Source organism: Chenopodium quinoa, unplaced genomic scaffold, assembly GCF_001683475.1.
Source record: "Chenopodium quinoa cultivar QQ74 unplaced genomic scaffold, ASM168347v1, whole genome shotgun sequence".
NCBI lineage: Eukaryota > Viridiplantae > Streptophyta > Magnoliopsida > Caryophyllales > Amaranthaceae > Chenopodium > Chenopodium quinoa.
The window spans coordinates 1,721,267-1,793,032 of NW_018742879.1; the positions used below are offsets into that span (position 1 = coordinate 1,721,267).

The window sequence follows — 71,766 nt, forward strand, 5'->3', positions numbered from 1 at the left end:
TTTGAGCAAATTTGGCAGTCTAATGAGACGTGTGAAGGGGTTATCGAAAATGCGTGGTTGGGTGGTAGTACTTTGGAAGCTAAACTTTCCTAGTGTTATGATGACTTGCGAGAATGGAGTAAGGAGAAGTTTGGTAAGATGTTTAGGGAGTTACATAAAAAGAGGAAAAAGTTGAAAAAGCTTAATAAAGGTGGGTTGACTTCTTCCCAACTGCATCAGCGTCGAATTTTAGTGCGTGAAATTGCTGAGTTGGTTCATCATGAGGAAATTTTTTGGAGGCAACGGTCAAGGGTCTTGTGGCTTGCGGAAGGAGATAAAAATACGAAGTTTTTTCACCAAAGAGCTTCGGGAAGAAAAAATAAAAACTCGATGAGAAAATTAGTCGATGATAATGGAGAGTTTCATGTGGGTGATGAGGCTGTGATTGAGGTTGTCGTTGCTTATTTTCGAAATATGTTTTCCACTTCTAATTCGACGTTGATTGATCAAGTGTTGCAAGAGGTGTAGAGCCGAGTTACTGAAGAAATGAATGTGACGCTTAGAGCTGCGTACAATGTGGCAGAGGTGGAGTTTGCTTTGGGTCAAATGCATCCGATAAAAGCTTCTGGTCCGGATGGGATGTGTCTGTTGTTTTTCTAGTCGTATCGGGATATTGTGGGCCCTTCAGTGTCGAATATGGTTCTTGCAATTCTGGGAGGTATGGCTATTCCGCCATTTTGAATAGAACATTTATTGCTTTAATTCCCAAAAAATCCAATGCTGATCGGATGTCGGATTTTAGACCCATTTCACTCTGCAATGTAGTATATAAACTTGTGTCGAAGGTTCTCGCTAATAGACTCAAAGTCTTTCTCGATAAAATTATTGTTGTTAATCAAAGTGCTTTTACCCTGGGGCGATTGATTACAGATAATATCCTTGTGGCTTTTCAGTTGTTTCATTTTATGAAAAATTCAACTCATGTGGAAGTTTGATGACTATGAAACTTGATATGTCCAAGGCCTATGATAGAGTAGAGTGGGATTTTTTGGAGGCTACTCTGATTAGGTTCGGGTTTGATAGAGGTTGGATTGATAAAATTATGGATTGTGTTCGGTCGGTTTCTTTCTCTATTTTAATAAATGGGAGACCTACTGATGATTTTGTGCCGGAAAGAGGGATTCAACAGGGTGATTCGTTGTCTCCATATCTCTTTGTTTTATGTGCGGAGGTCTTTTCTCATTTACTACGGAGGGCGGAAGAGTGTAGTAGTCTATGAGGTATTAAAATTGCTCCGGCTGCTCCTTCAATAAATCATCTTTTGTTTGCTGACGATTGTATCATATTTTCGAAGGCTACATTAGATGATGTGGGGACAATTCAAAATATCCTTCACATGTATGAGATGTCGTCGGGGCAGAAGGTTAATTTTGATAAGACTACCGTCTCTTTTAGTAAGGGTGTGGTGCAAAACCGTCGAGTTGAGCTTGCCGATAATCTTGGAGTTCGGTTGGTAGATGTTCATGATCGTTATTTGGTGCTTTCGACTGTGGTTGGGAGGTCTAAAAAGGTGATCACGAGGGGTGTTAAGGAGAAGCTTTGGAAGAAACTGCAAGGTTGGAAGGGGATGGTATTATCTAAAGCGGGTAGGGAGGTCATGATTAAGGCGGTGGCCCAATCTCTCCCTACCTACGCGATGAGTGTGTTTAAATTTCCATCTTCGTTTTGTGATGAACTCCGATCTCTCGTAGCTCAATTTTGGTGGGGGCAAAAACAAGGAGAAAGAAAGATACATTGGTTGCTTGGAAGAAATTGTGTAGGCGGAAGGAAGGAGGGTTGGGGTTCTGGGATTTCAAGCTTTTTAATTGGGCTCTTTTGGGGAAGCAAGCATGGAGACTCGTGTCTAAGCAGGGTAGCCTTATTGAACAGATTTTCAGAGGTAAGTACTATCCTACGAGTTCTTTTCTGGAATTTAATTTGGGCACTAATCCATCTAACACTTGGAGGGACATTTGGGAGGTCAAATGGGTTCTATAGAGGGGAATGAGATGGAGAGTCGGGAATGGGGGCTAAGATTAAGGTTTGGGGAGACCCTTGGATTCCTAATACTCAGATTCGGATGGTGCTATCTCTTAGGGGCACAGCTAGTGTGGATTTGGAGGTGAGGGATTTAATTGATGCTAATACGAAGTGCTGGGATAGTGTGGTGGTTTCGAACATTTTCCTACCTCTTGAGTGTGATCGAATTTTCAGCATTCCTTTGAGTGAGAGGCTCCCTGATGACTGCCTTTGTTGGGACCTTGAGAAGGACGACAATTACTCGGTTCGGTAAGCTTATAGGGCTTTGTTTGATGATGAGCGGTCTAAGATGGAAGAAGCAACCTCGAATCCTCGTCACATTAGGAAGAGAATCTGGAATCTGAAAGTGCTACCCAGGGTGAAAGTATTTGCTTGGAGAGCATGTCAGGATGCTCTGCCTACCCGTGGTGCTCTAAGTCACAGGCTGAGAGAGTTTGATGCATCGTGTGGACTGTGTAATTGCTCTGAAGAATCAGTCATTCACGTATTGAAAGAGTGTGCTTTAGCACGAGAAGTCTGGGGTATGAGCTTATATGGGTATGTTTTCTCACAGAGGTTTAGATGTTTGGTGGATTGGTGGGAATGGTGTATTACCGAGCTGGATGAAGAGGACCTTGCGAATGTGATTACCTTGTGCTAGGCGATTTGGGGAGAGCGCAACTCAATTCTAATTGAAGGTAAATAGTTGGAGCCGGAGAACACCGTAGCTTATGCTATGCGCATCAGTAGCGAGGCGAAGGAGGAGAGTAAGTTAGGTGGGAGGACTTCTATGCAGCAAGAGAATAATTCGGTTTTTAGCTGGAAGCTGCCTGAGGCTGGGTGAGTTAAGGTAAACACTGATGCTGGGGTTGTGAGTGGTCTTGGTTGCGGTCTAGGGGCTGCAATGAGAGACTGGGATGGTAAGCTGTTGGGCTGCTCGGTGGTGCAATGCAGGGAGGTGTGGGATGTGAAAGTGGTTGAAGCAAAAACGGTTTGGTGGGGCTTGAAGCTGGCTGCAGTTGCGGGAAAGAGAAAGGTAGTCGTTGAAAGTGACTGCCTTGTTATTCAAGCTCTACGGGGTTCTTCTCAGGGAACTAGTTCCTTTAATCTTATTTTAGATGATATTTTCAGCTTTTGTTCTTCTTTTGATAGCATAGTTTGGTCATTTGTTAACCGTAGTGGTAATAAATTAGCACATGATTTGGCCCATTTTCAACCCTGGGAAGTGGGACAAAAAATGTGGTTCGATGATTTCCCAAGTCGTTTTCTTGATGTAGCTCGATCTGATTTATTAATATGAGTTTCTCCCTTGATGGGGTTTTAAAAAAAAAACAAAAAAAAATTTGTTATTACTATAATTTTGCATAAACAGAACCCCCAAATTATGGTTGTAGTAGGGAATTATGACAATTGTATTTAGTTAGCTATGTTAACTAATGTTTGAATTGTTTAAAATTTCCGAACAATATCTCTAGAGGAATAAATTATCGTTGTAGTAGGGAATTATGACAATTGCATTTAGTTAGCTATGTTAACTAATGTTTGAATTGTTTAAAATTTTCGAACCCATAGGCAAATATCTATAGAGGAAGAATTGGTGTACGATGTTGGATTATTTAGACTAATCTAATACTCTGTATTTTGGATTTTTGAGTGATTTTTGTCAAAACTATGTGATGTCCATTTGTTCCCCCGGTTTGAAATTTCTGGCTCCGTCACATTGCCATTGACTCACATCGTGTGACCACTTGTAAAAAACCGGAGCAACTCCTATTATAGTCATACAGTAACCCCTTATTATACTTATTGAGTAACCCTTAAATAATAAAGTAACCTCTACATTATTGATAGAGTAACTCCTATATTACTAAGAACCCTCTACCCGTAACAGTGTTTTTTATACCACTAAACGAGTAACTCCATCCACATATAAAAGTCATTGTAATGCGAATTAGTAAATTTTGTTTCTATGATTTTTTTTTTTTTTTAAAAAAAACCGACGCACCAAGATATTAATCTATTTATGGATAGCAAATATTTATATTTAAAAAAAAATTTAGACAAACTAGGACACAATCTTGCGAAAAGACGTTTCTAATCTACTCAATGTATGCACAAAAAAAAATTCAGTTCAGTCAAATTCAATAAATTTAAAAAAGCAATATAACAAAAAACTAGTAAAATTAATTTCATTTCGACAAAATTAATTATAGTTCAATAAAAATAATTTCAGCTCAAAAAAAAAATAAAGTGAAATGAACCAAGTCTTAGCTAATTAATTTATGCATTACAAATTTACAAATTATAAGTATTTTATTAGTGAAAAACTTTTTTTTTTTTTTTTTTGCGACAGGAATATGAAAATCAGGTTGTGACTTTATAATTTCCCTCGCACTCGCAGACGCTTCCCCAAAACTTTCACTGAAACAGACAACCTCACTACCTTTTCTCGCCGGGAAATCGCTGGCGACCACCCACCCACGCCCAGGTATCTCTCCTCCTTCTCCTCTCGTTTTGTAGTTAGGGTTCCAATTTACAGATATTGCTGCTGCTGCTGCGCCGCCGCCTGGTCTGCGGTGGTCTCAGTGGAAGTGGTAGTGGCGGCCCCTTTCGATGCTATATCAATTAGGAAACCCTAATTTACTTGCTTTCTATGCAATTTTTCTGATTTCAAGTATTTGAATTATATTATGTGATTTAAGTGTTATTTTGGTTTGAATTTAGTTTTTATTAGTCATTGGTTTATCTTATTTTTCAAATTTAATTCTCTTTTTAAAGGAGCTATATGAGTATGCCTGTGTATTTCAGTTTATACAAGGTTTGGATTGATTGATGTGATATGATTCAATGCTATTATGATGCATGATATTGACAATTCAAGTGAAAGAATTAGGGAGTTTAGTATTATAGAGTCTTCTGGGTTTACTAATGTGATATGCTGACAACAGGGTTTTCCGGGTTTACTCTCAATTTACTCCCAGAATATAATTACATGAGATTTCAATTGAGAGCCGTATGAAATATAATACAATGTTCATATTGCATCATATCATATACTAATATAAATTCAAAAAAAAAAAAATATACTAATATAAGTATGAGTATACGATCTTAATTATTTATTAACAAGGTGGAATGGAGGTTGCTGACAGTTTAATCTACTTGTGTTTGCATTGTTCTCCTTATGGATTGAACCTGTGATGACCCATTTAATAATGACGAGCAGAAGAGGATTACGGAATAGTGGAAATGAGAATGGGATGGAGTGAGGACGACTTAACTTTCTTAAGCTACCAATTGGTATTTTATACTCAATAACTTTCTTCAGTGTAGCTCATCACTTAGAAACTCCTTAGTAGACATTTAGCTTTGAATTTTAAAGAGTACTTTTTTGGGCTGTACTATTTTCAAATAAGGTTTTATTGAAAATTCTGCTTGAAAATATATTTTATTATTTATATCGATCTCCTCAGCCAGGGCATTACATTTATAATTTGGCTTTTGAATTTCTTCTGTCTTTAGAAGTGATATTGTTTATGTATTTACCCAAGTTGAATTTATTGCCGTTTTTTTTTAATTTTAAGAGATTTGGCCTATTGTGTGAATTAAATATTTAACTTTGGATTAGTTTGTATGGTTTAGTAAGTTTTAATTAAGCCTTTGTGGTGTCACTATTTAGTTTGGCGTTCAAACCAGTCTTTTGTCGATTTGCTTTTCGTTCTATCTAAATCTCTCGAGTTTTTATTTTTTATTTTTTGGGTAGATACATTGCTCATCTGGTTTCCTTGGTTGCTGTTATTAAGCTGGATTAGAGACGAGTACAGCTGGAGCTGCAATTTTTCTATTTCAGGTATACACATTATCATATTGGGAAACTATTTTATTTTTATGGTGTCATTTATTTTGTCCTGAGTTTATATGGGGTGGGTTTTGAAGTCTATTTTAAGAATTTTCATTGGATTGAAGTATGATTTTAATGCTAGAGCTGTGCTATGTGATAGATGATGATCTAGAAACAAATAAAGTGGCAGAGTAGTAGGAAGAACGATAAAGACTTGAATTTGAATAAGCCTTGATTAATATAATTGTTGTAATTGACCATTGTTTCACTAAGAAAGAAAAAAAGAAAATCCTCTAGGGAACAGGTTATGGACATGTAAAATTTAGTTCTTAGAATCCGAAGTAAATGATTAAGCTCCTTGTAAGGAATTATTCTTAAGGCTTACATTGGACTCTCTTGGTTGGTATGGTAGAATATGAAGGCTGAAAGATTTGGAGAGAAAAGCAAGAGAGTTAGGTTGGTAAATTTGAGGTGCAGCTGGGGAGTTTTTGCCAAATCTAAAGTAGTTAAAAGTGTAACAATCAAGCCCTTGAATGAGTGATCAACAAGAACACAAAGCAGAACCTACATCCTAATTTAAAAACTTAACTAATACAAACTACAACTCTTTTTTCTGCCTGAACAGACGTGTCTTGTTATTATTGTCATAAATTATTAAGTTTATTAGTGTGTGTATTTCTACAATCCTTCAATTTCATAAATTCCTTCTTGTGGGTGATAAAGGAATCAAATTTTGCAGCAGTAAAGGGGCTCACTAACTGAGACTAGGCTTGATTGCATGTGGGTAGAATTAACTAAATTACTACAAGAAGCTTTTCACAAGGCACATTTGTAATAATTTTAGTGTAATGGCAATTGCAATGGTCATTCACTCATGAATTGTATCTTAATTTGCAAGAAGTTGCCGATTTGTATGAGATAGGTAACCTTAGAGCGTGATATTGCTTGCCATAAGAAAATATAAAGATAAGATTTTATGCAAACCGGAATAAACAAAAAGGGTTGCCAGTTGAATCAATTTCCCCTCCATCTTTTGGTTTGGGTGAGCATTGATGATTTCGCCTTTTTCTTTATATGGAGTTGAAGGTGGGAGGAATCAATTTTATTTGTAATGTCTGATGATCTGTGTTTGTGGCTAGGGCATTAGACATAGTTTATTTTTCTCGAATTGGATAATCTTTTTCTGTTATATCTATTACATAATGGACAAAAGCGACTGTTGAAATTTTTACTATGTAACATTTAGCTGATATCAGTTTGGCTAAATTCTTTTAGATTTTTAATAAAAATCAACAATGATTAACTACTTTCAAGTTGGGCAAAGTTTTCATTACATTATCCACTACTTATAATAATAGAATTTGAATTAAGAGTTAAAAGTGATAGCATTAAACATCAACTAAAATTTAAAACATAAAAATGAGTTTTATTCTAAATTTTAAAATTACCGCCACTATATGCTAGTTTTAAGTGTGCCTGAGTAGTGATTACACAATACATTTCTTTTATTATTTCATTATACAATTGTCATAAACCTGCGTCATAACTCTTTATATATATATATATATATATATATATATATATATATATATATATATATATATATATATATATATATATATATATATATATATATATATATATATCTCCCTCCAAAACCCTAACTAATTTGCTTGATGAAGCCGAAGAAAATTAAATGGCAGATTCAACGCAGAAAACAGAGACAGAAAACCCAGTTGCTGTTAATAACGGTAATAATGGTATTGTAAAGAACAAGAAGAAGAACAAAGAGGTTGCTCCCTTTGGAAATTACAGGAATTACTATGGTTATCGTGTAAGTTCTCTTTCTGATATTATCTTCTTTTTTTCTTTCTTCTTTTTTCAAAGAAGGGGTTTTCTGAGAAATTAATGTTTCCATAGAAACTGTTTAGATGTGTAAAGACTGTAAACTGATGCCCAAATGCTACTTTAATTTTAATTTTATTTTTCATTGATAATTATTATTTTAACCTCTTTTTCTGTGATAAATTTATTTCATGGTAGTTCACTATTTGTGCCTAATGAATTTTGTAAAATTTGGCTGATTCTAGCAACATTAGGTTAGAAAGTATCTGGGATTTTGATTTCTGCCGCCAAAAATTACTTTTTGCTGATAAAATTCTAGTGATGTTAATATATGAAAATTTTATCTTCATGGAAATTTTACTGTGATTAATGATTAATCATTTTGTAGAAGGTAAAATTTCACCTTTTATGATTAAATTAATGCTGACTTCTCCCTGATTGTGCTTTCTCTCGTCATGGTAATTGAGTAGAGTTAAATTGTATGCTTCAAATTCAAGAGCGTCGAGTAATGTCACACTGAGATTCTAACATGTTTTATGAAGATATTGATACAGTTGTATACTATGTTTGTGTAGTAAATCATTGGAAGAGAGGGGGAGGGGGACGAACTCTGAGCTTTCAGAAGATAAACTTCTTTTTAAAATTTTCCTGAATCCTTTCACAACGTACGTTTTTGATTATTTCATTGAGAAATATAGCTTATTCCTACATGAAAATGTTGGTTTCTGTTTTGTTTTCTAGTAATCACCAAAGGCATGTATTGAGATAATTTCTAAGTAAAGCCTTTACTGATGTTTATATGTCCTAGTTTTAGGGAAGTTTCTCTCTATGCCTTTATTGAGTCAAGATGTGAAACATTAATGTTAGAAATTTTTTGTATCGGTGGTTGTATGTATATTTGTTCGATTTTGCTTATCTTTCTTGAAAATGTTTGGTTGGCTCGCTGGATTGTAAGTTGAATTTCCATGTCATGAGATCCTGCAATTAAGTTTAAGTGATAAATCAGGTTGGGCATGACGTTGAGGAGGATCCACGGTTCAAAGTACTGAAGAAGGAGTGGTTTGAAGGCAAAGATTGTCTTGACATTGGTTGCAACAGTGGATTGATAACTATTAATATTGGTAAGGAATCTAAGGATCAATGCATTTTGGTTTTCAATTTAGCATGCAAATTTTCACTTCTGATCTTTTTCCAATTCAATTTTATTTTGCAGCAAAGAAGTTTGACTGTAGGACTATCCTTGGCATTGACATTGATAATAGTATGTCTCTAAGACTTCAAACTGGCTTTAGCAGGGTAATATTATATGTCAATGATGATACATGATGTATTTTGTAATTTGGCGGTCTTCCTATTCCTGGTGACAAAAGCTATCAATAAGTCATCAGTATCTCTGTGGTAATGATTTGTGCCTTGACCTTTTTGCTAGTAGCCCCTTAGTTTGGAAAAACTTTTGCATGTGCCCACAAACTTCTGATTAGTTCATAAATGCTTCCATTTTTTTTTTCTCTAGTAGATACTTTTATTGATCTTTTGACTTTTAGCACATATTGTTTGGATGCAATGATGTTAGGTGCAATGGTTCTTTAGCAAGGGTCCTTTGTGTTCTCTTCACTTGGTCACTGACTATTATGTCACCGTAGTGGGGGTATCTGCGGGAGTGAATTGGCTTTGATTGAGGACAATGCTCTTCTGTATATTGTTGTAAAATGTTATTTGGATTCTTTGCTAACCTCATAGAGTCATAGGAGTTTCATAGCTACATCAAACCAAGCCATTTTCCTATGAAATGACAAAGAAATTGCTTTTTACAATGTTTAATGTTGCAAATGTTGATGAACTTAGTATCTTAAGACACGATGTTTCACTAAGCTGCTCCATGTTCAATCAGCCTGACTTGTGCATTCAGCCCCTTTAAAAAGGAATTGCAATAGGCACAATGTTTCACTAAAGTTGATAGGCTTTTGGTGTTGTCTTTTAGAAGAGTTTTTGTTATTTTGTAAGAGGTTGTAATTATTTTTTCAAATATTACTAGCTGTGTACTTTAGCTTCTTCCTTACCTTTCTATGTATATTATTAGTTTAGATAGAGATTTAAATGCATCTTTGCTTTTATATGAGTTTATATCATAAATTTTGACAACATGGCTTAATGATCCATATTACAATCATATTCTGTAAAACATGTTTTCTTTACCTCCATTTGGGGGTTTGTAGGGTTATTCTCTTTGTAGGACTTCTATTTAGTTATTTATTGTACTAGTATCATACTCTCATTTGGAAATTGGATGGTGATGCTCTTTGTATGATTCCTACGGAGTTAACTTTTTATCAGACAATGTTCTTCTTCCCCTACATTAAACTTATAATTCCTATGCTTTGTAGATCGAATCAAAGATGCTTGGTGGCGCCTTCGGAATATGGTAAGAGAAGAGAAAACTGGAAATGGATGCGTTGGGTCCTCCAAGACAAGGGTTAAGGGTGTGAATGAATTGGAATGTGCTGAAACTTGTTCCACAAGTGCAAAGGATGATGAGACTGATACTTTCTCGGTGGACAGAAATCTTCTTGACATTGTATCTTTTCGATGTGAAAATTTTGTCCTTAGTTGGGTCTCACTTCCCCTTGAAAACTATGATACCATTCTGTGGTAAGTTTTATCTCTGTATATATTCACAGTATACACTTTGATAAACCTATTATCAAGTATGACTATGAGGACTTATCTGAAATTTGGATAAGTTAAGCAAAAGAATCACATATGCTTCTTCTATTTACTTTACTTGCGTCCCCTATAAAGGATACAACTATATAGGATAATTGTGACATGCTACGATGTCCCCCTCTTTTTTTTTTTTTTTTTTTTTTTTTTTTTTTTTTAAAAAAAAAAAATAAAAAAATTGATGTGACTAAAATGAGACGAGTATCACAATTGCAATGAAAAGTAATTGAATCGAGGATATTGACCATATAAACACTGAATTTGTATTCTTGCTTCCATTACCTGTAATAGTAACTTGTTTTTTCATTGATGGATTCCCTTATGTGTAATATACAGTTTGAGTGTGACAAAATGGGTTCATTTGAACTGGGGTGATGAAGGATTAATATCGTTATTTGCAAAGTTTTGGAGACTCCTCCATCCGGTATGTGTAATTGTTCATTGTATTTTTTGTCTTATGAAAAATAAAAGCCCAATCATTTTAGGCGATTATGCTATTCTCTCATAGATAGTGTTGAATGGATCTTTGTTATGAGCAGGGTGGTATTCTTGTCTTGGAGCCTCAGCCATGGGAGTCATATTACAAGAATCGTCTTACAACTGAGGTGGTTATTTGTTTATACTTCTCATCCATTTTATAACAATTAATGGTATTTTAATAGTATTTTAACTGTTCTTAAATCACGGAGGGCTAAATTCACACTTGAATCTCATAGACGTGTCAATTCAACACAGGCATACTTGTTGAGAGTTAGACGACACTTAGCTAAGTCATATTTTTGTACATCATATTTTTACTGGATATGACTCTAATTAAGTACGTACAAAAATATGACTTAGCATTGACAGCATACAAATTGAACAATCACTTGTCCATATCAGGATTAATGTTTGTACCTGAAATACTATTCAGCTTATAATCCAACATAGGTATGTCAGTGGGGCAAAGATGTGTCCTGGTTTGGCAGGTGGTGGTGAGGGATTAAGGTGAAAATCATACCCGCTATGGGTTATGGGGTGGGGTTGGATTTTAGGTTTTACCTGTCCCATCCCTGCCCCGCCCCACTTTGTATTCGCCCCATACGGCCATACCTGCATCGGTGCATCCATATATTTAAAAAGATAAATATATGCTTTAAAAAAGATATTAAATAAAATATAATAATACAATAAACTAAAAAAACAACTATGTAATGTAAGTGTTTTTTTTTTTTGAATATATTTTAGTAAGTAGTATTTGGTTTTTAAAGGTGGGTTTGGGGCGGGGATCAGGTTGGTGTGGATATCTAGGCGGGGGTGGGGTGGGGATGATTTTAGATTTGTACCCGTCAAGGTGGGGATGGGGATGGATTTTGGACCCGTGGGTATGGGGATGGAGATGAGAATGTTAGGCAGGGATGGGGATGGAACTTTTGCCTCGCCCTGCCCTATTGACATCATTCCAACACGTTGTTTTTCATAAATTTGTTTAGTTTTTGGTAAATATTATGTTATCTTATGCACACATGAAACTTGTATTCTACAAAATCAACACTTAAGGGTCTCTAAGAAGACCTCCTTCTAAAGGAGTTCTTTCCACATGTAATTGTATGCTTAACTAATCCCGCTTGTTCAATATTGTGCTTGGCTATGTCCTATAGCAATGCAGTATTACATACCTTGAATACACATATTACATTAAATGCTTTTCTCTTGCAGATTACGCAGATGAATTACAATAATATAGTATATAAACCCGATTTCTTCCAGGAGATGCTTCTTGATAAGGTCTCTAGCCATTTCTCAATCCATTGTGAAATTGACTTAAGTATTGCTCATTTTTTTAAGCTGCTCAGTTCCATAGCTTTCATTAATGGTCTAATTTCTGTTTTTATTTTTTCATACCTGGGTGACAGATTGGATTCAGAACTGTTGAACAAGCAACGACGAGTGTATCAGGTGCAACATTGGGTTTTGATAGACCTGTTTTAGTTTTCCGTAAATAAGTAGTGAAGGCAAATATATTTTTGCAAAATTTTGAGGTTTATGTGTTTCATATCAATGTATCAAAAACGGTAGTTGCTATAAATCTAAAATTTTATTCTTTTGACCAAGTTACTGGTGCTGCTTGAGGTACTTGGTATTTTTGCCACTGATAAATACTAGTATTACCTTATACAGTTATACTTCGTATATCTTCAGTAGAAACTTTGATACAGAGTACATGATGACCAAAGTAGGAAAGCAGGAAATATTTTGTATTAAATTAGCTCCCTTGGTATGATAAACTTAGACACTAGCTTTGATGTGAGAACTATACCCAGTTTTCGCATCATTGGCCCTATCCCACAGCATCACTCCTCCATACTTGCCACCAGATCCCTTAACAAATGGGAGCACTTGGTTTATAAGTGTTTGTGTTTGAACAAAGCCATTGTTAGCAGCATCATTTGAAGCAGGTAACCCAACAAAGAAATTCTTAGCTGGGATTTTTGAGGTCCATGTTTTCCAAGAATTCTTGAAGTTCTCAGGATTACCAACATCAAATTCACAAGAAGGATTGTTGTAAAACTGTATCCAAACGTAGTCGAAAAGGCCGGTATTTAAGGCGCCATCAAGCTCTTGATCAGGGAAAGGGCATTGTGGTGCAGCACTTACGTATACTTTCTTCCCTGATTGATGGCCGTGCTCGACAAGTCTCCTTGCTAGCGGAACATAATGAGGTGTTCCCAACTCGATGTCGAAATCTATGCCATCTAATACAGCGTCACCTGGTGAAAGAAGTTGAACATTATCTTTCAGGTTTCTTTTAACCATCTGGACTTGTCTACTCATTTGTAGAAAAACATACAAGTTAATTTATGAGAAAATATTTTGTTAAAGAATCGTATCAATTTTGTCAATGAAGAAATTTGCATTTTTGGGCACATCTGAGAAACATCATAGAATTTTTAGCATACATTTTTTTTCTTTTCAAAATCATGCATACCTAATGGCCGAGAATTGGATCGGCCTCCAAGGAAATGATCCCACAAGTAATCGGACGCGTCTAGCATCATCAGTTGATGAAAGCGAGTAGGTACCGGCACCACCTCCGATGGAGAGCATGACCTTAATCCCCATCTGTTGGCAATTCCTGATGCCAGTGCTCACTTTACGACACCCGCCATTGGCAGGATCACAATGACCAGCCAAGTTAATTTGGGGTGTTTGGCCATTCCCAAATATTGAGAGAAATGCTATGTTAACATACTTGTATAAGCCACTTCTACATGTAGCTGTTAATGTTCCCTCATCCTCATTTTGGCCCCAATATATGGCAATTCCTCCTGCATTGGTTTTCAAGGGCAAGGAAATGAACAATGAGATGGTTAATGCTAGCAAGAAATAAGGTGAGCAAATTTTGATACCCATAATTTTATTTTCTTTGAACTTTAACAAGAATTTTTGAGTTATACTAAGGCTTAAACGTATGAGTCTGCTTTATAGGGGAAGAAAATTTGAAAGATGATTCATAGTGTTATAGGCCATAGTTAAAAGTCAAGTCAATTAAACAAATGTGCTTGACTTTTAAGTCAACTTTGATGACCAGTAATTAGGAAAAACAACTTTCCCAACTTCAATCCTTGTGCACCTTTAAGGCCTAGGACTCCCTTTGTCTCAAATTCATCTTTAGGTTTCTTGTTAACATCGAAACCCCCGTATCAAACCTTAGTTTAGGATATATTTATTGGTGAGCTCTTTATTGGTTCACATATAAAAAAAAAAAAAAAAAAAAAAAAAATATAGTGGAATTATGTAAAGAAAATGAAAGAACAAATACGCCTTGTTTGGTAAAGAGATTTTTGGAAATCTTTTAGCTTATTGAACACTATTAGAGGTTTGACCATTTTAAAAAGCTGATTTGGGTGTTTGGTAAATAGCTTATTAAAAGAGCTTTTTGGGTCTAAAAAGCTCTTTTTGAAAAAGCTCATTTTAAGCGTTTTTTGCAATTAGCTTATTGAAAAATTAGCTTTTTGGGTATTAAATACACTGAAACTGCTAATAATAAATAGCTATTCACCAAACAATTTTATATAATCAGCTATTTACAACTAGCTAGTCAAATAAGCTAATATAACCAGCTAGTCAAACCAATTAATACAATCAACTATATCAATCAGCTAAACGCTAATTACCAAACAGGGCCAAAGTGTTTTGTGAAAAGCTTTTAGCTTATTGAGCACTATAAGATATTAAACTATAATAAAAAGCTAATTTGGATGTTTGATAAAAATCTCTTTTTAAAAAATCTCATTATTAGAGCTTTTTGAAATTAGCTTATTTAATAATTAGCTTTTTGGGTATTAAATACACTGAAACAACTAAAAATAAACAGTTTTTTGCCAAACACTTTTACACAATAAGCTATAACAACCACCTAGTCAAATTAGCTAATATAACTAGCTAGTCAAACTAGTTAATACAATTAGTTATATCAATTAGCTAACCGTTCATTACCGAATAGGGCCATAGTCTTCTTTCCAACATTTCTTTTCCCACTCTATTTTTCAATGAATTGTTGTCTGACTTATATTTTGAAGTTAATCATGATTGTAGAAATTTAAGACAATGAACCTAAAAAATGGTCCACTACCTAACTTCTTTTCTTGAAAGCATGGAGATTTGGCGTACGGAGTATAAAAGAATGGGCGAATGGCTGTGTTGTTTGATAATTTGACTTCTATTTTGATAGTGTTGATTGTCTAAATGGGTGTATAACTTCTAAAAAGTAAAAAATTTCAATTCGATTTTGAAAAATTTAAAAGTTCATTGACATATTTAAAATGGAGGATTTTTAATTTTAGACTTATTATTGAGATGATCAAGTAGATGCCAACTAGTTTGATTGGTAAAAGTTTAGGGGGTAGTATCCAAGACATGAGATTATTGAATCCCTTCTACATCACTGTCCTTGTGGCTCTCTTTACACCCAAAGAAATCATAGGGATGATCAATATTGAAATTATATGTGATTAAAACTATTTACCTATTGACTTATTAATATATATATATTCACTATTGTGTAATAAGTGAAATTCGAAAACTTAATACAGTATTAATTTACATTATTGTTCTAAATTTATTATATTAAATTCACCATTATGCGGTCTAACATGAACATAACTTATGTATTACAACACAAGCCAATTAGGCATTTAGGCAACTTGTTCATACATTTATTTTGATAGAATCTTGTTTGGACACATTATTATTGACCATACTAAGAAAAGTTGGTATTTAGCAAGCACTAAAATTAGCTAGATACTAAACACTATCCTTGATGCGAGAACTATAGCCAGTTCTCACATCATTAGCCCTATCCCACAACATAACTCCTCCATATTTACCAATTCCCTTCACAAAAGGGAGCACTTGGTTTATAAGTGTTTGTGAAGGAACAAACCCACTTCTGGCGGCAGCTTTCGAGGCAGGCAACCCCTCAAAGAACTTCCTAGCTGGGATATTTGATGTCCATGTTCTCCAAGAGTTCTTGTACTTCTCAGGATCACTAGCATCAAACTCACAAGGAGGGTTGTTGTAGAACTGTATCCAAACGTAGTCGAAAAGCCCGGTGTTTAGGGCACCATTGAGCTTTTGGTCAGGGAAAGGGCATTGCGGTGCAGCAGTTAAGTATACTTTCTTCCCTGATTGTTAGCCACGCTCAGTGAGTCTTCGTGCTAGTGCTTGGCAGTGTGGCGTTCCTAACTCGATGTCGAAATCTATGCCATCTAGTACGGCATCACCTAGTAGAAAGAAGTTGAATGCATCATGTGAATTAAGGGAATGAAAAAAAAGGAGGAAAAACAAAAGCATCCCTATAAGATTTAGGACACCCTTTTGTTCATTTAAAGTATTTTATTTTGTATTAAAATCATAATGTTGAGAGATTATAAACATTTATAAAGTTCTCTTAGAAATATAAATTTTCATTGGGCTGAGCAGAAGCCCACATTGAAGAAGAGTCTGACTACATATAAGTCCAATAAAATTTCATTGCAAAACTAATTTGTGATAGGTGAAATATTCCACCAATCTTATATGTTAGTCATTCTCCTTCTTATATGTCCGTGAATTTTTCAACAAACTATCATTATTATTGCTTAATTAAGTTCAATAGCTTGGATTGTTCTTGTTAAGCTTTCCTCAAGTTTATTGTTTTGTTTAGTTTGTTTATTGTGTTGTAAAAACTCTTTAAATATGCTTTATCAAAACATGCACGCATACCCTACGTACACATAGTTTATGCAATATACGGTATACACCTAATGGCCGGAAATTAGATTGGCCTCCAAGTAAATGATCCCACAAGTAATCGGCAACGCCTCTAGCATCATCGGACGACGATAGAGAGTAACTCCCGTCGCCACCACCAATGGAGAGCATAACCTTGATCCCCAAGCTTTGGCAATTTCGTATGTCAACGCTCACTCTTTGGCACCCACCAGAGTCAGGGTCACAATGGCCAGCCAAGTTGACCTTAGGAGTTTGGCCACTACCAAATGTTGAGAGAAAACCTATATTAACATACTTATATAACCCACTTCTACATGTTGCTGTTAATGTTCCCTCTTCCTCATCTTGGCCCCAATACACCGCGATTCCTCCAGCTTTGGCTTTCAAGGCCAAGCTAGCAATGAAAAGAGAGGTTGTCAAAGCTAACAAGACAAAAGATGAACTTGTGTTTTTCACACTCATTGTTTTTGGCAAGTATTAATCTGAGTTCTAAGGCTAGGAATTACAAGTCTAATTTATTGGGCTAAGAAGTAATCCTTTAGTCCAAATGATACAAGTTGTTCATACGGAGTATACTATTTTGAAATGTCTTTGTCATACTCTAGTCCAAAATGTTAAGTTTTATAATTGTACGTACGAACTAGTACTATGCTTCAGTTTCTTAATAAGCCACTATAATTTACAGCTAACTTAGATAGTATATGTGCACCCTTAACAAAAGCGTGCACTCAAACAAGAAACAACCAATTTTCTCATACGATATACTGTCATACTAGTACTACGCATGTAACTGGGGAAAATTAAACCAGTTCATCGCCACCATATCTTACAACAACGAAAAATGGGACCGAGAACAAGTAGCTAGTACAAGGTGCATCACAGTGCCATATATTAGCTATTGCTTTACTCCATTAGCCATCTATAAGGGGTTTGATAAACGTGGTTTTATGGGTTCAGAATCTAATTAAATGTTTATACATAGAGCACTAATCAAAACTTGATAGCATTGACCAATAATTATGATTTTGTTATAAATTTTCAAGAAATGAATATGGTAATTGTTAATTCAAACACCTCTTAAAAGATTTGTATTCAAGTTTTGTTCTTGAACTTGAATGACCGATATCTATCCTTTCATCCTAAGATTCTAACGAAAACCTCAGGTGACATGTGACATGCTTATACTTTAAATTAATGCTTGATGTAGCTCCATATGTTTACTTTTAAGATTTTAACTTCCTACATGTAACCCTAAAGATTGCTATTTTACAAAATACTCATACAAAAAAAGATGTAAAAAAAAAAAGAAAATACTTATTTTTAATTTTGCGTACCTTATTTAAGCTCTTCCCCAGCCCCATTAGATGTTTATCTCATCCTAGTACTGTAGCACATTACCCCTCTCTATAAGTAGCTATATGTAATTTTCAATTAGTATAATTTACATAAAGTTAGTAATAAACAAGCATCTATAGTACAATACGAATTTGGCGTAGCAACGCATGAAGGGTTTCGGCACAGGCTAACAGGCACAATCACATAATAGGAAAGTTCATTCAGCTCGGCATTATACTTGCCAATAAGCCAACATTGCAAATTACTCCATACAAACAAATCCGTAGATATCGTCTCAACCACCCAAACACGCTCCTTCCGATCCAAAATACAAGTCGTTTTAGACTTTTAGCTAATTGCTTGATTTAATCCGTTCCACAATAACAATGTACCATTTGTGAGCTCAGTAATATCTTCGATTTTTTAAAAATGATTTAGTTTTTTAAATCAAGGAGTACTTACATAGTGACATAAGATGCTGACCAAAAGAACAAGATATAATTATAACAGATTTTTATTAAGGGAAATTACGATTGAATACAAGTCAAACGGCACTTACAATAACAATTGGCCTAATACATATTATGATCTAATCAAATAGGTTAAGCCATTGTTAATAATGTAAAATTACAGAAATAATTTAGTTATGAATTATGATAATTAGCATATGGAACAAACAAATTACAAATACCATCATTTTAACTCCTACCTCCTCCTAACTAATCATCAAATTTTAACTTTCTCTGCAAAGTCCACTCCCATGGTCATCTATATACAGCTTCGAAAAAGGACGTACCCCTTGATTTTGATGGGTTAGGACAAATTTGACATGAACTGCAGAGTCAGTTAGAATGGATAACCAGCTTTTCCGCACATAATCGGATGCCTGCAGTCTGCTGGATATCATATTGATTCAAGGAGAAGAACGCATCAACAAAAGTTCCAGCAGTGAACAAACAATCGAGTTCTGGAGGATCAAACGTACTGAAAAGGAGCTTTTGCTCAACACCTGAAGCAGCTTCTTTCTGGAAAATTTCGGTACCATACTTGGCAATATCTTCAGTTACAACAGTAGGTATACTGCAAAAGGTGAAAAACATGCACAGATTAAAAAGTCGAAAATTTCTTATTTACCAATAGTAAAGAAAGATTCCTTCAGTGGAAAATAACTGCTTTAGACCCTCATTATACAGCATTATTATTAAACTGAGAGGACTGTAGAAATCTTAATATTTAACATCTTAACTGACCAGACACCAGTGGGTTGGGAAAAAAATTTGCCACGATAGATATATTTTTTTTTTTCTTTTAGAAAAATAATAAAAATAAAAAATCCGTATTTTTACTACATTTCTCTGAAGATACCCTATGTGTTTTGACATCACGAAATTGAGTTATTCTACTTCAACATTGGAAACTGAGCAATTACGGAGCGACTAAAGTCTTTCTCATGAATGAATCACATCAATAATTGCATTGTGACAGAGTGATACGCATGAGGATTAGCAATAAAAACTACTACTCAGGAACTGAAGGTATATAATTCAGATAGAAGATTGAGGAGAGCAAACTTACTGGAGTCGTATAGTAGGGAAGTTCCAGTATCCATTCTTTCTGGCTACCACAGGCCTCCAATCAGACGTGCTACCAGACTCTGCAAACAAGCTCTGTGCATGATTATCACATGCTTCGAGAACTTGACATACGCTTGGAGGAGCATCTACTACAAAGCTCAACCTAGGGCGGCCTGCCTGATCTACAAACCTTGTACTAATTCCAAATCGCACTTTCAGATGGGTACAGTGAAGCTTGAGTAAAACAGTATCATGCAGTATCTGAATCCTACGACTCCCACGATAGAATGGGACTAGAGATGCACTGATCAAAGGAATGGAAACATCCTCAGGAATTAAATAAGCAGAAGAACTGCTGCAGCCCTCAAATATAGTTGATAGGCGAGACATCTCTGGGGATTCAGTTATAGGTCTTTTTTCTTCTGCATCATCTTCTTGAATGGCATCATCCATTATTTCCTCAGAAAGCCTTCTCATATCAAAAGGTTCCGTTTCAGGTCTACTAGGCTCAACCACATTGAGTAGCTGCTCCCCCATGGTTTGATTTGATGGGTTTTCAGGCATTGGATCTGGGTTGGGAGCATAGCTAATTTCCATTGGTGAAGTTCTCCCACCACTACGAGTTCTTCTTGCAGTAGATGTCGGAGAAACCCAACTGTCTCTTGTAAGAATGTCTGGAAGACTTGACTCCTGCACACACAGGAACAAAGAGTAATCTCATGAGGAGAATGCTAACAAGACATTGTTAACCTCAAATACAGTCCAAATTCCAAAATACCGCAAATCACGGAATAATTACTTTTCGTTCATGTAGCCGACCCCCCTTATGGGATTAAGACTTTGATTGATTGATTGATTGAGACTGCATTATAAGAAGCTAACATTTCCCTGCATTTCATGATTAATGTCCAAAAGTTTTCGAGCTTGAAGTTGGGAGATTATCCTCTACCTTCCCAAAATTTGACTGGTATCTTCTCAATTTAAAAATAAATATTATATTACATAAAAGGTCTTCTTCATCCATATATATTCTTCACATTATGATATGGAACAAAATGTATAGCATTTTTGGTAGTAAAATGAGAGTAAAGTTAAAGTGTTGCAACAGAGAGAAATGGATGTGATAGTCCAATACAGAAAGAAAAGATAAAAGCACCCTAGAAATAGCACAGTGACATACTAACATTAAATCTGGGACATCGCAAACACAAAATGGGAAGACTGTAAAGGACCACAAACTTATTCATATACTCCGTAATATTCTTCAATTATTTTTCAAGAAACAATTTACTTGATATATCAAAATCGCAATCACCATAATGAAGAGAGTGAAAAATAGACTTCAGAGGAATAAGCCATGGCATAGTATAATTATAATGGAAGACTCTGAAACACTGTCAATAACTTTTAAAGCAACCTTCCGACCGGATTAAAGACCAGGAAAATAAATAAGTTCGCAGAGGTCGTGAGTTAAATTCCAGAAGACAATTCCCTTCATGACAGAGGAAATGATTTCCCACCCGGCCACCCCAACCCACTCCACATGCGTGCACACACACACAAAAAGATTACTTTGATTGTTCCTCCTTTCCTACAGTCCTACATTACTTTATTCGATCAAGGGAAAAACTAACACCCACTTCTTGACTTTAGGCTGTGTTCTCTTCACATTATTCTTATTACTTATCCTTATTAGATTTAGGCCAAAGCATAACGCACCAAAAGTCCAGAGCAGGCCAGTGTATAGCCGTTTCTAACCTAGTTAAAGCGATTACGTGAGGCGCACAGCTTTTTCCAGATTTTTTTCAATTTTTATCAAGTATCACTTCGATGAGATGCCCTGAGCCTCAGGAACAGGGAAATCCATATCGCATTGTTGGACTACATTGGATTGGACCAGACCATAACTATTTATCTTTTTTTTTTTTTGCTTCTTGTTAAAAAATCTTTAATTTCGCATTAGTAAAACTATGAAGCTTAAATAATTGGAAGGTACAAATTGAGACATATATAACAAGCGCCCACTTGATTGAATTGTTTATTATATATTATTATACAAATGCAGTCAAAATTCAGTCAAATCAAATCATCTTAGACAAGGAATGTTCACACCAGACCAGATTTTTAAAAATTCAGATTAAAACACATACATACCAGGTGAAGAGAACATAGCATTAAGAGAACATAGCATTAAGAGGACAAAGTTAATGAGAAACATCTACATACTGCTTGAAGAGCCAGAATGCCAAACCTATGGAGATATGAAGCAGAATTTAAGCAACAAACTACCCTTCCCTAACAAAGTTGAAATTGCACACTAACAAAGTTAAGCATTAATAGTCAGCTACACAGCATACTTAACAAGCTGTTATTTTAATTAATGAAACAAAAAAAAATGAATTACCAAAAAGAGAACAGTTGCACAATACTTGAGGACTTCAAGATTCATGCGCACATCATCCAAGCTCCTGAAATCATTGGAGAACACTTAAATAAATAAGAATCTTAAACAGGAATCCTAAAAAAGACAATCAAAAAGAAACACATAACTCCTGGAACACAACATATTTCCTAGTTCACCACCACCAAAAAAAAAAAGAAAAGAAAAAACACAAAAACAAAAACAAAACGCGGACTATCATTGTCACAAAACCCACTTGTATCCAAGGCCAAAGCTAATCAGTCATAGCCGGGCTTACTTTCTATATAAAAATAGAAAAATACCAAGATCGATGAGCCCCTAGCTTTAAGTATAAGCCAAATCAGAAGAGATTAAAGGTGTGATGAAGAGTTATATAATATGGGTGTACAGCGAACAGCAAGAACATGTAGATGAATACTGAAACAAGAAACATAAAAGAGAAACACAATTCTTTGGATATTTAAATAGGTAGTGAATCTAAACACCAATTTTCACCCCTTCAATATACTGATCCAACCATCACATTGTATGGCCAACCCTCCCCCCTCCCAAAAATAAAAAAGAATAAGAAAAAACACTATCAGTTGCTGTGTAAACAATGGTGGGTGAAAGTGGGAAATCGGCATTTTACCTATGAGTTTGCTGACCCAATCCAAAGTAAGTGGCAAGAGTGGCCATCTGAAAACAAATATATCAAGACATCAATTGTCAATCTCTTGTAATTTCTACCACATTTAGGCATTAAAAATTTATGATATGATCCACAAAGTGCAAATAATCTCATTTAAAAAAACATTACTTCTCAAGGCCAAAGTTTCAATTGCAAGATTAGCAACCAATCTTAATAGACAAACAAAAAATGTCGTCTTTATTGCCACATAATTTAAACTCATTACTCTGTTGGAAGCTCTGGCTTTTACCTCTTATTTTCTACAATTCAAATTGCTTTTGCTATATAGGCCAACATACTTACCAGGATAATGATACGGAGTTAAAAAAAAAATATTATTAAACAAACACATCATTTTGCTATTTTCTATTCAACAAGAAATGCTTCTTTCCATAAAACAAATAACTGAAGTATGGTTTCAACCCATTCCAACACATTGTAGTAAACTTATAAGTGTTAATGGTAAACCAAAGTAGTTTTTTATTCCTTCTTTCAAAAAAAAAAAATCACTTTCATAAAAATGAACCTTTTTTCATCCAATTTATAAACAAACACCTAAAATGTGATTAAGTAGAACTAATCAACATACAAAGCAACAGAACAAAGATCATATCTTTGGAGTCTTGAAGGATACCCCAAGACCTCAAAATCAAATCCCGTCTACATCATTTATCCTTTCCGGCTCTCTCTACACCAAAAATTACAAAAACTTATGATAGTATAAAATTACCTTCATATTTCCAGCTCGACGACCAAATCTCTCAGTAAGCAAAGCCAAAGAATCAATTATCCCTTTCGGCTCCGGCGGCGACCGCCCAATATCCGCAAATGCTTCTCTAATCCGAGGACAATCAAACCTCAAAATGTTATGTCCTGCCCAAATTCTCCCTAAAAATCACCAAAACTTCATCAATTAACCAAATCACAAGTCAAAATCATCCAAGAAACAGAGGAGAGAGAGAGAATGTGTACCATTTAGGAGGTCGAAAATTTTGTCGGCGATGGCGGAGAAAGGAGGGGCGGAGGAGACGGCGGCGCGTGAAATACCATTGCAACGCTCGGATTTAGAGGAGATACGAGAGATATCTTTAGGGCAGATAAGACTGGAGTAGCTTTCGAGCTCAACGAGCTTTTTAGGGCAAACTAAAATAGCCCCAAATTCGAGGATTATGAAGGATTCACCTGGTTTTAATGGAATTGTAGTTTCGACATCGAAGAATGCGATTTCTGATCGTTCTTCCGCCATTGATGAAGAGCTTCAAGGTTTTTGAGGTTTTAGGGGAAATGTTGAATTGGGGATTTGAAGAAGAAGGCGCCAAATAATGAGAGATACTAATAGTAGTTGTAAATAAAAAGGAATTAGAATTCGTTACGTTTATAAGTGGGTTGCTTGGTTGATGAGGTTTACTGTTTAGACAAGAGAAGTGTCAATTTGAGTTTTAGTAGTCTTGGTAATGAAGAATATACCTTTTGAGGTGGTCGGCCATTTTGGTACTCCGTGTGCTAAAGGCGTCAATTCGGTAATTTGGTCGGGTTTGGTGAAATTGGGTCAGATTGAGTCTATTTTAAATGGAGATATGCCCGCATGAACCGAATCTGAAATTGGTCAATCGCTCAAGACAACTTTTGACATCTTGGACCGAGTCACCATATACGGACTTACGAAGTTTCTATTTTGAGGGTTGTTTAGTTCATAACGGGTATAAAGAAGGAATCTCTAAGAATGGTGCTTTGCTTTTCGTATGATACTCCTGTTGCAATCATCCATTGTGGCAAGTTACCCATGCGGTTACCATTTTCCTCATGATACCTTTATGACTTTATGCAATGCAAGTAATACGAATTAGGACTTCGAACTTTAGGAGTATTTATATTAGGAAAATTTAACAACAATAAATCAATCTTTGCCCCATTCTCTCAAAATGAACCAACCTTTAAATCTTCCCAAAATAAACACAAGTTTGTATTTTTTTCTCCCATATTAAACCAAGAAGGTAAGTTGACCTGTTATACCAGGTTGCTATCCACGTGTCGTCTCCTCATTGGTTATTTTTTTTAAAAAAGAAATTGATAATCGAGTATCATTGTCACAAAACCCCACCTGTAGACACCTGATTGTATCTCCCCAAAAACCAAACCCGTGACAAGTACCTTTCACGTCTTTGATTATCGAGTTAAGTAAAGAGTTGAAGAGTCTCGTGAATTTCCCTTTAGCCTTGACCATTTATAACCTTTCCTAAAATGTTTTAGACCAAAATCATTCGTTTCGTGCCCTTAAACACAAAATCATTCATTTCATGTCCTCTTTATAAAACGTCCAAACCTGATTATTTTGGTCCATAATCCTGGTCCAATTATTGTTTAGTTGAATGGGGTTTGAAAAGATCTTTCCAACGATATATTATAAGCCCAAATCCGACTTATAACGAAGAAGTTATGGCCAAATTACTAAACTGAGCCCAATCCGGACTTAGGTCTACCTTACCTACGACCCAATGGTCATGTGAGAGTCCAAATACCTTATTTCCAATCCTAAAACAATTAGGATTCCTTATTAACTTCTAGAAGTCTTTAGAAGGTTCTAATCTATCCTTTCCGAAAGATGAAGATCAAAGAGTTTGAAATTGAATACAACTCCTCTTTTTGAAAATCCTTGTTCTATTTGAATTTAAAGACGTTTAGATATGATTTTTATGCCCCATGATTTTCATCCAAATCTTGGATTATTGGATAGCCCTTGAAATTATCTTTCCAATGATATATCATAATCCCAATTCCGAGCTATAACGAAAAAGATATGAATGAAATACCAAACTTTATCCAAAACTGACATTGTTTCACTATTTCAATCATATCTTTTATTCTACAAAAGATATCAGTCTGGTTCTAATTGGGTTGGAAAGTAGACTTCTAGAGCTTTCCAACGATATATTATTTATCTTATTTCAATTTCTGGATCAAAAGTTATGATAAAAAAAAACGCAAAATTGCAGGATTAACGTGCCGCGACAAAGCTGTCCGCTCCGCGATGGAACCTGTTTTACTTTGAATTGAATTCTGACTCTTTTCTGATCTTTCGACCCTCTTTTTTCCTTATATATAAAGGTCGTTTTCCCCCATTTTCAATCATCAACAAGTTTGATCACCAACAATCATCATCTAATACTTTCTCTCTCTGTTGATTCTTTTCTAAGCCTTAGCCTAAACACGTCCTAATACACATCCTTGATTGCAAACACCATACCTCCTTCACGAGCCTTGAATATTCCTACCCAATCTCGAAGTTGCCTTCGACCTCGACGTGAAAGGTTGATAATTCTGAGGGTTTGATCCCTAATCTATATTTCAATTCTTATTTGATTTAATCTTTCTTGAAGTTACTAACATGTGTATTGTTTTGATAGAAAAAATACGAGGCATCAAAGTAAGTAATTCAATTACTTAATTATTCTTTTGATATAGAAATCATGTTAGGATGTTGATTTTGATTCCTAGTATCATGTTTAGGGTGTTAACTAATATTTCTAATATCAAGTTTCTAGTATAATGTTTAGGTTAATGCTTTGATTTTTATTAGTGACATGCTAGGGTTTGTTATTAATCCGTTTAGTATCATGCCTAGGATCTTGCTAATCGTGTTTTGATTATGATGATGATGATGATTGTTGTGTCAATTATTACATTGCTTGATTATTCATGATTTATTGTTATTGCTTGATCACGCCCTTTTCTGCAGGTTTAAAGGGAATTTGTACTTGAAATCACGCCTAATCAAATAATTAATAATTTGTTTTAGGTTAGTATAATTTTAATTCAAGTGATCGCCAATAATAGATTTATTTGTGCATTAATAATCAACCAACGTCGATTAAACAGGTTTAGGATTAATTTATTGTATGTATGTTGATCGGAAAGTGCATATGAATATCATAAGAATTAAGTAGAGGCCTATTTAGGGCGGGTTCAATCTCTTTTAGGTTGGATTCGTACTATCATTCCCGAATATCCAGTCATGGTTCCGGACCACTTTAGAGTTAGCAATCTTCGTGATTGTGAATGAGGTGTAACCTTCACACCCGTGAACAGTTTACAAGTTTCTAAAACTTGTTGGCGACTCTTTTATCTCTAGTTTCTTTCCCTTTGGACACTACCATGCCTAAAAGCATGATCACAGTGGGGCGCATATGAATATCATAAGAATTAAGTAGAGACCTATTTAGGGTGGGTTCAATCTCTTTTAGGTTGGATTCGTACTATCATCCTCGAATATCCAGTCATGGTTCCGGACCACTATGGAGTTAGCAATCTCCGTGATTGTGAATGAGGTGTAACATTCACACCCGTGAACGGTTTACAAGTTCCTAAAACATGTTGGCGACTCTTTTATCTCTAGTTTCTTTCCCTTTGGACACTACCATACTTAAAAACATGATCACAATGGGGCTCAAAGTTGAGTTTGAAAAATTTCCTACACCACGCTTTCCCCACCACTGCCAGCCCCTCCTCCCCTGCCAGCGCCCAACCCGATTTCCTGGCGCCAGAAACCACCATCCCTCCCTCTCTCCCACCTACAGCAGACCAGCCTTCCTCTTTCCCCATTTCCGCTGCCCCCTACACCGCCCCACCCCCCTTTCTCGCAACCGGAAATGCCACAAAAGTTTAAATGAATTAAGCCACGAAACGACCTTATTAAAAATCGAAAACCCCCAATTCGAACTCCATGTCATAAACACAAACTTCTCCCCATCCCAAATCCCTAAAGACTCACAATCATCATCTTCAAAAACCTTCTTCTTCAACTGCTCAGTTAATTTCAAGGCATGGAAATTCTTTGGGTGGAGAATTGAAGCACCAGCATCAAAGGTATTGTTAGCAATGGTGATTGGTGATAGTAGCTATACGATCTCCGACAACGGAGTTTTTCTCGAAGACATGTATAGCGCCGATTGGGGAAGGTTCCGGCGAGTATTTGCGGAGGAAATGGGAGACTGATGCACCGGAGATTTCTCTTCCGATGATGCAGATGATGGTTGGAGGTGGCGGAGAGGAGAGAGATTGGGAGGGAAGAAGAAGGAGCAGGAGAAAGAGGAGATATGGGAGAAGTTGTAGTGGTTTCATGGTGGGGGGAAGGGGGGAGAAGGGGCTGGCAGCGGGTGCCTGGGTGGGGATTTGAGTTTTTATTTATTTATTTTTTGTTTTTTTAATTTTATTTTGTTAATTTAAAAAAGGTAATTAAAGGAAAATAAAAAAGTGACCGGTTGTTCAGGTCACAAGTCATATTGGTTTAATATGGGAGAAAAAAATACAAACTTGTGTTTATTTTGGGAAGATTTAAAGGTTGGTCCATTTTGGGAGAATGGAGCAAAGGTTGGTTCGTTGTTGTTAAATTTTCCTTTATATTATCTACTCTAAGGCTATGTATTTTCAATTCAACTTATTTAAGCAAATACTTGCTAATTGCAGAAATAATTAAATCATATCATACTAGATTAGATCAGAATCGAACCATATATTTTCACTTTATTTTCACTTTATATTATCTACTCTAAGGCTATGTATTTTCAATTCAACTTATTTAAGCAAATACTTGCTAATTGCAGAAATAATTAAATCATATCATACTAGATTAGATCAGAATCGAACCATATATTTTCACTTTATATCTGTAATTCCGTAATAAAATGTAATAATGAAGATTTCTTAAAAGTATGCATTAATACAACACAAATATAACATCTTATTTGATAACTTTTTTAAAATAGTCAAATTTGAAATCAAATATGATCAAGATCGGTAAATCCAGATCAAATCAAGTGAATTAAACATAACACAATTACATCATATTACATTTTTTTTATCGGGATTGAAAAGGTGTACGAGCATTATGGTCCTCCTATCTTGTGGATTTATTTAACAAATAATCATCTATTTTACTATGGATTTATTTTTTATAACACCGTGTATAGCTTATCTTTAAGAGCAAAATCATTGGTTGCCTAAGCCAATGGTAGCCATCAACTTTTTATTAATATTTCTCTTCCACCTCATCTATGCACAATCTCCATTCCCAATTATGCTAATCTAATATCATATATATTTATCAAAAAAAATAAAAAATAACATCACACTCATAACATGACAAGATACATTCATATTGTTTGTCCACCCTTGGCCAAAAGTCATGGCCATGACTTGGTCATTAGATTTATGAATTTATCTCTTGTAAAGTACCATCTTTTATTGTTTTTCAAATACTTTTTCTTTTTCTCTCTTGATGCCCACCTTAAGTGGACAACCAATGGGGATGTTCTAATGTTATATCAATTTTGTACTATTTTCTAGATCAAACATATACAAATAGCTCAAGGAATGTTGATTAATTTAAGTTTATCACTCTCTAAGAATGTCATTTAAGAGTATAAAATTAGCTATTTACTTGTCTTTGACAAGCAAGAGAGACATAAATGGTTGGGAAAAGGTCAATTCCAGTGAGCTACTAGCAACACTGCCAGCTATTGGCCTGTGAAAATGCAGGTCCATGAGATACAGCTCCGAAGTGAACTGATAGTCTCAGAAACTCTGAACTGCCTGTTGCTCCTTGAAGCTAACATATTCATGAGAACCAATAATCATCCCCTCACCTACTGGACAACCAATGGCGCTAACTATTGAATAATAACATAAGAAAATGGCCAACAATATGCACAAAGATCGACCCAAAACCTTCGTATTGACTAATGATGCGGTTTCAGGACACTAGTGTCGAACTGTTAGACCAGGTTGCTAATCTGGAGGATGTGGTGTGCACAACAACTCATTACACCCTTTTCAAACAGCTCCATTATAAAGCTAAGTTGATGGCAACAAAGCTTGTCAACAATTTTTACATAAAATTTGAAGCAAGCAAACAAATATCTCTACTTCCTGTATTTCTGAACTCAAACAGATTTGCCATCGATTACAGCACAGATCACTTATATTATCAACAAACTATGGAAAATATTAATATCTGTATAAGCTAAGATTCATCAACTATGCACTAAACAAATCAAGCAAAAATTAGCCTCAAAAGATCTTTACATATTTAAAGATGTCATGAACTTAGTATGTGCTTGCATTATAATATGACAGAAAGTCAGAAACATAGAGCATAGATATCTATTTACACATTTAAATTTCAGGCCCACTTCCTTCAGAAAGACACACATGCAACAAGTTCAGACACTATGAATACCAGATTTGAAGGAGATGTCTTCAGAACAGACAACTTGATAAGGTGATAATGCCACGGTATGCTCACTTCAGGTAGTAGAAAAGCAATTTTTTCCCATCCGAATTGGACCTCCAGTGAAACTTTAAAGGTCACTATTTCAGGGATCAAGAAAAGAAATGAGCAACAATAATTCCAAAGACAATCTCGACTGCATTTAAGGGAGCACATTCACAAGTTTCTACCAGTTGGAAGATACTGAGTTTGTGAAAGTAATAGATTCCTGGAATTGAAATTGGGTCTGCAAACGCCTCTTCCCAATTGACCTTGAAAGATAACTTTGCATCAAATTCTGCAAAGTAGCAGACAGCAGAATTAAAAATTGATCATTGATTACCTTAAAGGGAAAACTAGCATCATTACCATGCAAAATGACAAGGTAGACACGTGCAAGGGGGATATACTGCATCTATATAAACTGCTGCAGCTTCAAGAACAAATTGGCCAAAATAAAAATACTTCTAGATGGAATTATCATACACTATAGTGTGAAAAACCATAGGTTTAATCTCAATGCTTGCAACAGATTCTAGGACAGCCAGATTTGAATAAGCAATGTGTTGGAATCAAGGAATGACAATAATATCAAGAAAAGTTATTTCTTACAGGAAAGGTCCCTGTATCTCTATTGGTGCAAGATCAGTGATATGATGAAGCTTGATTAAATAATAGTAAGATATTGGAATATACGAGAAAACAATTAGGAAGTTATATTGGATATATCTGATGGCTGATGCAGTTCACCTAAAAAATGATATATTGAACTGATGACTGTTAAACATGCAAAAGTGACCAAGTCCAATAAACTTTGTGCAATCTACTATTCATCCAAAACAAGGTAATTGGAGTTTCTTTAGACTCGCAGAGAAATTAAAGGAAGATTTACCATCTTCAAAATTCCTGTCCTTTTTTTTTCCTCTCATTTTTACTATTAGAATGATGGTACTTATTACATATGCTCACACATGTTTACCAAACCCTCCTTTTCAAGTTAGCAAGCGAGACAGCAGAGTAAAAAATTTCATACAATTTATAAATGAAGAAATTTTCTGCAGATTTTATATACAGCAACTGCTTTAGAAAAAGCAGGTAGGATTTAGATACTTTTGGCACTGAATTCATTGAGAATATGTTTGCACAACTACAAATCTACAATGAATGCTCTGAAAAGAAAACCATCTATTGAACCATCCTGTTCGGTGAATATTGATCACATGGATGAGAATTTACCCTAAGGATGCAACATCTTAAAAGCAGAAGAAATCCTTACACTGAATTCCTCGAATCAGCATTTTGTACGGGGCAGCAATAGCTGACTCTGACTTTGGATTTATATTATCCCAATCAATCATAATCAAGTATGGCACTGATGATGCTAGACTGTTCTGTAGATTCTCACTTCTCAAATATTATAAATTTACACAGGCACACAGCTATGTCGCCCAATTTGATTGTCTAAATAGTAAGGAATAGTACTCCAGCAGGAGAATTCCACCCTCTATAAATAAAATTAGCTCCTCACTTGTATCATGATCATTGTCTTCACATCTGATTTCTTTTGTGAGTCTATTTACCATCTCATATATAGAAGTGGTATGTAAATGTATAATATCACCAGCCATTAATTCATGAATTACTTCATTTATCTGCATCAAACTCCTGCTGTTGTCATTTTTTGATCCTGTCTCAATCATATTCTTCCATGTAATAGCCACCTCTCCCCATCTTCTGGCCGTGGCATAATTATTTGACATTGAGACAAGAGACCCCTCAATTTTCTCCAGGTCAGGCTTCATTATGAGTTTCTGAGCTGCATTGCCTGCACAGGAAGCAATGTCAAGATTCCTGTGAATTATACATCCACAAAGAAGTGCACCCCAAACTATATCATTGGCCTTCATAGGCATAGTCTCTACAAGCCTTTGTGCTTCTTCCAAGAATCCTGCTCGACTCAAAAGATCAACCAGACAACCATAATGCTCGATACTGGGCTAATTGCCCATTTTTCTTCCGTGTCTTTGAAATATCTACACCCCTCTCCAACATATCCTTCCTGGCTACAGGCCAAAAGAACCCCGAAAAATGTTCTGGCATCAGGCTTTACTTCACCTGAATTTTGCATCCATTCAAAAACCTCTACAGCTTCTTTAGCAGATCCATGTTTCAATATCCCATGATCATGGTTGTCCATGAAACTATGGTTCTACATGGCATTTCTTCAAAGATCCTACATGCATCTTCTATCACTCCACAATTAGCATACATATGAATGAGGGCATTGTGTAAACATACACAACTGTCTCGTGCCCCTCCCATCAAATGCCTTATTAACATAAGAATGAATCCATTTTCCGGTGCTTAAGTCCCCTAACTCAGCACATACAGACAAAGCTACAGTTAGTGACGCCTGATCCAATTCCAAACCTGCTCTTCTCATCTCTTGAAACAACGATAGAGCATGCCTAAACCATCCATTTCGAGCACACCCCGTAAGCATTGTGGTCCAAGAAACAACATTCCTCACTGGCATCCCATCAAAGATTCTGACCGCCCCATCAAGATCCCCACACCTGATATGCCCCGAAAGCAACGAATTCCAAGTTACAGGATTATTTTCATCAGGCATTTTCTAGAAAACCTTATAAGCATTCACAAGACCAGCTTCATCTCCCAACCCCAAGTACAAATTGATCAAATTGGTCCTAACAAAACTATTTGAGTAATACCCATATGACAAAACTCTCCCATGAATCTGTTCTCCCTCTCTCAACATCAAAGATTAGAAAATGTGTATTCATCAGGCTTTAATCCTTCTTTATACAACATTCTACAATATTATTTCACTGAGTGCATAACCTCTAATCATTTGATTACAAACAGTGGTTGATGGGCTAGGCATTTCCTCGAACACCTTGCAAGCATTCCGGAAATTCCCATAGGTTGTATAAAGTGAGATCAGCTTAACAATGAGGAAGTTTTTTGGGAAAAACCATAAATGAGAATTTGAGCGTGGATTTGGGTTAACTGTTTTATGGAGTTACAGGTTTTTAGGAGAGAAAAAATGTGTTGTTGATGAGCTCTTTAGTTGATTTTAATGGCGGGAATAGCTTCTGCAACAGACATTTTGAATTCACAGTCAATACAGAGTAGCTCTTGATGTCTCCCTATTCCCTAAAGAAGATGTGTCCTAAGTGATAGTGAATATTCATACTCTAGGTTTAGGATATAATTTGTATAAGATTATGTTTATGATATTATTGTTTATTTTTATTTGGTTACATATCTTGCAGTTACCTAATTACATATTTTGTAGTTATCTAATATAATTAGGTTTTTTTTATTGTAATTCTATAAATATTGATCAATGGAAACCACTCCAATTAAGGAGTTTATATAATCTGACATGGTATTAGAAGTAAAATTTTCTCTTCCCCTGTCGGTGGATTAGCAAATTAAACCCACCGGCGTGATTCACAAACAATTACACATAACACACTTTTTTTGCCTCCGCAATTTAATTATGGAGTATGTTGGTTGACCAGCACCAACAGCCTCTCTTGTGCTCCGACTTCCCACCACACACAAAAGATTTGTGCAGCACCTCCACCTCTTGGTTCTCCACCTGATACGCCACCTTGCTCACTCATAGTCCTCGTTCTTTAGCCTAATATGTGAGTAAATTGCAAGCTTGCATAACGTATCGCCGTCTCCAATGACTTATAATAGTCTTGGTTGAACCAGACTAACGAACCATCCTTTTGTTAGTCTTTTTCTCGATGTCGTTGTTGGCAGGATTTTCCTCAACAACAACAACACCACCAATAAAGTCACCCTCTACCACCTTAATTAGTTGTCGTATCGCTCGTTCCAAGCCCCCTCCCCAGCGGAGGTCATATTCTTTGGTTGGAGCCTTATTCAATTATAGTACAACAACTTAAAGAAGAGGTGTTGGATTTTTTTTGCACTAGCAACAATACTTTTTTTGACTTTTTTTTAATTTATTTTTATTTTTATTTTTATCACGAGTGCATAACTTTGGTTATTTTTGGTGGGATTTATCTCCTTATGTGGGTCATTTTTTATTTATTGTTTTTAAGAGGTAAATGTATTAAATGGTTAAGCAGTAGGATTTTAGTAGCTTATTGAGCAATTTTATTTGTTTTTCCTCAATTGCAATTTCCCGTAGTAAAGTAGTGTCTTCTCTCCGATGATGGTTTGATCCCTTAGCTTCTTCTTCTCTGGACCTGCAACTTGGCCCAAGTCTATGCACGACTCTTCTCCTTCTCCTCTGGCCTAATAGCACTTATCTATACTGTACGTAGGTCATGTTGCTTCTCATCGTCATCACCGACACACATCTACTACTTCTCTTTTGATCATGTGTTACCATACTATCATTATCGTTCGATGCATGATTCAGATCCAGTCTGAGCATCCGATTTTCTCCCGCTCCGCCTGCGGGGGTGTGATAGAGAATATTCGTAGAATATTCTCCTCTAAGTTTAGGATATATTTTGTATAAGATTATCTTTATGATATCTTTACATATTTTGTACTTACCTAATATGATTAGGTTTCTCATTGTAATCCTATAAATATTGATCAATGAAAATCACTCCGATTAAGGAGTTTAAAAGGGACATGACTAAGAAACTTTCCTAAAGTGGAGATAGACTTGGTAAAATCAGCTCGTAATTATTATCCAATCCAATTGTCCAAACTATACTAAACTAGGAACCATAGATGTGTCAAAACTCGGCCTAAAACTTTGTCCAAAACATGAGTCAAGTTTTATCAGACCCAAATTGACTTATCCCAATTGAAGATTCATACTTGTATATTAAAAGGAAAACAATACTTTCTCTGTTTCTTTTTGTTTGTTACATTGAAGAAGTTGTTGGGTATGGAGCAACAAATAAACACAATATCGGGAAGAATAATAAAAATACGGAACAACAAAAACAACCCACAAGATTTTTACGTGGAAAACCCCTCCTCAATAAGGGGAAAAACCACAGTCCGAACCTCCACGGACGAAAACAACTTTACTAACAATATTCGGGACTAAAATGACCACTACTACAATTACAACATTAGATACAATATTTTAGGATAGTCTACACCAGTACCCTTAACATGGTACTTACACTAATCCTAAAATAATTAACCTTCACACTAATATTGTGTTTGCCTCTCCGCCACTTCCTCCCTCACTACTACAACTTTATATCTCCTACTTTGAGATATTTGCTGCTCTACTTCTTTTGCTAGTAAGTTTCTTCTTGCTCTCACTTGCTTAAACTCACGGCACATATATATGCCAACAAACAATGTAAAGCTTCTCAACTAAGCTTCCTCCAACACTACAAAAAAATGTCCATATAGAAACGGAATTCTAGCGACGGAATTCAATCCGTTTCTAAATTAGAGACGAAATTAAAAAATCCGTCTCTAAATTAATTTAGAAACGGAATTGAAAAATCCGTTTCTAAATTAGAGACGGAATTAAAAAATCCGTCTCTAAATTAGAAACGGAATTGAAAATCCGTTTCTAAATTAGAAACGGATTTTTTTCCGTTGCAAAATTAGAAACGGATTTTTTTCCGTTGCTAAATAAAGAGACGGATTTTTTTTCCGTTGCTAAATTAGAGACGGATTTTATTTTTCCGTTGCTGATATGAGCGACGGATTTTTAATTCCGTCTCTAAATTATTTTCAAAACAAATTATGTAAAATATTACTTTAGCGACAAATTATGTAAACTAAAATCCGTCTCTAAACTAGAGACGGATTTGAAATTCCGTTTCTAAACTAGAGACGGATTTTAAATTCCGTCTCTAATTTTTCTTTCACTTATTATCAATTATGTGCATAGAAGTAAACAAATAATATTTGGTATAGTTGGTAAGAGTTTCACTATGTGACTATGAGGTCACGGGTTCGACTCCTACCTATTGCGATTCTTGAGATTGGGGATTTAAGGAGTCTTACATGTAAAGCCGATTCGGGTTGACCTGAGTGAGGTCGAACCGAATAGCATCTACATATAGACACAAAATAATTTTTCCGTTGTTAAATTTAGAAACGGATTTTTTTTTTCCGTTGCTAATACCAGCGACAGATAAAAAAATCCGTTGCTAAAACCAGCGACAGAGATAAAAATCCGTTGCTAAAACCAGCGACAGAAATAAAATCCGTTGCTAAAACCAGCGACGGAAATAAAAATATGTTGCTAAGTTCAGCAACGGAAAACAAATAAAACGTCGCTAGTCTCATTTAGCGACAACAGTTTTACCAACGGAGTAATTTCGTTTCAAAATCTGTCGCTACCTATATTTAGCGATAGAAAAGTACAATCTAGTAACGGATTTGATCTGTTGCTAAATGTCTATTTTTTTGTAGTGCAACTACATGCATAGATGCATCATTGCATATACCCCAAAGTCAACACTTATAGTCTAGCATAAGTAGACTAGGCATACGACCATCACAATTATTTCACTAACTTGAACTTTCATGTCCACTAATTTACTACTCAACCGTCCAACTTTACTACATGCATGCATTTTTTTTTCATTTTCTTTCTTACATCATTAATATTAGGCAAAAGCTAACGAACGCTTCGAATGCGTTGGATAAGCTAACTAAAAGTAGAAATATTAAATTAAAATGAACATTAATTATACCGATTGACGCGTAATTTTGACATGTATTCCCAAATTAAAACTATATTAGGAAATATTTAAAATGCTTATCTAACGCCCCCGGGCGTTCGTTAGAAAGATCCTTAATAAAATATATAATGACATTTCTAAAAGATCCACGTGAACATATTATCACTTATAGATTAACGAAAATTCATGATCAAAGTTTTAAAAGTTTGATCCATGTATTTACAATGGGGCAAAAAATAAGGAACAAAGGGAGTAGTATCAAGTAGTAGAGAACTAACCCTTAATTTTAACCATTAAGACAAGACCTAATTATAACCATTATGACAAGACCTGATTACGGAATGATAGATTTCGAAAGCGGTAGTTTCTAAACAAATGACTTTAGAACTAAGGTAAAACCGCAGTTTCTGAACAAATCACATTTACACACTAGTGTTAGTGATATTAGTGATAAATGATGATAAGGTAGGTCCCAAGATGACTAAATAAAGTCACTAAAAGCTAATCTAACCCAGTTTCTCGATTCTTCTATACGTTCTAGTATATCAACCCATCCACCTCCTCAACATTATTATGTATTCAGTATTCTCATCTCTGATCTCTCACAAGCATTTCATCAAACACATAGTGAGCAATGTCACTAATCCCCAGAAACACCTCCAACAATCCAACCCCTTTCACCCCATTTTCCCAAAACTTCTGGGATCACTTCTTCTCCCATGATTTCCCTCTCCACCCCTTCACAAACTTCCCACTCTCCCCTTTTCTCTCTCCTCCTCGCACAGTCCCATACTCGGAACTCGCCGTTGAAACCTCCGGCGACGTCAGAACCCGGCTAGAATGCAAGGAGATCCCAGAAGCGCACTTGATCGTAGCAGAATTGCCCGGAGTTGAGAAGCACGAGGTGGAAGTTGCGGCGGAAGATGGCGAGTTTGTTAAGATAAGCGCCGTTGATGGGAGGTTCTCGTGGCGGTTGAGGTTGCCGGAGGATGCGAAGGCTGAGTTGATGAGCTTCTCAATTGAGAATGGTGTGTTGACTGTTGTGGTTCCGAAGTTTATAAGGGATATGATGTGGGATTGGGAGAGAGGGGATCACGATGGAGGACGTGATGTTAGGGTCGTTGAAATTACGGGCGAAGATGAATAGATCGGGTACGAGTCAGATTTGTCGAGTCTACAACTATTTAAAGAGTTTAGGGAAGTTCCCTTAGATGTTAGGAATGTAAATGTTTGTGTATGATGTTGAATGTCTGTACTCTCGTTATTTTGTGTGTAGTGTATAGGCTTGTATTTACAAATGTTATGTGTGTTAACCTTAGTTAAAAGGTGGATTATGTGAGTATTATGAATTATATGGAGTACTTTGTAGCATTTATGATTGTTGTGTGGTATTAGTTTTTAGAATTGCTAAAAGATTATGGAATAAATTTTGTGTTGTTTGCACCCAAAAAAAGTGTTGTTTTTAGAGATTACCCAATTTTATACTCCGGTAGGAGTTAGTTCTTTTGTACGTAGTAATAGAGTCGGGAATCTATTAGGTGATTAAGGCGTTAATTAGACTCTTTTATTGGTAGAGTGAAGAATGTCATGTCAAACTCTTTCCCATCCAAACATCTCATGGAAATTTCTACCTTATATGTTAATATAGAGTAAGACCCTGTTATTTTGAGCTCCTCTGCTCTGCTGAGTCTTGCTCTGCTCTACTGAGTTATGCTCTGAAATCTGCTCTGCTCCACTTAAAAATAATAATTAATAATAATAATAATTAATATTTAATAATAATAATTAATATTTAATAATAATAACAATTAATATTTATTAATAATAATTAATAATTTATAATTAATATTTAATAATAATAATTAATATTTAATAATAATAAATAATATTTAAAGATAATAATAATAATTAATATTTAATAACAATAATAATAATAATGCGATAATAATAATAATAATAATAATAATAATAATAATAATAATAATAAGGCTGTTGCGTTGTTGAAACGGGTTCAGAGGTTCTCGGCGATGCAAGACATCGGGGCGTGTGTTGCAGCTTATATCTTTACTAGGGTAGGTTTTGCTATAGCTAGAGGAGTGGGGGCTAGATTGTATCTCGGTTCCCACTAATTTATTGTATGTTGTATGACTGTCTGTTTTTGAGATATAATAATAATAATAATAATAATATCTGCTCTGTTCCGTTGAAATATGCTCTACTCTGCTCTGCTGATCCCTGCTCTACTTTGCTCTGCCCAAAAACTCAAAAGAATAGGACTTACTTACATCTTATATGTTAATATCGAGTACTCCGTACATAATAAAGCTTCTCTAAAAAAACTATGTAAACAACAAACAGTTTTACTATTAGCCTTGTATCGATAAAAAGTATATGAATCTTTGTTATTTACTCCAAAATAGTAAATACAAACATAAAAATTTCGGTGGTGGGATAAAATATTAAGCTTAGTGAATCAAACCATGAACTGGCGTATAAATTGTAGTTAAATCAATTACATTTAGCTAGTTAAAGTATGACTACACAAGTCTGTTAGATATAACTTGTCTAAATCTCTTATTTTCTTTATAGCCTACACATTAACACTTCTAACAAATCTTGTTTACTTTGTTTGAAATGATTATAACTTGAAATTACGTAAAAGTACTCAATTTCAAGTATATGTAAAGTTCGAATGAGCATTAAAGGGTGAAAATGGCCTAAAGAAGCTACTAACTTGCCCAATTTTTTTAAAAAAATTACTTACTAACAAGTCTTATGTATTTTGTTTTGAGATGTTTATAACTTCAAACTATTTAAAAGTATTCGATTTTAAGCATATACAAGTTCAAAGGAGCATGAAAGGGTGAAAATGGCATAAATAAGCAACTAACTTATCCAAAACTCTTATTTTCTATACTTCCTCCGTCTCAATAATATTGCAACAATGAGACTTTTGCACTATTCATCGCTCTTGTTTGGCCATATAATATGATTTATATATTAAGCAAAATATAGTCATGTGAGATCTTGTTAGATTCATTTCATAAAATACTTTCACAATATCAATTTTTTATAATTTTAACTCTTATACAATTATAGATATTTAACATATAAAATGTAATTTAGGATGAATAATTTCATCCTTTTTATAATATTATTAAAACGAAAGAAGTATAAACCACTTACGAACTCTTCTAACAAGTCTTGTATGTATTTTGTTTGAGATGTTTACAGTTCATACTACTTAAAAGTACTCGATTTCAAGCATATACAAGCTCAAAGGAGCATAAAAGCGTGAAAATGACATAATTAAGCTACTAACTTACCGAAAAGTCTTATCATCTTTATAACTACTCACTTACACTTCTAACAAGTTTTATTTACTTTGTTAGACCACTCTCAATGGTGAGCAAAAAAAATGCTCACCCACTCTCTCTCTATACCCACTTTTTCTCTCAACAAATCAATTTTGCTCATGGGCAAAAAAATTTCACATTTTCTCTCCCAATGGTGAGCAAAAAAAATGCCCACCCACCACTCTCTCTCTCTCTCACTTTTTCAATACCCCACCATTACTTTCTCTCTCCTACACAACACTTCTTTATTTATTAATTTCATTTATATTTTAACAATATTACTCCAAATAAATAAAAACTAGTTTAAATTTGTGTAACTTATTTTTTTTATTTTTGTCTTTTTTATCGTTAAAATTTGTCGTAAAATTAAGTACGTTATATGAAATAATTGTAAAAAAAAGCTCAAAATTTCTTAAATATTTTTATTTATTTTAAAAGCGGTACAATACTAGAAACCAATTACATTTGCAACGCCATGCATAATTAAACTTAGGAAATAAAATAAACACAACAATTAAAAAATAACTCGACTGCGTACGGAAAAGTAGGTAGGCCACATAGTACTTGGCCTTTAAAGTCGTGCTAATTTTTCCCTAATTACGTGGCCCGTATTGTAACCAAATATGTTCGACTAAATCACGTTTTAGAGATAGATGAATTTCTCTATCACGGAGGGAAGCTTTTCGCTGTAGAAATGCGTTAAAGTCAAAGTTGGTAGGTCGGCCTACATTGAATTCAAACGGTGGCGTTGTAGACGTTGATGCTGGTGTTAATTCTTGTTGATCTTCTTCGTAGAAGGCTCTTAGAACTTCGGCTCGAGTGTAGTTGTGGCGCTCATCTTCAACAATCATGTTGTGCATAATGATACTTGCTTTCATTATGTCCCGCGGTATGTCCTCATCGTATGCCAGCGACGGTTTTCGTATTATTGCAAATCGAGCTTGCAAAACACTGAAAGCTCTTTCAACGTCCTTTCGAGCGGCAGCCTAGTGGGCAGCGAACATTTTATCTTTGGCCAGTTGAGGGAATGTGATACCCTGAACAAAATTTGCCCACTTCGGATAAATGTCGTCGGCTAAGTAATAAGTCATGTTGTATTCATGGCCGTTAACCGTAAAATTTACCGGAGGAGCTCGACCATGCAGAACCTCATCGAACACTGGTGAACGGTACAACACATTAAGATCATTACAAGATCCGAGAATACCAAAGAAGGAATGCCACATCCATAAATCCTAATCCGCAACGGCTTCCAGTATTAGCGTTGCTTTCTTGTTCCTACCGGCGTACTGCGCTTTCCAAGCCGTTGGACAGTTCTTCCATTCCCAATGCATGCAATCAATGCTGCCTATCATGCCTGGAAAACCACGCAGTTCATTTTGATGCAGTATCCGGGCCAATTCATCAGTTGTAGGGTTTCGCATGTACTCGGTTCCGAACTGGTCAATGACCCCGGCACAAAAACGTTGTAGGGAAACTTGAGCGGTTGACTGACTGATTCAAACATATTCATCAACGGCGTCTGCAGCCATGCCGTAGGCTAACATTCGTATCGCGGCTGTACATTTTTGCAGAGGTGATAAGCCTAACTTTCCAGTTGCATCCCTACGCTGCTGGAAGTAAACATCACCTTCAACGACCTTGTTCATTATACGTAAAAACAAAGGTCGTTGCATACGAAATATTCTTCTAAATTGGGTGGTGTTGTACACAGGATTATCGGAAAAATAATCATTAAACAGCCTGGCATGTCCCATTTCCCTATCTCTTCTGTTCGTACCCCCTCTACGTGTTTTTTAAGTACGTTGGGATTGTGTTTGGGGCATGAGGAAAGATGGGGGTTGGTATGTGAAGAGTTCATCAACGAGTTGATCATATTCTTCATTATTGGAAGAAGATGAACTTGAACTTGAACTTGATGATGGTCTGGAATACATCATGTATTAATATTGTAATTTTCTGAATTAGTGTGGTTGTGGATATGTGTCATGCCTACTATATATAGCAAATATATCAAATGAATATGTGGTTACAAATCTGAATGACCACACCAACTAAAGCAATCAAATTTTCAGCCACGGAATAGGTATACTATGCTAGTTGACAATGACAAATCTTGACAAAGTGAATTCAGAAAAATGTGACTACACCATGACAAAGACTTATTGCAATTATGTCGGTATCAATGACCCAAAGTTAAAACATACTGACAAAGTTAATTCAGAAACATGTGACTACACAATGACAAAAATGTGACTACTCAATGATAAAGAGTTATTGCAATTATGTTGGTATGAATGACCCAAAGTTAAAGTGAAATCAGAAAAAAGTGACTACCCAATGACAACAATTGAATGCAACTATGTCGGTAACAATGACAACTGAAATCAACTTGTTAAACAACTTGTCATTTAATATTGGAAATTCAGAATACAAGTTTACATATGACATTGAAATTAAACACACCGCTAATACTAGTTAAACATAAAAGACTACATTGCGCATAATTAAAAACTTAACTAATACAAGCGTACACCTACTACAACCAAACATGCTTAAAAGCCTTGTAATTTACCCAGTAAAAAATTCTTGTACGACTCTTCTTCAGGAGTGAGTGGCGTAGGCGAATTCTTCAGAGCTTGCACCATATCAAACCAGGTTTTCATCTTATGAATGTCAAGTTCCTCCCTTTTCCTCTGTTCCTTGTCCTTTTCAATTTTGATCCTCTCTTCCTTCAGAATGGCCTCCCTCTCGCGAATTGTAGCGAATTCCTTCATTCGTTCGCTAAGCTCAGACGAACCACTTTCTGAAGCTACTTCTTTCCCTTTACGCTTGGCCTTTGCTTTCTTCACACCTTCGGGTCGTTGTATTCCTCCAGATGAAAAACCATCTGTAGGGGTTTCATCCCCTCCATCATCTCTGGACCTCTTCCCACTACCACCACTACCTTGCTCCTCAACATCACAAACAACTTTTCTTTCCTTCTTTGACAAGGACCATCTCAGCTTTGGCCTCCACTTTGGATCTTTATTAAGCATTTCAACCGCGTGAGGAAAAGCGAAATTGCGACCTTGGGCGATATGGAAAAGCTTCGATGCACTTTTTATACGGTCAGCTTCGTTGTAACCACTCCCTCCCTCCGGAAGTCTACCCGCTTCATCATAGCAAGATATCCACTGTAGTGTGTCTGCTGCCAACCTTCTCCAGTGCGACGTCAGACTCTTCATAGGTCTTGGCGGAAGTATATGCGGCTTCTCCGCATGAGCCATTTGATATGCTGCGTGTACATCGCGCCAAAGGGAAGTTGCTTTCTGGCTTGTACCTTTAATAGCATTCTCACTAATCTGCAAGTACAACCCAATCAGAGCTTCATCTTCTGCAACAGACCAAATTCGAGTCGCTCGTGCAGCAACTGGTGGAGGATACTGCGGCGTCTCTGGTACGCTTTCCTCTTCGCTCTCATAGAATTGTATGTTGCTATCATGTTCAGTTTCGTTGTACATTCTTCATTAACATGGTTTCGTAGGGGAAACTGAGTGGGTGTCTGATACTGTGGAGGTGGTTGCAAAGACGTATTGCCCATTCTTTGCAAGAACAATTGAAACTCGGGATTAGTTAGGAAATCATCACTAAAACCCGAAAATTGTTGTCGGAAATTTGGGTTGTTTGGATCCATTAAAAGATTCTGCATCAAAAAACAAAAGATAAATATTTTTACAAACATTAATTTTAAAAACAAATTAAAATGACAACAAATCCAAAAAAATATCAACAACTTTCTTCAATTACATAATGCAATTATAATATTTTTTTTCCAAGAAATCACACATATACTAATTATAATACATAACTAAATTTATATAATAGAAAAAAATAATAAACCAATAATTGCAACACTTTATTAACTACAAAGTTAGTAATGTATGGAGAAAAATATCAACAACTTTGTTTAATTACATAACGCAATTACTATATTTTTTTTTTCAAAAAAACACACATATACTAATTTTAATACATAACTAAATTTATATATTAGAAGAAAAAAATTAACCAATAATTGCAACACTTTATTAACTACAAAATTAGTATTGAATGGAGAAAATATCAACAACTTTGTTTAATTACATAATGCAATTACATTATATTCAAAACAATTTTTTTTTCTTCTAAAAATCACATACATACTAATTTTAATACATAACTACATGTATATATTAAAAAAAAATTAACCAATAATTGCAACACTTTAATAACTACAAATTTAGTATTTTATGGACAAAATATCAACAACTTTGTTTAATTACATAATGCAATATAATTACGTGGCCTACAATATATATATATTTTTTTCATAAAATCACATATACACTAATTTTATTACCTAACTGAATTTAAATATTAAAAAAAAAAAATTACCTGAATATGGGTGAATTGCAACAAAAATATTCTTCTACAAATATAAAATACTTAAGAAAATTAAAATGTGGAGGATTTAAAGTGTTTACGAAATTATATCAAAATGCATGTCTATTTATAGAGAATTTAATTTTATGACCGTTGGTAATTTTTTTTTTATTAAATATATTTTTCAGAAAAATCTATTACAAATAATATTATCGTTGTGTAACAACTACAATTTTTTGATTGGTCCATAAACTGCAAGCGACACGTGGCGGCCCTTCATTCGCTGACTGACTGACGCGCGTCAATCAGTGTTTATTTTTTTTTTTTTCAAAATTTGGACCTCAAAATGCGTCGTTTTGAGCTGCAATCCTCTGGCCCAATTCGCTAAACGACGCGTTTTGATATGGGGTCAGCGTTTTTTTTTAATTCTGGTTGTACGTTGTGGGGCCCACAATAATTACTATTCATCATAAAAAATGCTCAAGCTATGGACATTTTCAGAAATGCTTATGAGCATTTTTTGGGTTTTTATCATTTGCTCACCATTGTAGAGGATGATCAAATTTTAAGTCCATCAAAAATGCCCATGAGCAAAATTTTTGCTCACCATTGGCAATGCTCTTAGAAATGTTTATAACTTCAAACCACTCAAAAGTACTTGATTTTATGCATATTCATGTTCATAGGAGCAAAAAGGGGTGAAGATGGTCTAAAGAAGTCACTAACTTGCATGCCCAAATCTCTTAATTTCTTTATAGATGACTCACTAACACTTTTAACAAGTCTTATTTACTTTCTTTGGAAAAATAAAAACAATGAAATGCAAATTGAGAAATTTCTTGACACACGAAACGGGTCATTTACGTTGTTTTTTTTTTCTTTTTTTTTTTTCTTATTTTGAGCTCAACTCAGATCCTTAAGTAACAAAATGATCCGAATCTTAACGAGGTATTTTTTGGCATGAACTATCGGAAAATAAAAATTAAATTATATAGAAATAAAAATTAAATTATGTAGAAATTTAAAGGGTAAGTCACAATACTTACCTTTTAAGCAGAAGCTCAACAAGATCTAGAACTCGCCTTACGAATCGCACCGGATGGGCTACCAGAGTCCTCAATAATTGTCACACTCCAAAACCCAGAGTCTAGGATGATGACTCTAATGGAAACACTCTCAATTTTTGTGGATAATTTTCTCTGTGAAATTGTATGTATATTGGCTACAACGGATGTGATATTTATAATATTAGGAGTCCTTATCACTTAAGATTTTAGGTGTAACCAACTCTCAACGGAATAAATATCATCTTATTTACTTTCCTAAAATATAGATATTATCCCCTTAAGTGATATAGATCAAGTAACAAATACTTGCTTGAGATAGGATAGACTTTGGAGGCCACTTAATCTCCAACATCTCCCACTTGGCCACAAAGGCTATATTATACCTCCCACTTAGCTATAAGGATACCCACAAAAAAAAAACTTGAGATTCCATTTCATACGAGTAGTGGAGTGTGCGACCATGATGAAAACAAAAACCGATAATATGTTAAGCCATCATCTAACTAACATACTACCAAATCAAGAACTTATCATTATACCCCAACTGTATGATCACCACTAAATTTTGGCATACATAAATCCCGTACCAAAATTAATCACTATTCAAAATGTCATCATAACAACACAAAATGTCATGATTGCTCGGGCATTAATGTGATGATAAACAATTTTTCCTCAAACACACATATTGATCCATCTAATCTTGACTGCTTTCCTAGACATGCTCTTTCAGACAGTATATGGTCATGGCCTTAAGAAAACATGCTAAAGTAGCACCACCAAGTTTAACTTCACAACATGACTTTAAGTACAAAGAGTATAAAAAAGGGACTAATAAAGTTCTCCATAAGATTCACACAATGACAAACAAGGGATAATTGTTGTCATTTCCTTATAAGTCGATATTTAAGCACATACAGTATGATTTGTATGTTATGGCATAACTCCCACTTACTAGGATATGTCACTCTTCCAAGCCATACGAATATAGTAAATTTTACTCAAGTACTTACACCGAGCTTCAACACATAAGTAATTGCTCTCATTCGGCTCATTAGGCTTTAGTATGAAATTTGGGAACAATTCATACACGACTTATAAGATTAAGTCTCATCTTAGACTAAATAAGGCGACTTTATGAAATCATTCTTTTATACATCAAATTGTATATACATAAACAACGAATATTATTCGCACTTAGCTCGAATATGATTTCAATCTCATCCTACTTACCACTTAGGTACTTGGGAGATCACCTGTGTGAGAAGACTGGTCAAAGCCTAGTGACATTAAAAACAAATGTGCCTATTAATACAACATTTATAAGGAAAAAAACACATTCTTTATTAATAAATTCTCAAGATCATATGTCCATTACAATAAATAAAAGATATCCCATTAAATCAAACTCTACGTAAACCCAAACTCTTAATATGAGTTTGAAACGCATCTCTAGGGATAGGTTTAGTCATAGGATCAGCAACTATTTTATTAGTGGGAATATGTTTAAGGACTATTTCTTTTTCCTTGATAGCATTACGAACAAAATGGTAACGCCTGTTAATATGCTTGGTCTTTCAATGGAACTTAGGTTCTTGAGCATATTGGATTGCAGCAGTATTATCGCAATACATCAATACTTGATCATCTGCTTTGGAGGATATGTTGAGATCTTGTAGAAAGGCTCTCAACCAGATTGCTTCTTGTACTGCAAGGTAACTTGCTACATACTTTGCCTCCATGGTAGACAGTGCAATGCAATCTTGTTTCTTACTACACCAAGAAACTGCTCCACCGACCTCCTAAAATAAATGCAAAGCCTGAGGTGGACTTGGACTCATCTACATCACCACCCTAATCGACATCTGTGTAGCCCTTTAACTTCAAATCTCCACCTTGATAGCATAGGATTAGATCAATCGTACCACGAAGGTAACGCAAGATTCTTTTCACTACTTGCCAATTAGTAGGCCTCGGATTACTTTGGTAACGACTTACCAAACTAACCACGAAGCATATGTCAGGCCGTGTACATAACATAGCATACATTAAGCTCCTATTGCACTTGCATAAGGAACTGTACTCATTTTTTCTTTCTCATTTAATGTTTTGGGACACTGGTCAAGGCTTAAGGTTAGACCCTTTTCGACTGGAGTATCAACGGGTTTAGAATTTTGCATTCAGATCGTTCTAACAATGTCTTGATGTAGGCTTTCTAGCTTAGACTAATTAGTCTTTTTGAACGATCTCTAATGATTTCCACACCAAGGACAAACTTGGCTTCACCCATATCCTTCATCTCAAAAGTGGAGGATAGCCACGCCTTAGTGGCATAGATCATCTCCATGTCACTTCCAGCCAAAAGTATGTCATCTACATATAAAGTAAGAAACAAAATTCCTTTGTTTGTTTTCTTGACATACACACAATGATCTTCATCCACTACGTTTAAGCCAATTGCTCTTCATGGAATCTAAAGTACTATTGCCTAGATGATTGCTTAAGACCATATATGGATCGTTTGAGGCAACACACCTCGTCCTTATTTCCTTTTGAGACAAACCCAATGGGTTGATCCATATAAATTTCTTCTTCTAACTTTCCATTGAGGAACGCGGTCTTAACATCCATTTGAAATAATTCCAAATCCAAATAGGCAACCAAGGCTAGAAGTAAGCGAATAGAGGCTAATCTCACCACAGGAGAAAAGGTATCTTCATAGTCTATGCCCTCAATTTGGGTATAGCCTTTTGCTACTAAACGGGCCTTAAATTTCTCAATTGATCCATCTGCCCTTCGCTTAATTTTAAAGACCCACTTATTTCCAATAGACTTACGATTGGCTGGGGGATGGATTAATTCCCAAATCTCATTCCTTGCCATTGATTCCATCTCATCCCTCATTGCATTCATCCATTCCGAACTATTAGGTGAGTTCATTGCTTCTCCAAAAGAAGAAGGTTCGTCTTATAGCTAAAGGAGTGCAAAGGTACACTTCTCCTTCAATTTGAAAGTGCCGACGTGGTATATTTCCACGCTCACTCCTCCTTAAAGTGGGACCACCATTGTCACTCAAACTAGTTGACTATTTCCCACTATCACGTAAGATTGTAGGATCATGATCATTAGTGGGTAACACCTCACTATAGTTGGTGACTTCCTTAGGAGCTTCAAATTCCTCGCCCACACCAATAGGTAGTGAAAGCTCTTCTTGTAACTCATATAAGTTTAGGTCCTTCTTCATCTCACCTACACTTGGGAACTCATCCTCAAGAAACTTAACATTGCGAGACTCTATTTCAATCATGCCTCCCTTAGGATCTTCACCAAACATAACATACCCTTTTGATTGGGATGGGTATCTAATGAACACCATTTTGGTTGCTTTCGAACTAAGTTTCTAATACTTGTGTGTAGGGTTGTGAACATATCCAGCTGAACTCCAAGGGCGTAAATGGTCCAAGATAGGCTTTCTTCCTGTCCATAACTCATATGAAGTGGTAGGTACACTTTTACTAGGCACGCGATTAAGGATGTAGGTGGCCGTTAAAAGCGCATCTCCTCAAAAACTAATAGGAAGGTTAGCATGGGCCATTTTTGATCTTACCATGTCTAGAAAGGTACGGTTCCTCCGTTCCGCAACACCATTTTGTTGTGGAGTGCCGGGGATCATAAGTTGTATAAGTATACCCTTTTTTTCACAATAATCTTTGAACATATCAGATAAATATTCACGAACTCAATCAGTTCGAAGAGTTTTGACACTCATCTCCCTTTGGTTCTCAACTTCCACTATAAAGCGTTTGAAACAATCAAGTGCTTCATAACGATGAGATAACAAATATACATAACCAAAACGTGAATAATCATCAATTAATGTGAGAAAATATTTAGCACCATTACGTGCTTTAACATTCATAGGTCCACAAATATCAGAATGAATTAATTCTAAGGGACTAGATGCCCTATGAGCCTTACCAAATGGCTTCTTGCATGCTTTACCTGCTACACATGGTTCACATTTAGGTAACTTAACCTTAGTGATATTTTCAAGCAAACCTTCTTTAGCTAACCTTGTCATTCTTTCTTGGCCAATATGACCAAGTCTAGCATGCCATTTTAATGAGTCAGATTCTTAATTAACGGTAGAGACATAGGCAAACGTTGAATTATTATTATAATAATCATCATCCAAATCAAGTCTAAAGAAACCATCAACCCAACTACCATGTCCATACAAAATGTCATGATAATGAATATCTAAATTGTCAGATTGGAAATTAAATGAAATTCCTAAACGTAGCAATGCCATGACAGAAATCAAATTACATCGACCTCTGGGAGCATAAAGAGCATCATGCAATAGTAAGTTCTTTCCTCCACGAAGTTTAAGTTGGTAGGCACCAACACCAAGGACTTCTTCCTCACTGCCAGTTCTAAGCATGACAGTCTGCGTGCCCATTGGAACTCGATGGTATTTCACGAAGCCAACTCTATCACGAACTATGTGCTTGCTTGCTCCTGTGTCTACAATCCATTCAGGAAGAGTATTAGAAACTAATGCATCAGAGCATACAAAACACTTAGAAGAGTTGGAGAAAGAAAATACCTTCTTTGGTTCAGGACATTCCTGAGCCAAATTACCCTTCTATCTGCAGTTTTAGCACGTCATATAAGCTACATTATTTTTCAGTCCTTGGGACTTACCATTTTGGTGCTTACGAATCTCACCATTTTTAGGTCCTTTGGAAGAATTATTATCCTTAGCTTTATTGTTCTGCTTGGGATTTTTAGCCTTACGCTTTACAGCTCGGGCGACATGGGCACTAGCAGTCTAAATGCAACGGTCACTTACATTTAAAGGGTGACACTTGTCACAATCTAAATGGTGAAAGTTTTTTGGGAAATTCTAGATGGTGGCCTCCAGGTTTCAATTTTTTTACGTGGAAGACAAAACTTTTTTCCAACTCTCTCAAATGACACTCTGGTTTTACAAAATTAAGTGTAGTGTCTTTTTTTAGTTTTATGGCTAACTTTTAAAATAAAAATGGTTAACCTAAGGTTTTTTAGTTTAAAAATTAATTAAAATATATTTTAAAATAATAAAATTAAAAAAAAACAGCCCCCAACCCACGACCACTGGTTACTTGAAGAAAGGGTTAATTTTTTTAAAAAAAACAAATTATTTAACACGTGTTGCATTCTAATTGATTCAAAAAAATAAAAAATAAAAAATAATTTAAATTAAAAAACAAAAAAAACCAAAGACCACCCACTAGCCACCCAACGCTGGTGGCTGACCTTCCCCAACCGGCAAGCCCCAACCCTACTTTTCAAACCTACCGGAAACCCACCCGTCACTCCCTTTATTTGCGTTTTCCGACAATTAGAGGAGAGAGAAAGGGAAGGGGCAGCGTTTTTGGTGGTTTGGGGGGTGGGGGAGGTGATTTCGAGGGTTGGGGTTGGTGTTATAGGTGGAATCGAGGGTTGGGGGAGGAGACGGGGACAATTTTAGGGACGTGGGTTTCATCAGGGACGGTTATAGGTGGTTTTGGGTTTTGTTTCGGGGTTTTCTGATGTCCTGCGGGAGAGTTACAATTCCGAGACTGGAACCGGACGCCTGTACCTGCAAAATAACGGAGACTCCTGAGAGCTCCGCCTCCAACGGTCAAGTTAGTACCTGATTAAGGAGTAATTAATACGGAAATTAAAGTAATAAGGTCTCTCTAGGTGAGAGTGCTTAGTGTTGGTAATCTGCTTTGTTAGCGAGATCAGCCGGTTATTACTGCGTGTAATTAATGTATTTTTCCTGTAATCTCCGTGTTATTAGAGTTCTCTCTCTTTTTCTCTCTCTTCTTAATGAGGATTAAGAAGAGTATTTATAGTCTTGAGAAGCGTGCCCATCCTAGGTTTAAGGTAAACCTAGGGCTGATCGGGCCTCTAGACTGGATTGGGCCTTGATGGCCGGTTTTCCCATTTGGCATGGGTGGACACGTGGCGTGCCTCGATTGGTCCGCAGAGGACATATCTATGATTGACACGTGGCAGGCTCCTATTGGCCTACGTGAAGGACACGTGGCGGAACCTGGTTGGTCCACTTGTCAGACGGTGATTGGAGGATAAAAATCCCCTAATCATTTGCCCCTCACAGGTGGCACGTGACTGGTTACGTGTCGCCTGTGACAGGTGTCGCACGGTGACAGGCGACGGCCTGCTACAGGTGTCACCTTGCAAACGGCCGGGAGTTTTTCCCGCCCACATTTTGAACTTGGAAGCGACCCTTCGCCTTCTCACTTTGCCTATATAAGGAAGTGCTGACTTCGGTCATTTTCACATTTGAGAACTTTGCGAGAACATTCGGACCCCTGAACTTGCTCTGACATTTCGGACATTTTCTGCCTACCGCCTGTTCTGACAAGCCGACTGACCCGGATTTCCAGAACTTCATCAACCGTCACTCGTTCAGGTAACTCAGTTCTCTTACTCTTAATTTTCTTTTTATTTTTTGAAATGGCACCACGGAAGCACACGACACGACCTAAGTTAGTGATCAGCCGGTCACCGGGGACGGCTGAATCTAGGACTAGGAGTGCCGCCTGCCCTTTTCTGGACCCATCTTTGCCCTTTATACAAAGTCCGACTGTATCTGTGTCTATGCAGAACGTGATGGCCAGAACCAAAAAGACTGCCATGATATCAAACTCAGACGGCTCCTCCCAAAGGGTGCTCCTTAGTGAAACATCTGACCAGGCGCCAGATGTAGAATTGAAACGAGGCGGCTGCCAAGCCGACAGTTCTGAAAGAGGGGGCAAGGTGTTCCCTTCCCATCTTACCGTTGATATGTCTAACTTTACTCCTGCTCCTTCTAAGGGAGAGGAGGCGGGTCCCTCTGGGAGAGGGGAGGAGTCGTCCTCTTCGGACTCGTCAGAGGACGAGTCCGAGTCCAGCTCTTCTGGCCACAGTTCTCCAGGCTCAGAAGAAAGAAACAGTTGCCTACAAGAGGCGAGGCTTTCTCATGCAGTTGAGAAGGGAGACAATTGGGCGGAGCCGTCCGCCTCTTACAGAGAGGAAAACACCCCCTATTACTGCATGGTACCCCGGGGCCGGATCACGGCCATGAAAGACAAAGTGGAGAGCTTTATAGCTAACCATAGAATGGGCCCCGGATTTTTACTGTTTGTGCCGGATCCAGAAGACACTGTCGTCTGGCCGGCTGGTACCAGCTATGATAACGGCTGCTTTGGCTGCTATGAGGCGGCCATCAAAGCTGGACTGCGCTTCCCATTACATCCGGCTGTTCAGCGGATTTTAGATGGGTATGATTTGGGGTTATGGCAGTTAGCCCCCAACTCTTGGGTAAACGTACTCGGCTATGTGGCCGGGTGCGAAATGTACGGGGTGGAGCCAAGCTTTGAGGCTTTCGCCCACATGAACTATCTCAGCCGGACCCCTAAGTCGGGAGGTACCGGCTGGTATCAATTAACGAGCCATAGGGGTTACCTCATGACGAGAGGTAAAGCGAACAAATGGAAGGATTGGCGGAACACCTTCCTTATCATAGAGGGTTCAGACACGGAGCTGAACCAACGTTTTAACAAGTGGAATAGGGATCCGCCTCTTCTCGCAGGCGGCCGCAGCATGCCGCCTGTTCCCCCAAAGGCTAAAAGAGAGATCCTTGACAAAGGACTCTTTAAAGTAGAGACTAGGGTGAACCCTACGTCAGGGGTACGAGAGCATGTACCCCTAAACTGCGTCCCGAGCTTCAAGTGGCTCTATGACGAGTACTTTTTGGCCGCCTGTGGCCTCAGCAGTCGGTGCTCTAGAGGTAGCCGGCCTGACAAATACTCTGCTTTTTCACGCCTTGTTTACTTGGGATTTTTACTAACTTTGCTTTTTTATGTCTTGCAGCTGACGCCATGAGTAAAATAACAGCATCCAAGACTGCGGCGGCCATGTTGCGGGCCTCGCTCATGCAACAGTCTTATGCCGACTCCCCCAACAAGGGGGCACCCTTGGTGAGCTTCGAAAACTATTCCTCTTTTAGTTGTCTTTTGCATATACTAACTCTTTTTGTTTTCAGTCTGGAACTCCAAGGGCTTCTTCCTCGCAACAGCCGGACCCCAAGGCCCGGAGGACGACTGTTGCAAGCTCTCCTGGGTCTTCCAGGAAAACTGTGGCGGCTGAGAAGCAGCCGGCCACTTCTTCAAAAACCCCGGCGGGGCCGCCTAGAAGTATGGACCCTCACTTGTAAAAAACTCACTCTTGCTTCCTTCTTGACTAGGTCTAACTTGTTTTTAACTTTCGCTTAATGCAGCCGGCCCTCAGGGGCTTGACTTGGTTGAGGTAGCCAAGTCCATGGTTAAAGTAGTTCCTCCATCTGAAAGGGAGGCGGTCAGGGGTGCCGGCACCCTTGACCTTGATGGGATTTCAGGGATCCTTGCTGAGGTATACTTAGCATATTTTTGAGTTTTTGAGTTCCAGGACGCCTGTTATCTTTTTGTTTGGAAGCTGACGCCTGTTTTTCTTTGTACTCAGGCCCTGCTCCGAGTCAACAGCCTTCGCAAGCCGATTGATCGGAAAAACAAAGAGGTAAAGGCCGCCAAAGCTATGGCCGCCTCCAACTGTGATAAGGCAATGTTTGCAATTGCCCAAAATGAAGTACTGACAATTGATCTTCTTTATTATCAGGCGCAGGCTACCGCCGCTGTTCGGGCTCAGTTAGAGGCGGCCCAAAAGAAGGTTGACGAGCTGGAGGCGACCGTCACAAACCTTAAGGCCGAGCTGAAGCCTCTTCGCCAAAAAATGCACTCTTACGAGGCCATGGAGAAATCTTTGGCCAACGTAAAAGAACGCCTGGTGAACCAAGAGAAGAGTCTTACCCAAGAGCTCTCGGAAAAGGCCGAGCAAGAGAAGAAAGAGCTCGTCCGGGAGATGGTGGAAGACTCCGCTCAAATCCAGCGGATGACCTGGGAACGACTGTTCCCCAGTGCCGACTTTGCCTCCTGGGAAAGAACGTACCGCCAGTGTTCGGAAACATATAATCAACAGATCCTGGCGGCTGCTGAAGACGAGGCATTGGAGGGTGCGTTGGAGGAGGAAGAGCCGGTTGTGGCGCTTGTGCCACTTGGGGGTAAGGCATCAAAAGAGGGTGCAGCTAAAGCCGAGTCCAGCAAGAAGAGTGCTGACCAGGCGGCAGCTGCTGATACTGAACTGCCCCCTTAAGCTTTAAGTATTTTTCTCCGGCCTGCGTGCCGTTTGCTTTGTAATTACCCGGCCAGGGGGCCGGGGTTCTGAATATTTTTATCTATTAATGAAATCATTCTTTGCTTGAAATTTGTCTAAGTGTTGAATATTTGATATTGCATTGAACACTATATCGACTGTTTTGCATGGCCGATTGTAGACAGGTACGGATGGTCCGCCTATGCCCCTGGACGACTGGTTGTCTGTTTCCAGGATAGACGATCAGTCGGCCACTTGTTCAATCGGTATTCGAACTATTTATTCAATTGGTCTGACCAAGTAAATAGTATTACCTAGTCGTCAAGGAATTAAGTAGAATAACAAGCGGCGGGTGCCGGTTGTTTCCCTTTATTGCCAAAGTTGGCTTTTGACTCGTAATTTGTTAACCTAGCAAGAGTAGTGGTTGAGACCCCTTGTTTGTTAAAAACAGGCGGACGACTCAGACCTTTTAGGCTCTATACTAAGTTTGAGTGACTATTAAGTTAACATGAGTTGCTTAGTCTTCGTCACAATCTTGATTGAGTAGTAGAGGTACCAGGCGACGGAGGCCGGCTGATCCACTTGATTTGCCAATTTTTGTTGGCTATTAACTCAATAGGTTACCTAGTAGGAATAGGGGTTTGAGTGCCTTTGTTTGTTTAAAACAGGCGGACGACTCAAACTTTTTAGGTTCCATACCAAGTTTGAAGGAGTGACTATGAGTTAACGTTGGAGTTACTCAGTCGCCGCCACTTTTGTTTGAGAAGTAGAGGTACCAGGCGGCGTAGGCCGGCTAGACCCCTTGATTCGCCAATGTTTGTTGGCTATTAACTCAATAGGTACCCCCTGCATTTATCCCAAGTAATACAGGCGGTTATCTGACTCAGATGTCAACTGCTACCACTGGTTTGGTTAGTGATAGAGTTATCCTTGTCTCAAAAACGGCTACGTGCTTGCCCTTGGGGACAGTCGTATAGGTGCCGTGTAATTAGTTTATAGAACAATGTTCCACCCAAAAGGGAGCTGCTCTCTGCGACGAATTTCATCCGGAGGGATGCCGTCGGACGCCTGCTATGATGTTGGGACAGGTCGTATTAGTTTTTTATAAATTGATCAGGTGGCTTGGCGCCTGGTCTGATCATTCGGCCTGTGGCCTTGGTAAGTTCTTGGTGAACGTAGGTGCTAAGTAAAAGAAGGGTGGCCGCCTGTTAGGTACAGGGTCGGCCAGGCCCTAATCTTTTTAGCTAAGTATTGTGAGTACAATACTCAATGGAGAGTAGCCGACTGTAAAGGAACAGACGGCATGCCCCTCTGAAGATAGAGTGAAAAACTCAATGGAGAGTAGCCGACTGTAAGGGTACAGACGGCATGCCCCTCGTAATACAATTAAATAGTAAATGCAAACTTTATTAAGTAGCTCTTTACTTTACATCATTCAGAAGAAATATTTTTTGAGGTTATCTACATTCCAAGTTCGAGGCAACGGTTGTCCGTCTGGTGTTTCCAGACGGTAGGTTCCGTCTCTGACTTCCTCATAGATTCGGTAGGGTCCTTCCCAGTTGGGAGTTAGTTTGCCAGACTCATTAGCCCTACCGACTGCTTCCATTTTTCTAAGTACAAAGTCCCCTACTTTGAGTGGACGCCTGTGTACTTTTTTGTTGTATGATCTAGTCATTCTCAGGCGATAGATCTCATGGCGCAAAACAGCATTGCCCCTCTTTTCAGGAAGTGAGTCTAATGCCAGGCGCATGGCTTCCCAGTTTGCCTCTTCGTCATATAGCATTACTCGAAGAGTCGGCTCGTAGTGTTCTATTGGAAGAACAGCTTCTGCACCATAAGTTAGGAGGAATGGAGTTTCTCCAGTCGCTCCTTTTTCAGTCGTCCTAATGGCCCAAAGAACATGTGGTAGTTCATCCGCCCATAGGCCGCCTGCTCGTTCAATTTTTTTCTTGAGACCGTCTGAGATGATTTTATTAAAGGCTTCTACTTGGCCGTTTGCTTGTGGACGGCCGACAGATGCAAAGTAGTTTGCAATTCCTTGATCACCCAACCAGCTTTTGAGAACAGGCGTCTCAAATTGGGGACCATTATCAAAAACCATAGACATGGGAACCCCGAACCGAGTGATGACATTTTTCCAAATGAATGAAATTACATCCTTTGTCTTGATTCCCTTTACAGCCTCCGCCTCTACCCATTTAGTGAAGTAGTCAACGGCAACAAGTATATACCTTCTGCCGCCTGTAGCAGGCGTATATGGACCCAGAATGTCCATGCCCCACTTAGCAAACGGTAGTGGGCTGTGAATGGTCGTGAGGTCAGTAGCCGGACGGTGAATTAATTTGCCAAACCTTTGGCACTTGTCACATTTTTTCACCATCTCCATTGCATCTGCTTCCAAAGTAGGCCAAAAGTAGCCCTGCCGCCTTGCCCGTTGAGTAAGCGTCCTTCCACCTATATGTGAAGCACAGTAACCAGAGTGGAGATCGTCTAGTATCTCTCGTCCCTTTTCAGGAGTAACACACTTTAAGAAGGGTTGTAGGTACCCCCTTTTGTGAAGTTCTCCCTTTATAATTTCAAAATTGGTGGCTCGTCTTTTCAGTGTTGCCGCCTGTTGAGGATTATCCGGCAGTGTACCGTTCGTCAGATATGCCTTGATTGAATCCATCCAGGTTGAGCTTCTGTCTAGGATTCCAATAGGGTTTTCCTCGATGCTTCTCTTCTCCATTACTTCCCAAAAAACAGTTCGTGGAGTATCGGAGGAGGCGGATGATGCTAGTTTTGACAGTGCATCTGCCTGGTTGTTTTCTGATCTCGGCACTTGGATCAGATGGAAATCCTCAAGGGAGCCGACTGCTTGGCGGACCGCCTGTAAATACTTTATCATGGCCGGATGGGTTGCTTCATATTCGCCATTGTACTGACTCACTATCAATTGTGAATCAGAACAGGCGTCTATTTTTCTTGCCCCTGCCGCCTTGCACATGCGGATCCCGGCTAGTAAAGCTTCATATTCTGCCTCATTGTTTGAAGCCTGAAAACTGAAGCGTAGAGCATACTCGAACCTGTCGCCCTCTGGAGATTGACATACGACGCCTGCTCCACAACCATTTGAAGTAGAGCTTCCGTCCACATATACCTTCCAGACTTGGTCTGGAACTTGAGAATCAGGAGGACGAGTCATCTCTACAATAAAGTCAGCAAAGGCTTGCCCCTTCACTGCTTTTCTAGGCTCGAAAGTAACTTCGAGGCTCTGAATTTCTATGGCCCATTTGATCATTCGTCCTGACGACTCCATGACGGTAAGGGGCCGCTTGATAGGTTGGTCGGTATACACGACGACTGCATGTGCCAAAAAGTAGGGCTTTAATTTTTTAACAGCCATGAAGAGTGCAAGACCAAATTTCTCCACTAGGGGATACCTCAACTCGGCATTTTTCAGTACGTGACTGACAAAGTAGACCGGGAGCTGACAGCCGTCCCTTTCAGCAAGGAGCACAGCGCTTAACGCATGATCAGAGACGGCCAGGTACATGTAGAGATCTTCTTTGGGCAAAGGGCTGACCAGCCTCGGCAAGGAATGCAAGTGAACCTTTAATTTCTGGAAGGCGGCTTCAGCATCCGGCCCCCATTCAAACCTTGCCTTTTTCTTAATTGCCTGGAAAAAGTATAGGCATTTGTCGCCTGATCGGCTTAGGAATCTCCCCAAGGCCGCCAGACAACCTGTTAATTTCTGAACCTGACGGACGGTGCGGGGCGACTGCATGTTGATGACCGCCTGCACCTTCTCAGGGTTCGCCTCTATTCCTCTCTGATTGATAAGGAATCCGAGAAATTTCCCAGACTCAACTCCAAATACACATTTCTTAGGATTGAGCATGACATGGTGCCGCCTGAGTGTGGCAAAAGTTTCTCGGAGGTCCGTCAGATGATCTTTCTGAAGTTTAGTTTTGACAATAATATCATCAATATATGCCTCGACGTTTCTCCCAATTTGATCAAAGAACACCGTGTTTATCATTCGTTGGAAGGTAGCCGGGGCATTCTTAAGACCAAACGGCATGACAGTGTAACAGTATAACCCCTGATCAGTGACGAAGGTCGTCTTCTCCTGATCTTTCTTCCACAAAGGAATTTGATGGAAACTAGAGTAGGCGTCCATAAAGCTCATCAACGCATGGCCGGCTGTTGAGTCGACCAGGCTATCAATTTTAGGCAGAGGGTAACTGTCTTTGGGGCACGCCTTATTCAAGTCTGTGTAGTCTACACACATTCGCCAGGTACCATTCGGCTTTTTAACAAGCACCACATTTGCAACCCAGTCTGGGAAGTAACATTGCCGAATGAACCCTGCGTCAAGTAATTTTTTAACTTCGGCGGCTGCCGCCTGACTTCTTTCTTCGCCATGGTTCCGCTTCTTTTGCCGTACCGGCTTCTTTTTCGGATCCACAGCGAGTTTATGTACTGCCAGATCAGGACTAATGCCTGGCATTTCATGGACTTCAAATGCAAAAATGTCCTTGTATTCTTTCAATAGGTTGTGAAGGTCGTCACCAAGATTTCTCAGAGCAGTCGTCCCAACTTTGACTGTTCGGTCAGGACGTGAGTCGTCTAATATCAGGTCCGCATGCTCACCAGCCGGCTGAGGGCGGAACTCATCCGGCCGCTCCTCTGCCAGTGATTGCTATTTTCTTGCTTTTCTTGCGGACTCTGTCTGGGACGCCTTTCTCTTTTTGTCGCCTGTTTCTTGAACAGGCGCACTCTCCTTGACATTGTCAAGGTCTGTTTTTTTCTCCACTTGACCCAGTGGCCATAACAGTGGGCTTGACATCCGAGAGATAGCATTCTCGGGCCATCCTCTGATCTCCCCTTAGGGAGCCGACTGTTCCATTATCCCTCTCAAACTTAAGCAGCATAAGAGACGGGATTATAACAGCCTTGGAATTATTCAGGGTTGGACGACCCAGAATCATGTTGTAGGCCGAGAGTTCCTCTACTACTAGGAACCGGACTACCATGTGTCGTCCTTCCCCTTTTTCACCCAGGCGAATGGGTAAATCTACTCGTCCCAGTGGGTGGACGACTCCTCCTCCAAACCCTATTAGAGGGTGGGAGACCGGATGTATGCAGTCCGTCTGATATTTCAGTTTTGACAGACATTTGCTGCTGATGAGATCTGAGGAGCTCCCGGTATCTATGAGGATTCGGCCAACTCTCTGGTTGGCCACTTTACATTCAATAACAAGAGGGTCATCATGCGGCCCCCTTACCCCTCCTAGATCCTCTTCAGTGATGACAATCTCAGGAAACGTATATTTGGACGGCCGTTCTTGGTGAACTGAATTTACATCTAACCGCCTTATATTATCTTTGTTGCCCCTAATAGTGGGGCCGCCTCCTGAGAAGCCGCCTGCAATGGTGTAGACGACTGCATCATCTGTATCGGAACTGTCGGCCTGTTGATTCTTTTTGACCGACTGCTTTTTGGAGGAAGTGTTCCCCGTAGATTTCTTGACATAAGTGTCAAGATCACCTTGCTCAGCCAAGCGGTCTAGGTACCGCATGAGACTGATGCAGTCATTGGTGTGATGACCAACGTCATCATGATAAGCACAGACTTTGTCTTGGTTCCGGTTGTTTGCAGAACCCTTCATGGGGAGCGGTTTCTCAATTGAAAACCGTCCCTTTATTTCTTTTAGGATAAACTGGTTATCCTTGTTAAACACATACTTTGGGGAGTATGGTTTGAATTCTTTTTTCTTCTTCTGGGCCGGCTGTTTAGAGGAATCAGCCGCCCAGACCTCTTTTCTTTTCTCCTCTTTGTGAGACGACTGTTTCTGTCGTCCTTCTCTTTTGTCGAACCTTTTCCCGTCCGACTGTTTTATCGTACACAGATCAGTCGCCTGTATATAGGCTTCTGCTTCAATCAAGGCCTCTTGAAGAGTCGCCACCCTTTTTCGAACTAAGTCAAATTTGAAGGTAGACCCATCTTTGAGACCTCTAAAAAAGTCAGTATAGGCTACCTCATCCGGTAACCCTTGAATCTGTATTCTCATCAGGTTGAACCGCCTGATGTAAGAACGAAGCCCCTCCTTTTCACCCTGCTGAATTGTTCCCAAATCAAGGGTCGTTTTCTTTGCAGGGATGTTCATGGCGAAGTTGGAGGCAAACAAGTAAGCAAGCGTCCTGAAGCTGTTTACACAACCAGTCGGCAGGTTGCCGAACCATTGCTGTGCAATTCCCTTGAGAGTCGCTGGGAAACACTTGCACCAGGTGGAATCATCCAACCCTTGAAGGTACATCAGGTTGGTGAATGCCATCAGATGGTCTTCTGGGTTAGTAGTGTCGTCATAGGCGCCTACTAGAACATTTTTTACTTTGGCCGGCTGAGCGGCTTCAGTAATTTCCTTGGAGAAGGCCGACGGCTGTTCACCAAGTCTAAGCAACCGTAGCTGCCAGTCCATAGGTTGGACGTTTTTTTGCTGCAGGTCCACCAAATGGAGGTGGCTGCATAAAATACTGTTGTTGCGGCACAAATGGTAAGTTTGGTACCGCCTGGGCACTATGAAAGCCGGACTGACGGGAGGTGCCTCCTGACTGACTCTCATGGTACGACTGAGTATGCCTCATCGAGGCATTTCGCAAACTGTCTTGAAAATTTGAAGTAGAAGTCGACTCTGATAATCGGTCAGTCTTCTTCTGCTCTAGCAGGAGCCGAGCATCTGTGAACGTTTGCTTTGACCCGTCCGCCTGAATATGACGAACCGGTTTCCTATTTCCCGTAGGATAACGGAATTTTGTGAAATCAAGAGCAGGTGTCTCCCGCTTCTTGGATTTAGGATGAGGAGTCGCCTCTCGTCCTTGAACTGACTTCCTCTTCAGTGAAGTGGAAGGTTTCTTGGCCGACTGCTCTTTGACTGAAGCAGGCGGTTTTTTGTTGATCAACTCTTGAATCTCTCCCTTGAAGTCCCTCATGAAGGTCATGAGTTCGTTCCTTGTGATGGGAGCAGACCCATCGGTCGGCTGTCGCCGAGCAGGCGGTGCGCCTGCTGGCTCGCTTCCTGTTTGAAGATGCTCCCGTTCCCCCCTTTCGGTATGACGGGTACGTCGGGCCCTTAGGGTCCCGTCTGGAGCTGTATGAGTTTCAACTTCAAATTCGCTTTCGGTATCATGGTCCGACTGAACTTGAGGGTCGTCTAGGGGACGCCTCTCTTCTGGAGTCGGTACAGACTTGGATGCCATCTCTGAAGTACTCTCCCCACAGACAGCGCCAAATGTTTCGGGGTTTTCTGATGTCCTGCGGGAGAGTTACAATTCCGAGACTGGAACCGGACGCCTGTACCTGCAAAATAACGGAGACTCCTGAGAGCTCCGCCTCCAAGGTCAAGTTAGTACCTGATTAAGGAGTAATTAATACGGAAATTAAAGTAATAAGGTCTCTCTAGGTGAGAGTGCTTAGTGTTGGTAATCTGCTTTGTTAGCGAGATCAGCCGGTTATTACTGCGTGTAATTAATGTATTTTTCCTGTAATCTCCGTGTTATTAGAGTTCTCTCTCTTTTTCTCTCTCTTCTTAATGAGGATTAAGAAGAGTATTTATAGTCTTGAGAAGCGTGCCCATCCTAGGTTTAAGGTAAACCTAGGGCTGATCGGGCCTCTAGACTGGATTGGGCCTTGATGGCCGGTTTTCCCATTTGGCATGGGTGGACACGTGGCGTGCCTCGATTGGTCCGCAGAGGACATATCTATGATTGACACGTGGCAGGCTCCTATTGGCCTACGTGAAGGACACGTGGCGGAACCTGGTTGGTCCACTTGTCAGACGGTGATTGGAGGATAAAAATCCCCTAATCAGGTTTTATGGGTGGCGGTTTCGAGGCTGGGGTTATGGCTATGGCTGGTTTAGGGGGTAGGGGGAGGAAGAGGGGGCCGGTTTTGCGGGGGTGAGGCGGTTTCGGGGGAGGTTTTGAGGCTCGGGTTAGGGACATGGTGGTTTGGTTGGCTGTGGAGGAATTGGCCACCGCCAGTGGTTGTGGGCTGGTGGTGGCTGGTTTTGATTTTTTTTTTTATTTATTTTTTCCTTAAATTTTATTTTTGTTTTTTTTGGAATACTTACGACTTGACACATGTCAAGTGACCTAGAATATTATGATTTTTTTTTATTTTATTATTTTAAAATATAATTTAATTAATTTTTAAACTAAAAAACCTTAGGTTAACCATTTTAATTATAAAAGTTAGCCATAAAACCAAAAAAAAGGACACTACACTTAATTTTGCAAAACCAGAGTGCCACTTGATAGAGTTGGAAAAAAGTTCGTCTTCCACGTAGAAAAATTGAAACTTGGAGGCCACCATGAAGAACTTCCCAATGTTTTTTGTGACTTAAAATTGTAAAACGGCTATAATTTGTAAACTGTAAATTATTTGAGAAAACAAAAAGCACCAAGGGTCATAAATTCTTTTTCTCTATAAAATGAGTATAATTTTTCCATATTTTCACACACTTTCATTTTTTGCATTTTTCCCCATTAATCTCATATTTGCGGAAAAAAATCTAATATCACTCAAACACAAATTTTTTTCTTCATTTCACTTCCAATTTCAAATACTCTTCAATATGGATCGTAATAATTCAAATTACGGGAATTATATGAATTTTCCAAATAATCCAAACTTTCAATATAATCAAAATAATCCTCCTTTTGATCCAAATTTATTGAGTAATCCTCAGTTTTAAGCTGCTTTACAATGGTATAGTAGTCAATCAAGACCAATAAATGTCAATAATATTCCACAATGTCAACCTTCTTTCCCTTTTCCTCAAAGTAGCTCGTCATCTCAATAGTCTTTTGGTAATATGCCGAGTTTTCCCATTTATGAACATTTCACTCAAAACATGGATCAATCACCGAGAGGTTTTGGTGGTAGCAATGCAACTCCAATAGAGGGGAATGGTGATGAACATGTGGAACAATTAGTGGGGGCGCAACATCTAGAAGACATTGACGATGTTGACGTCGAAATTGCTCCCGAACAAAATGTCAACACCACCGAGCAAAGGAAAAACCAATCATGGAGCATAGCTGAAGACAAAGCACTTGTATTGGCCTACATAAATGCAGGAAGTGACGTAGTGAGAGGAACTAAGACAAAGAAAAGTGGGCTATGGGTTGAAATCTATAACCATTATGAAAGTTCAAGAATAGAAAACCCCGATGAAATAAAGGTAAGGAACATTAAATCTATGCAAAATCGATGGGATTTTATCAATTATACATTGTGGTAAATGCGTAGATGCATATGGGTATCATTATCAAACCAAGGGTAGTGGTGAGTCCGAGCAAAATTTGGAGAAATTTGCTCTCAAAGATTATTACGCAACTAACAACAAAATGTTTTGTTTTTTGCATTGTTTTGAAACTTTGAGAAAATATCCAAAATGGGATCCTTCATTGGCCAAAGATCAATTGAATATGTTACCTGGTGGCCAACAAACGCCAACCGAAAGTAGGGGAAGCGGTAAAAGATCACAACCTGATTCACCATCCGAGGTTAGAGGAAGAGCTAAAAGACCTGGTGGCATAAAACAAACAAAGATGAAAGGTAAAACATCTACTACTTCATCTTCAAATATAAATCTTGAATCACTAGATACAAATTTTAACGAAGTTGGTGATAAGTTGAATGATTTGGGTGGGCGACTTCTGGATCAGTTGAAGGAAAGAGATGAACTAAAACAAGCACAATCTGAAGAAAATAAAAGGCAAAAGGACGAGGCTATGAAGTGTAGAATGTTAGAAAGGTTAATGCAAAAGCCCGTTCTTGATGAAGTTGAATTAGAAATGTATAAGAAACTTAGAGATGAATTCAGTAGTAGATTTTCGATTTGATTTAATTTACCTGATTACCGGGTTATCATTATTTCTTATTATTGTTAGTATTGTTATTATTATTGTATGTTTTATTATTATTGTTAGTATTGTTATCGTCATTGTAACTAGAATTATTGTCAATGTACCATTTTAATATGATTGTAATTTCTATGTATTACTATGACGTTTATTTGTACTAAATTTAGTTAAAGTCTGTTGATGTTATTTTATATTATTGTGATATTTTATATGATTGCTCCCAATAACATTACATCTAACCAAAATCCTATCTTCTAACATCCCTTGTTTTATGACCACATATCCTTATCAGAAATCTTATCTTCTGACTAACCTTATCTTATTTTTGTCTAGATAATTTATAAGATTGCTCCCAATAAAATTTCATCTAACCAAAATCCTATCTTCTGACATCCCTTGTTTTATGACCACATATCCTTATCAGAAATCTTATCTTTTGACTAACCTTATCTTATTTTTATCTATAAAATTCATAAGATTACTCCCAATAACATTACATCTATTAATATCAACCTTCTATTTCCCTTAGGCAAAAAAAAAAAAAAAAAAAAAAAAAAACCAACAACCTTCTATCTCAAATGTTGTTTGGTAATAAACATAATATGAATTTCGATTCAAACTCTTCAAGTTCTTCTACTTCGTCTTCAAGTTCAACAGATGAAATCTATGATCAAATGGTCATGATTTTATCAACGAGAGTCATCGATTACAAGTAATGCAGAATGCAGTACTTGTAGCTGTAAACAATTCAGTACAGCAAAATGAACAAAAACGTCAAATCAAACGAAGGATAACTGTGTCGAGAAATCTTGAAGCAGCTCACGACAATTTAGTTGCAGATTACTTTAGTGACCAACCGGTATACGATGAAACTGCGTTTTGAAGGAGGTTTCGTATGCGAAGACCCCTTTTCCTTCGCATTGTCAACACATTAAGTGCAACTAACTGTTACTTCCAACAACACCCAGATGCTACCATGCGTCTTGGTGCTTCACCCATTCAGAAATTCACAGTAGCCATACGTATGTTAGCTTATGGTTGTTCAGCTGATCAAGTAGATGAATATCTGAAGCTCGGTGAAAGCACTGCTAGAGAATGTCTTGGACAATTTGTCGAAGGAGTAATTGCTCAATTTGCAACTGAGTACCTTCGCAAGCCAACATTGGAACATATACAACGCCTCCTTAGAGAAGGGAAGGACAGAGGCTTCCCTTGCATGTTGGGCAGTATTAATTGCATGCATTGGGTATGCATCAAGGAAGATCTAAAACAGCGATTGTTATTTTAGAAGCGATTGCTTCCAAGGATTAATGGATTTGGCACGCCTTCTTTAGGACGCCTGGATCATGCAACGACATTAATGTACTTCAATGTTCTCCGGTGTTTGATGATATAATAAATAATCGTGCTCCACAAGTTTTGTTCATAGTTAACGGAAATAATTACAACAAAGGATATTATCTCATAGATGGGATTTATCCAAAATGGTCGACATTTATAGATGCTATTGCGGCCCCACACACCTTAAAGGATAAATTGTTCACTGAACGTCAAGAGAGTGCTAGAAAGGATGTTGAGCGTGCATTTGGTGTGTTACAAGCTCAGTTTGCAATGATTAGGAAGCCTGCTTTGGCATGGAGTGTGGAGTTGATGTGGAAAATCATGATGACTTGCATCATCATCCGCAACATGATAGTTGAAGACGAGCGTGATATATATTTAAACTTTAAAGATCCACTTGAATTCGCCCAAGAATAGTCTGAAAATATGCGAGGGTCGTCCTCAACTAGAAATGCAACAACATTTACCGTAACTCCCGGGCATTATGATCCTGATAATTTCAGTAGATTGATAGCTTCAAGAGGGGAGATTCGCGATAGACAAGTTCATGTGGCATTAAAGAACGACTTGGTTGGCCATTTATGGGCAAGGTCTAGGAGCTCGGTTGAAAATTAGCATTTTAATAATTTTAAATTATGTATGTTATTTTCGTTGCTTATTTTCATCCGTATATTTCATATTTGTAATTCATGTGTTTTAATTCATGTATTTCATATTTTACTATTTTTTTAAATTAATGTGTTAATGTGAAAAAGTATTAGTTGACGTATTTTATGTTCAATTAATAATAATAATAATAATAATAATAATAATATTTGACAAACTTTAATAATAATTAAGTGTATTAATAGGAGAGAGAATATATGGTGGGGTATATGTAAATAGGAGAGAGAAAATGGGAAAGGATACTCATTGATGTTGGAAATATTTAAGAAAGAAAATGAGACCACTTCCAATGGTGAGCAAAAAAATGCTTGCCCACTATCTCTCTACCCACTTTCTCTCTCAACAAATCAGTTTTGCCCATGGGCAAACTTTTTTCACAATTTCTCTCCCAATGGTGAGCAAAAAAATGCTTGCCCACCACACTCTCTCTCTCTTACTCTTTCAATACCCCACCATTACTTTCTCTCTCCTACACAACACTTCTTTATTTATTAATTTCATTTATATTTTGACAATATTACTCCAAATAAATAAAAACTAGTCTAAATTTGTGTAACTTTTTTTTTTAATTTGTGTCGTTTTTATCGTTAAATTAAAGAATATAGAGGATTTATGGTATTTCTGAAATTATACCAAAATATACCAAAATGCATGTCTATTTATAGAGAATTAAATTTTATGACCGTTGGTAATTTTAATTTTTTTTTTTAATAAATATTTATTTCAGAATTTGCATTACAAAAAATATAACCATTGCAAATTGTGGGGCCCACCAGAGCACTATTCACTTGCAAATTTTCCCAAGTCTTGGACATTTTAAGAAATGCTCATGGGCATATTTTTGCATTTTTTCATTTGATCACCATTGTAATGCATGAGCATATTTTTTGCCCACCCAAAATGCCCATGAGCATATTTTTTTATCACCATTGGGAGTGCTCTGAGTAAAAGGATGGAGATAGTGAAAAGTGATGTGGAAGGAAGAGAGTGTGATGTGTCAAGTGGAGGAAAGGAGAGAGAAAATGGGAAAGGATTTTAGCATCCTTACCAATATTTATGCTCTTAGAATGTAGCTCTTTACGTCAAAATCCAAACTTACTTGCTTTAGTTCTTGTTCATATACTTTATTATTATTTTTTATTTGGCACAAATTTCAGTGCCTATTATTTTAATTGATAGTTTCACACTACTTTCACAATATGTCACATCAATGTATTTCATTGCATAGTGCCCAATATCTCTTTAGACTTGTAAATACTAGAGTATTGTAGTACGAGATACAAGTATTAGTGTTTTTTTTGTTTAAAAGTATTTGTTATTATCTTTATCAAATTGTTTATTTTTTCATAGTTAAAAAAAATGAATTATGTATATTATGCAAGTATTGATTTTACTTTTTTAAATTTGGGATAGTTAATAGTTTCTTTTTTTATCAATAAATACATTGCTTTAACTATTATTAATAATTTTTTAAATAATTATTAACAAAAGTTAAAGTTAGTAAAGTTATTAATTTATTATTAATACTTGTTGTCTATCTCTATATAAAGTTTAGATATTGGTTTTTAATTTGGCCCCTCATAAGAAAGTTGTGAGATCTGCCACTAGTCTCTATGCATCTTGGGGGAATGAATTTGAATTAAACAAAGAAAAATGATGGTTAACGTAGTGTTTAAAATGACATTTTCTCACTTTTTTGATCATAATTTGAGTTATACATATTGAATCGAGGTGATTCAAATTGGGTTGAAAACTAGACTTGAATAGCTTTCCAATGATAGGTCACATGACCCTATACAATCTTTAGATCAAAAGTTATAGCCTCTGCAAATCTTCCTTGCGAACTAGTGGACGAGCAGCACCCGCAGCTCGATACAACCAGCCACGAGAAAGCTACTGGTCTGGCTGCTGGATACCCAGCGGGTGGTGGTTTGGGCGTGGACAGCTGCTCGTGATGGGCCTCATCTTCCCACCTTCGCAAGCTTCGTCGACTACGATTCCACAAGTCGCCTTAGTCCCAATCATAATATGACTTATGTAATTGCTATTATTCTGATTTTATTTTATTTATTTATTTATCTTTTGATTAGTTTTAGGATAATATAAATACTCCAAGGGATTTTATTTTTCCCTTATACCGTTTATGTATGTTATTATTTGATGTTCTTGTAGATTCTCTTGAACCCTAGTTTCTCATGGCATCTCCATGGATTTTTCCATGGATGATTCTTGGGTTTATTATTTTAATTCATTAAGGTATTTTATCTATTTCTTTTAATTATGCTTTTTTTATTAGATCTATGTTTAATTATTTATTTCATGCTTGAGTAGTTTATTTCTAGGGTTTGGGAATCCATGTTTATATGATGAATCTTGATTGATAATTTTGATATTTTGATTATTGATATCTCTAATTGATAGTGTTTTTATTGTTAATCTTGCAACTTGATCAATTGTTGGATTAGTTCATGTTAATAAGAGTTTGAATCAAAAGATTCTTACTTTTAGAGGCTTACCTACAATTAGCAATTCTGATTATGTTAGCGACCGTACTGCATATGTTGAATTGAGAGTGTTAAGACCCGGTCGTAGGCTTAGAAATTGCTCTAGTTAATTGATTGATTGAATTGTTATTGATATTTGACAGATTTAGAATTATAAACATGGTGAACCATAACCCTAGGTCTTTTTTTTTAATTGTTTTATTCCTATTTTAATTTAGACTACTTTTCTATCCTAACTAGTGACATGTTTTATCTTCTCCATACCTTAAAAGCTAGATTAAATAGCCATTCCTCTGTGGATTCGACCCCACTTTCCCTACTACATTGTTAGTTAGTTTTGTTAGGAAATTATTTTTTATAGGTGTACGACAACCTATCACTGTGATACCGAAAAACTCGAAGTTTATACCGGTGTTGCCGAGGGAATACCGCGAGACTCCTATAGGGGGGGCATTTGGGGGAGGTCAAAACCAATCTAGTTTATACCGGTGTTGTTGAGGGAATACCATGAGACTCCTACAAGGGGGCATTTGGGGGAGGTTAAAACCTATCTTAAGATAGCAAGGGATGGTTTTGGAGAAATATGAGAAGAAATTAGATGTGAGTGAGATGGTGAGAAACTTCTTTGTTTGCCAGAGGTGCAAACAATGTCAACTGAACCCGGCTGGTCTTTTACAACCCTTACCAATACTTGACCAAATTTGGGAATAAATTACCATGGATTTCATAAAGGGACTCCCAAGGTCCAAAGGAATTGACATAATTATGGTCGTAGTGCATGGATCGGTCATCCAGATATGCACATTTCATAAGTTTGAAACACCCTTTTTTTTGCTCATATTGCGGCTGGAAAATTTATGAAGGAGATTGTCATATTACATGGGTTTCCCTCTTCTATCATATCGGATAGAGACCATATGTTTTTAAGCCATTTTGGAAGGAGTTATTTTGACTCCAAGGGACGGAATTGAAGAGAAGTACATCCTACCATCCACATATGGATGGGCAAACTGAGAACGTGAACAAAGTTCTCGAGACTTATCTGAGATGCTTCTCCAATGAGAAACCTAAAGCTTGGGCAAGATGGCTTTCGTGGGCCGAGTTTTCCTACAATACTGCCTGCCATATGTCCACTGGTATGACTCCCTTTCGAGTTGTTTATGGAAGAGATCCGCCGCCTCTGATTAAGGGGAGCGCAAGCCAAACTGCTGTCAATGACCTTGAAGAGTGGCTCAAAGAGCGAGATGTGATGTTGGATGAGCTGAAGGTGGGGTTGTTGCGTGCTCAGCAAAAAATGAAAATGTATGCTGACAAGAATAGGAGAGATGAGAGCTTTGAAGTGAGAGATTTGGTCTATTTAAAGCTTTAACCGTACAGGCACCAATCCCTGAAAAGAAGGCCTTTTGAGAAGCTTTTAGCGCGTTTCTTTGGGCCATACATAATCAAGCGCAAGATTGGGAAGGTAGCTTATGAGCTAAAACTCCCAAGTGACTGTCAACGTCTTCCACGTTTCACAATTAAGGAGTGCCATAGGAAGCAACACTGTTACTACTTCTATTCCACACCAACTCTCAGCTGAACTCGAAATAGAAGTGGAACCTGAGGAGTTGTTGTAAGTAAGACCGAAGCAGAAGGGAGATCCTAGGTAGACTGAAGTCCTCAGTAAGTGGAAGGGCTTACCACCTTTTGAAGCTACTTGGGAGGATGCGACTCTGATTGCAAATCAATTTCCCTTGTTCCATCACCTTGAGGACAAGGTGCGACTCTTAGGGGGAGGAGGTGCATGGACCATGGAACGCAGCCTTTCAAGTTCACTTACCCTAGGAGGAGAGGCCCAAATAACAAAACAACTAGCCCATGAGAATGAGAAGGATGCACAAGCTCAAAATGACAACAAGCACAAGGAGAGGTGACAATCAAGCCAGCGAATTATGCTTTAATCAGGTCAACTTGAGCAAGATAATTTTTGGGTAATGCCCATTTGGGTTGGTTTCAAGATCTAGCTAGGTTGGATCTATATGGAAATGCAGATACGTACGTTTAAAAGAAGCGTCTTGAAAACCGTGAAAAATAAAATGTGGCGAAGAATAGTGATTAGGGAGTAGCCTCGAGCTATCAATGATAGTGTAATAAGGTTATGTTCGTTTGTGTTGAGGTATGATTCATGTCATACCAAAGTCTTAATTATTAATTATCATTCAAGGAATATGAAAGTATGGAAAGAATTACGGGGAGTATGGAAAGAATTAGGGGAGGTTAAAGGCTTTTAGGTTATGCCTCTTCTGTAGATCACACTTAGTGGCTCAAGGACTAAACCATTACTTGAGGTTGCTCCATTCTTCGGACAAGTAATGATTTGTGATATGGAGGTCATTTCAGAGGTGTTGTCTAGTGGGGATAACATGGAATGTGATATTGAAACTCCTATTAGTGGGGTTTCTCCGCTAGTGTTGGATGAAACGGTTCCTAAAGATTTGGACAATGAATTTATTATGAAGTTGTTACGGCGGGATAATGGTTTGCACTAGGCCAGCACCAGTTGTGATCCTGTATTGTGGATGTTTTGATTCATCTCTTTAAATTACATCCTCTAATTTGCAGCGTCTTACGCATGGTGATGTGCTTAGTTTTGTTGAGGTCTCAATTCCTT

General features: G+C 37.6%; 6 protein-coding genes and 3 pseudogenes across 6 annotated transcripts; 4 read left to right on the forward strand and 5 right to left on the reverse strand.

Moving 5' to 3' along the window:
- Positions 1-369: 369 nt before the first annotated feature.
- Positions 370-2,311, forward strand: LOC110726278. Its single transcript, XM_021905732.1, has 5 exons — positions 370-501; positions 640-697; positions 933-1,210; positions 1,334-1,918; positions 2,093-2,311. Exons 1-5 carry the CDS (start codon positions 370-372, stop codon positions 2,309-2,311), a joined length of 1,272 nt encoding a protein of 423 aa, XP_021761424.1.
- A 36-nt stretch (positions 2,312-2,347) lies between these two features.
- On the forward strand, positions 2,348-12,607 carry LOC110726280 (probable RNA methyltransferase At5g51130). The gene is made up of 12 exons (XM_021905733.1): positions 2,348-2,680; positions 2,888-3,218; positions 4,414-4,525; positions 5,841-5,887; positions 7,582-7,712; positions 8,730-8,844; positions 8,937-8,984; positions 10,108-10,372; positions 10,781-10,868; positions 10,984-11,049; positions 12,143-12,211; positions 12,340-12,607. Exons 1-12 carry the CDS (start codon positions 2,348-2,350, stop codon positions 12,427-12,429), a joined length of 1,695 nt encoding a protein of 564 aa, XP_021761425.1. The 3' UTR covers positions 12,430-12,607.
- Positions 12,608-12,686: 79 nt separating this feature from the next.
- Positions 12,687-14,171, reverse strand: LOC110726416 (annotated as a pseudogene).
- A 1,559-nt stretch (positions 14,172-15,730) lies between these two features.
- LOC110726281 lies at positions 15,731-17,161 on the reverse strand (annotated as a pseudogene).
- A 1,374-nt stretch (positions 17,162-18,535) lies between these two features.
- LOC110726417 (protein NEN1-like) lies at positions 18,536-24,206 on the reverse strand. The gene is made up of 6 exons (XM_021905896.1): positions 23,673-24,206; positions 23,431-23,588; positions 22,662-22,708; positions 22,013-22,076; positions 19,610-20,298; positions 18,536-19,114 (listed from the first exon to the last, which is right to left on the reverse strand). The coding sequence occupies exons 1-6, from the start codon at positions 23,944-23,946 to the stop codon at positions 18,877-18,879; spliced, it is 1,470 nt and encodes a 489-aa protein (XP_021761588.1). The 5' UTR covers positions 23,947-24,206; the 3' UTR covers positions 18,536-18,876.
- A 7,197-nt stretch (positions 24,207-31,403) lies between these two features.
- On the reverse strand, positions 31,404-33,171 carry LOC110726282 (annotated as a pseudogene).
- Positions 33,172-37,187: 4,016 nt separating this feature from the next.
- LOC110726418 (18.1 kDa class I heat shock protein-like) lies at positions 37,188-38,097 on the forward strand. The gene has a single exon (XM_021905897.1). The coding sequence runs from the start codon at positions 37,279-37,281 to the stop codon at positions 37,789-37,791; it is 513 nt and encodes a 170-aa protein (XP_021761589.1). The 5' UTR covers positions 37,188-37,278; the 3' UTR covers positions 37,792-38,097.
- Positions 38,098-42,555: 4,458 nt separating this feature from the next.
- Positions 42,556-43,503, reverse strand: LOC110726283 (glutathione S-transferase T3-like). The gene has a single exon (XM_021905735.1). The coding sequence runs from the start codon at positions 43,501-43,503 to the stop codon at positions 42,556-42,558; it is 948 nt and encodes a 315-aa protein (XP_021761427.1).
- A 22,078-nt stretch (positions 43,504-65,581) lies between these two features.
- LOC110726284 lies at positions 65,582-66,363 on the forward strand. Its single transcript, XM_021905736.1, has 2 exons — positions 65,582-65,823; positions 65,940-66,363. Exons 1-2 carry the CDS (start codon positions 65,582-65,584, stop codon positions 66,361-66,363), a joined length of 666 nt encoding a protein of 221 aa, XP_021761428.1.
- Positions 66,364-71,766: the final 5,403 nt, after the last annotated feature.

What these genes read in the sequence shown, in the direction of transcription:
- LOC110726278 (XM_021905732.1), top strand. Translation starts at nt 370, where the DNA reads ATGAGAAAATTAGTCGATGATAATGGAGAGTTTCATGTGGGTGATGAG. An exon ending in TTGATCAAGTGTTGCAAGAG is followed by an intron (nt 502 to 639) that starts GTGTAGAGCCGA and finishes TTGTTTTTCTAG; the next exon opens with TCGTATCGGGATATTGTGGG. An exon ending in GGTTCTTGCAATTCTGGGAG is followed by an intron (nt 698 to 932) that starts GTATGGCTATTC and finishes GTGGCTTTTCAG; the next exon opens with TTGTTTCATTTTATGAAAAA.
- LOC110726417 (XM_021905896.1), bottom strand. Translation starts at nt 23,946, where the DNA reads ATGGCGGAAGAACGATCAGAAATCGCATTCTTCGATGTCGAAACTACA. An exon ending in GTCGAGCTGGAAATATGAAG is followed by an intron (nt 22,709 to 23,430) that starts GTAATTTTATAC and finishes ATTTGTTTTCAG; the next exon opens with ATGGCCACTCTTGCCACTTA. An exon ending in TTCCCTACTATACGACTCCA is followed by an intron (nt 19,115 to 19,609) that starts GTAAGTTTGCTC and finishes CACCTTTTGCAG; the next exon opens with TATACCTACTGTTGTAACTG.
- LOC110726284 (XM_021905736.1), top strand. Translation starts at nt 65,582, where the DNA reads ATGCGTCTTGGTGCTTCACCCATTCAGAAATTCACAGTAGCCATACGT. An exon ending in GACAGAGGCTTCCCTTGCAT is followed by an intron (nt 65,824 to 65,939) that starts GTTGGGCAGTAT and finishes CGCCTTCTTTAG; the next exon opens with GACGCCTGGATCATGCAACG.
- LOC110726280 (XM_021905733.1), top strand. Translation starts at nt 2,348, where the DNA reads ATGGAAGAAGCAACCTCGAATCCTCGTCACATTAGGAAGAGAATCTGG. An exon ending in ATGAAGAGGACCTTGCGAAT is followed by an intron (nt 2,681 to 2,887) that starts GTGATTACCTTG and finishes GGGTGAGTTAAG; the next exon opens with GTAAACACTGATGCTGGGGT. An exon ending in TTTGGAGACTCCTCCATCCG is followed by an intron (nt 10,869 to 10,983) that starts GTATGTGTAATT and finishes TGTTATGAGCAG; the next exon opens with GGTGGTATTCTTGTCTTGGA.
- LOC110726418 (XM_021905897.1), top strand. Translation starts at nt 37,279, where the DNA reads ATGTCACTAATCCCCAGAAACACCTCCAACAATCCAACCCCTTTCACC.
- LOC110726283 (XM_021905735.1), bottom strand. Translation starts at nt 43,503, where the DNA reads ATGTACAACGAAACTGAACATGATAGCAACATACAATTCTATGAGAGC.